A 72089-nucleotide genomic window follows, 5' to 3' on the forward strand; every position below is an offset into this window, starting at 1 on the left:
GGTGTAAGTGTTATATAATGAAGGACAGGGATCAACTTCATAAGTTTGATACTCGATCAGATGAAGGTATATTCTTGGGATACTCTCTGAACTCGAGAGCTTATAAAGTATTCAACAATCGTACCAAGAAGGTGATGGAGTCCATGAATGTGATATTCGATGATACCATTTTTGAGAATAAATCTATACATTCAAATGATGATGATGATGAAACTGCACCTGTTAAGGTGACTCAGAATCCTCAAGATGTTCAGAACATTCCCCAAATTCAGAATGATTTGCCTCAGACTAGTGACAATATGGCTACAGAAAGTTCTGTCAGATTTGATTGGTCAGAACCAGAATGTTCAACGGATGTAACAACAACCAATCAACAACCTGCTGAAACTGAATCTGATGCAGAAGTGAGAAGATATGGTTCCAGAGTTCCACACAATCATCCAATTGATGCAGTTTTTGGTGATCCAATGGGTGGTCGACTAACTCAAGGTAAACAGATTGATTTCAAGAATCTGTCTGGTATGAATTGCTTTATTTCCGCAGTTGAGCCAAAGACAGTAGATGATGCTCTCAAGGATGAATATTGGATCAAAGCAATGCAAGACGAGCTGAATCAATTCACAAGAAATCGAGTTTGGTATTTGGTTGAAAGACCAACTTATGTGAATGTCATTGGAACTAAGTGGATCTTCAAGAACAAGTCAGATGGAAAAGGAAATGTTACCAGAAATAAGGCAAGGTTAGTTGCACAGGGGTACACGCAAATTAAAGGTGTTGACTACGATGAAACATTCGTTCATGTTGCTCACATTGAAGCAGTGAGATTGTTAGTGTCTGTTGCATGTTCCTTGGGATTTACTTTTTACCAGATGGACGCCAAGACAACATTTTTGAATGGATGGATTAAAGAAGAGATCTATGTAGAACAACCAAAGGGATTTGAGGATCCTTTCTATCCAGATCATGTTTACAGGTTGCGGAAAGCTTTGTATGGATTAAAGCAAGCACCCAGAGCGTGGTACGGAAGGTTGTCCAATTATCTACTGGAGAATGAATATGTTTGAGGATCAACTGATAAGACGATGTTCATCAAGTTGAAGGGAAAAGATTTGATGATTGCACAGGTGTATGTTGATGATATTGTGTTCGGTTCTACCGCTGAATCCTTGAAGAATGAATTCATAAAATTCATGGAAGTTGAATTCGTAATGAGCATGATAAGTCAGCTTAATAATTACTTTCTGGGATTGCAGGATAAACAACTCGCTGATAGTTTTTTTCTGAGTCAAACAAAGTATGCTCAGAACATGGTTGAGAAGTTTGGACTTCGAGATTCAAAAGGAGTTAGAACTCCTTTAGGACAACAAGATAAATTGTCGAAAGATGATGATGGAAAGACAGTTGATCAGAAACTGTATAAAAGCATAATTGGGAGTCTTCTATACTTGACTGTTAGTCGTCCAGACATCTCCTTCAGTGTTGGTGTGTGTGCAAGATTCCAATCCACACCTAAGGAATCACATTTGAAGGCTGCAAAGAGAATTCTCAAATATGTCAAAGGAATTGAAGAACTTGGATTATGGTATTCAAATAGGTCAGATCTTGATCTTATTGGGTTCACAGATTCAGATTGGGCTGGTTGTTATGATGATAGAAAGAGCACAACCATTGGATGTTTTTATATTGGAGATAATATTGTGAGCTGGAGTTCGAAGAAGCAAAACTCTATTGCTTTGTCCACTGCCGAGGCTGAATACATAGCTGCTGGAAGTTGTTGTGCTCAATTGCTGTGGATTCGACAAATGCTGCATGATTATGGGATTGGTCACGATTCGTTCACTCTGTTTTGTGACAATACAAGCGCCATAAATATCTCCAAGAACCCCGTTCAACATGGTAGAACAAAGCACATCGACATACGGTACCATTTTATTCGAGACTTGGTGGAAAATGAAGTGTGTGATTTGAAGCATATTGGAACTAATGATCAAAAGGCTGATATTCTCACGAAAGCGCTACATGCAGATCGATTTGAGAAGCTACAAAGGGATTTGGGTATATGCTCAAGATCTCCTTGATGCTGCATACATGGATGAATAAATGAATATCTCCAATTTATTTTATTTCTTGATTTCTTTTTAGGTGGAAATTGGAGATTGGATATTATGAGAAAAACGAAATTTTGAAAATATCAAAAAGAAGGAGGATCTTTTGGTAAATAGAGATTATCTGAACGAGGGATATTATTGGTATTCTGAGAAGGGTTTAAAAAACCCCAAAAGGTGTTTTGACAACTTTGCACTGCAGTTTTGGCTGTCATCACAGCCTTATGGGAAATGTTGGTTCAGAAGGGGTGTTGAATTCAGAATTCAAACAGTTCCTTCGTTTCCCTCATTTATTGAGGATTCATATATCGATGCGTGTAGTGGTGATAATAATCACTCACTCTCTCTCAATTTCTCTCTACTTTTCACTCTTGCAATTTGCTCTCTGAGAAAGCAATGGCTCGAACCCGATTTGGAGGCGAAACAGGGACGGGCAGAGAAATTTTTCGTGGACGTGGACGTGGGCGCAACAGAGGACGTGGGCGTCGTGGTGGGAGAATAATTTCTTCTCCTCTTCCCAGTGAATCTCCGGCTCCCGTGGTTGTTGCTGAACCACTCCCTGAGATTCCAACGACGTCTGAAGCAAGCGTGGAAGTACCAGTTGCAGTTACTGATATTTTGGCTCCTCATCCTCCTAGAGATCATCTTGATGAAACTGAGGAGACTGTTCAAAAAACCCTAGAGAAAACGCAAGTTGGCGGCCCGGATGATGGCATTTTTGGAGAACCTGAAACTACTCATTCAGGTAACCGTGATGAGGAAGGAGATACAACAATGGAACAAGATGTTGCTGAACCTGAACCCCGTGATGTTGCTGAAGAGGTTTTGGAGCGTTCTGAGGAAGTCCCTGGATCCGAAGTGCAGAGGAATGAAGCAGTTGTTCCTCCATCTGAAGTTGTTGTCGAAGAGGAAACTCCCATTCATCTTGAGGAACCCGCCATTGAACATGAAGGTGTCACTGCTAACCCTCATCATTCTCGCTCTGATGAAAGTCTCAATACCATTATCGATAGAACCGTTGATCAACTCTTTTCTGAGAGGATGGAATATGAAAACGCTGTTATCACACCGGTATCACATTCAATGGGAACAAAGTCTGATGATTCAGGCAATGCTCCTCTTGCTCGACTGAAGAAACGTCATGACGAAAGATGGAGTAAGAAAATGAAGGCCACTGTTGATTCTCCCGGTCCCTCATGAAAAAAAATCAAGCAAGTTACTTCCAAGAAGGGACATAAGTCAAAGAAATCCAAATCTCGCAAGTGCAAGATCACACCTCCACCGATTACTGCTGAAGAAGCAATGAACGCAACCCACTTTGACGATGCCGCAGAATTGTTTGAATATGATGTTTTGGCCAATCGCAAGCTTGTCCCAGAGGCTCGCTTCACTGACCCGATTCACAAAGATGTTGGTTTTCTTGCAGTCTTACGGATGAAAGGATTGCGCCAGTGGGCAGTGTTGCTCAAACGATATTGTCTGAAGTTAGTCAGAGAATTCTACGCCAATCTTTCTCGGAACGTTTTGGATGAAGAAAGCCCTTGGTTTCACAAAGCCTATGTACGAGGAAAAGTGATTGAGCTTAGCCCGCAGGTGATCAACAATTTGTTGAAGCTCCCGAATGACAATTCTGAAGAATTTCCTTCCACCCTGCTTAGAGAAACAAAATGAGAAGTTGCTCTTCGGTTGTCTGCATGGAAGTCCGATGACTTCGGTCGAATGGGCTTGGCTGCCACAGAACTCGCCATGAAGTATCAATGCCTCTTTCACTTCTGCGCCATGAATGTTCTTCCCACGAGTAATGGGACGAACATTGGCTACGAAATGGGTAAATTACTCCTCTGCATTGATAAATTCTGTACTGACATCAATTTCAGTTTTTTTGTTCTCTCAAAGATTGTGAAGTATGTTCGTGGGAAAACGTTTGACAAGACCAATCTCCCGTACCCTGCCCTTATCACCCTGCTGTTGAAAGAAAATAGCATTCTGCCGGAGCCCTCGGAAGACACCATTGAAACCAGCTTCTTCAAGCCCCGCTCGAACCTACAGAAAATCTTTAATGATTTCAAGGAGCCCTTTCCATCTGATCCTTTGGGACAACTTCTGGAAGCACGTCGGTTGCTTCTAGAAGTCCTTCAGGAACAAGTTTCAATCCGCTCGACCTTGGGAGAACATAGGAAGAAGATCATCTGTGTTCTTCATTTACACTCCAAGTTTGCATCCGGTCCTGAAGAGGATGACATCCATGACTTTCTCTAGCTTCCCAGCCTTTTTTTGCATCTGCTCCACGCAAGGGGGAGAGATGCAGGAGAGAGGGGGGAATGCTGCATCACCAGAGAAAGGGGGAGTTGCTTCTGCATGCCTGTTGTCGTTGTTGGTTGTCTGCTATTGCTGATTGGAAATGTTGTTGTTGTTTTTGGTTCTGTGATTACTGAATTGTGGTTGTCTCAACTTTCTGATTTGTATAGGCTGTCTGTAGCCTTATTTTGTTTGTTGGCCTGTAACCTAACTTTAACTTGTTTTTAATTATAGGATTGATTTGCTGAGTGTGGAAGATAACCTCCTGCATTGTGTGTGTGGTCAAATATGCCAAAAATGGGAGATTGTTAAGTTGATCAAAAACTCGATCATCTATTTTTGGCATATTGACAAAACATTTTTCTGCTGCTGTGGTCGTTGGTTACCAAAAACAACATTTAAATCAGCTTGTGGAGTCCAATGAAGCAGCCCTTTTGTCCTTCCTAGAATGGTGGCTGCTCAAGACAAAATGGACACTTTAAATTTGTCCTCTTGTGGTCAGAAGTGATTAGATACAACACCATACCTGATTTGTATAAAAGGGAATTAATTGCATGTCAAATCATGGCTGTTGTGGTTGCTTAACACAACTCGAGATTAGTGGGAAGGAGTGTGAGTCGTTTTGAGAGAGTGTGTAGTAAGAGAAATATTGTATCAATCCTCTCAACCTCAACCCTTCTTATCTCCATGCATTGAGTAAGTGATATTCACTATTATCTTGCCGGAGAGTTCGTCAGTCGAAGGAAAATCGGAGTTCCGATAAGGAGAATATTCAGAATCTGAGCTGCCCAGCTATGTGTTAGTTTTCAATACGCGTTTGTGACAACGTATGCCTGTGGAGGGAATTTCATAAGTAATTAGCTTGTAATTTGGGTTGAAAGAGGTTTGGGTGTTTTGTTCTTAATCAGCACTGATTAATGAACCTCTCTTGGATTGGTATCCCCCGTATGTAAGATGATTTATATCCGAATCGGGTAAACAAATAACTTGTCATTTATTGCTTTGAAATCCTTGCATTTATTTCATTCACAAGTTGTCGTTATAACTGTGATATAACTACGCTTCAGGAGTTGACCCATTTAAATAAATGTATGAGAATTTATTAGTGCAACACTTATTCTCAATCCAACATTATTTATTTTTATTTTTTTAAAAACGATGAATCCCATACCAGGGGATCTTTTTAAATTGTTCTCTAAAATATAATAGCATCTCATATAATTTTTAAATTATAAAAGCAAATAGTGCATACTCGGTGACCCACAGGTGGATTAACAAATTCATAATGTATTTTCTATTTTTACCTTTTACATTTGTTATTGTTTATGCTATTGATAAAAAAGAAGGGCTTTTAGTTATATTAATAAACTGTACATATACTTTAACATTTTATGATTTTTTGAAAAACTTGTAAAATTCTAAAACTATTGAAACTAGAAAGTAATGACAAATTACGGCTTCTAAAATTCTAAAACTATTGAAACTAGAAAGTAATGACAAATCTGTTTTTTTAGTATTTCAAATCAAAATCATAATTATTTATATGGCATAGTTTTTAAGAAAATTTATTTTTTATTTTTTCAAAATATTATATTAAATACTATTTAAATAAAAATTCAAATGAACACTTCATTTCAAATAAATTTTGAATCAACACAGACTTTGTTTATATAGATATTTTTGTAGTTTTGAAATTTTAGATAATTTTAGAAATAGTAAAAACTGGAGTATTCGATACGATATTTTATAAGCAAAAATAATTATTTTATATAACTTTTCTTTGAAAAAATTACAATTCATCTTTCGGCCTAGTTTATTGTTTCCCTTATTTTGATTTATTCAAAATATAAAATTACAAAAAATAAAGATAAAATTTTAAATATTTTGAATAAAATAATTATTTATAAAAATATTTTAAACAAAAATAATTATATTTTAGATTAAAAATATATATTGAATATAGTATACCTGTGTCTATATAAAATTATAATTTGTATAATTATATATTTTTTGAAAATGAAAATAACACAACAAACAATATCAGACCCTTAGAAAGTGTGAAACCAATCGGAATATGGAGAATAATATTGAGGGGTCACAAAGTGAAAAATTGTCCATATTTATTTCATTGATATAAATTTGTGGGGCATTAATTAATGCTAATTATTTATGACATAAATATGACTTTATTTATCTAATATGTTTTTGGCTTTTTTTAATAAATATATATATTTTTTTATATTAAATATGAAAATTATGTTATTAATATAGTTAATAATATTTGTGTGTTTGAATTATTATTTTTTTATAAGTGCATATAATATATATTGTATTTCTTTTATATTACTTTTAATATGCATAATTATTAATAAAAATATTTTAAAACAGTAAAAATAAATATTTTAATTGGTAATTTTAGAGTTGTTACGTACGAAATTTAGAATTAGGTTAAAAGCCCAAGGTAAAAAGAAGAATGGGCCTGACAATAGGGTTGATTGAACTGGCTGAAAGACACCGTGAGGAAATCAAGGAAAATAGGTTTATTTCTAAGGAAAATACAAGACGGAAAGTCTTCAGGTCGGGAGGTCCTCAAGACGGAAAGTCATCAAGACGGAAAGTCTTCAGGTCGGGAGGTCCTCAAGACGGAAAGTCATCAGGACGGAAGGACCTCAGGTCGGTAGGTCCTCAAGACGGAAAGACCTCAGGTCGGAAGGTCTTCAGGTCGGTAGGTCCTCAAGACGGAAAGACCGCAGGTCGGAAGGTTTTCAGGTCGGGAGGTCCTCAAGACGGAAAGTCATCAGGACGGAAGGACCTCAGGTCGGTAGGTCCTCAAGACGGAAAGACCTCAAGTCGGAAGGTCTTCAGGTCGGGAGGTCCTCAAGACGGAAAGTCATCAGGACGGAAGAACCTCAGGTCGGTAGGTCCTCAAGACGGAAAGACCTCAAGTCGGAAGGTCTTCAGGTCGGGAGGTCCTCAAGACGGAAAGTCATCAGGACGGAAGGACCTCAGGTCGGTAGGTCCTCAAGACGGAAAGACCTCAGGTCGGAAGGTCTTCAGGTCGGGAGGTCCTCAAGACGGAAAGTCATCAGGACGGGAAGTTCGCAGATCGGGAGGCCCTTAGGACGGGAATTCCGCAGGTCGGGAGGCCTTCAGGACGGGAAGTTCTCAAGTCGGAACTCTGCGGCAAGACCAACAAATCGGATGGTTTGTTAGTCGGGATGTCTGTAGCTACTCCAAATAAGTCAGATGGTTTGCAAGTCGGGAGGATTGGCAGTCGGGCCAAAAGGGCGGAAGGTCTATGGTCGGCTCAAAGAGTGGAATTATAGGGATAATTGTGGTCTGCTGAGGACACGTGTCAGCAGGAGAAGGATTGGAAGACGGTTGGGAAGGAGACGTTGTAACCGTTCGGGCGACGGTTTTCAGCACAGTTTCCCAGAGAATATTTAAAGGTTTGGATAATCATTTGGCAAGGGATCTTCAATCAACTTCAACAAAGCAAAGTCAGATTTGGGGATCACCACTTTAAATTTCAGTCTTTTATTTTCCAGTTTATTTTCTGTACCATACAGTGTTTATAGATTCCTAATCTCAGGCACTAATTATGTTCTTATGTTCAACAAATGAACAACCAGCACACTTTGGTTATGCAGAATATGTTGCGTGAGCAACAAACGAACATGTTGCGTGAGCAACAGAGTCTGATGCAGAACATGATAGATCAAGCACTTTCAAGGGTAAGTCTGCAACCCACTCAGACTCCACCAGGAGTATCACCGTCCAGACCACAGGCAAATTTCGCAGGGCCATCATTCGTGGATAGTACATTCCCAAGTGCCACAAATCCCAACCGAATGGATAGGGGAAAATCTCCTCTGACTTTTCCCAACACTGTTCCACTGGGACCAAGGGTTACCAATCCGCAGCCGAACAATACAAGGGAGGACAGGCCTGAAGGATATATACATGATCCTATTCATATTCCTGTGCAGGATCCGTTCCATGTTCCTGATCATCAACGCTTTCATGTAGATCCTGATGAGATTGCACATATATTAAGGGATCAGTATGGATTAACTCCTCAGATGGCTAACCGCCCTGCATATCAGAGACCTTTCCCAGAAAGGATCATTAATGAACACCCCCTCCCAAGGAATTATCGACCACCCGATTTTCATGCATTCTCAGGGGAGGACGGATCTTCCACTATAGAACATGTTGGTCGGTTCACAGCACAATTAGGAGAAGTTGGCAATAACCCTTTTTATAAGTTGCAGCTGTTTGGTTTATCTCTTACTAGAACAGCGTTTTCGTGGTTTGCAAGTCTGCCTCCTGGACAAATTCAGACGTGGGAAGGACTGGAAATGGCATTTCATGCCAGATTTTTCAATCCTTTACCAACTGTTTCTTTAACTGATTTACTTGAATTGAAACAGTATCCAGAAGAAACTGCTTCACAGTTTATAGAAAGGGTGCGATTGATGAAGGGACGATGTCCTACGGTAATCAGTGAGAAAGAGATGACCAATTTAGTGGTCCGGAATATGCATACTCGCTTAAGAAAGGCACTCACTGCCCTGGATGTTGAGGATTTGGCAAGTCTTGCATCCAAGGCAGGACGTTTAGAGTCTTTGTTCAGAGAGGAAGATCAACATAACAGGCGTAATAGAGGCCAACATATGGCGAGTATGGGAACAGAAACATGTGACTTTGATTTTAGTCAGTCAGAAGAGATGGCAGCCGAAATCCTTTCTGGAAAACCTTATGTATGCCCTAAATTGAAGCCAGTACCAGGATCTGAAGGAAAGGAGCAACCGACGTTTGATAGTTCGAAAGCTGATGAAATCTTTGATATCCTACTGACTGATGGGCAGATCCGTATTCCAAAGGGGCAAAGATTGGCCACTAAAGAAGAAATCAAAGGGAGACCATATTGTAAGTGGCATAATTCTTTCACACACAATACAAGTCAGTGTACTCATTTCAGGAAGGAAATTCAAAAGGCCATCAAGACAGGTCGGCTCAAATACATTACTCTAGGTGTAGACCAGCAACCGTTTCCGAAAGTAACAACGGCAATGGTTGACATCCAACCAAGTTCAGAAACAGGGAAAAGTTCAGCCAATGATGGACATACAGGGGAACGAACTCAGGCAAGCCCCGGAACAAAAAAAGGAAGTCAACCAAACAGTGGCCGACCGGAAGAACGACTCAAAGTTGTTGAAAGGCCAGTCGCTGAAAAATGGGACCGTCCAGACGGTTCTTTTAATGTGGAGTTGAAAGAAAAGGTTTTAGTGCGTGACCACCCGACCAGAAAAACAGGTTCAGTCGGGAACAATTGGGCTCGAAATAAAAAGCCTTTACCCGTTGATATAGATCCTCGTTTCCCAGGTATGAATCGTACACAGATTCGCAATGCCAAACGCAGGTATGCTGCAAAGTATGGGAAACGAGTTCCTTCAGTAAAACAACGAACCGACGAACAAAAAGCAGCCGACGACTTGGCAGGAGATCAGTCCATTAGAGTCTTTACAGAACAAACGACCAACGAGCGGGGAGCAGCCATTCAGTCTCCAAAAAGTCGGTCCAGTCGGGTCTGTTCAGGAAAGCAACCGAACGACGGCTTAGGCACTTCCGACTATACCAAAAGAAGTTTGTCGGGACAGGGGAAAGGTAAAGGAATGGCAGATGAAATAATTAGAGGTTTTCGATGCCAACATTGTGAACGGATCAACATCAATCCATCTCCTGAGGAATTCCGTATAGAATCTTTGACGGTTCAATCTCGGGATAAGGCAAAGGAAGATGTTGTAACTACAGAGGAAAGTTCAAGATCTGTTAAATCTCGTCTGGGACCACGAATCCCTTGTCGGATGACAGAGATTAATCAGATTAGTGATGAACCGATGTGGGCAAGTCTGGTAGATGATACTCTGGACGAACCTTTATGGGCATTCTTGGCAGATGACGAATTAGAGGAAACAGAGTGGGCAAAGACTTCAGATTCCGAGCCTCAGACGGAGGCACCTTCGATTGTGTTTCCTCCTATTCCAGAGGGTGCGATCTCCCATTTGAAACCTCTGTATGTTAATGCTCACATTTGTGGGAAACCAATCACAAAGGTTTTCGTGGATAATGGAGCAGTCTTTAATGTTATGCCATTGAAGACTCTCAAGAAGCTAGGAAAAGGAATTCATGATCTGTCTCCTGTGGAATTCGAAATGACAAGTTTTACAGGGCAGCCGACTAAGCCTGAAGGCATGATGGTTGCCACGATCGAGGTCGGACCAAAGAAGATCTCCACTGTTTTCTTTATTGTGGACGCAGATACTACATACTCTCTCTTGCTGGGAAGAGACTGGATTCATGCCTCTCAATGTGTGCCATCAACCTTGCACCAACAATTAATGTTCTGGGAAGGAAATCAGGTCTTCAAAATGGAAGCGAATGACAACCCATTCGATGTAACAGAACAAGTTGAAGAGTCAGTGTTTTATTCCAGTCATTTGGCTCCGATGTCTCAGTTATATATGGCCAGGGAATACCCAAACAAGGGTTATAAAGTCACTGGCCAGAACTCGATGTTCTATTAAAAGAACACCTTTATTGTATGGCTCATGATAAAGCCACACCCATTCTCATATAATTTGTTTGTTATGGATGATACAAGTTTAGAAGTGTGTAGTTCTCTTATTAATAAGTTCTATTTAAAGCAGTTATTACATAAAGCAGAAAATAGTAAAGAGATTCTGGATGTTCACCTCCAAGAAGATGAACAATTTCGTTGGCCCGATTTATTAGAAAAAACAGAACCAACAACTTCATCACAAGACCCATTATTGGAGTTTAATTTAGGAACCGAATTGGTTCCAAAAGTGATCAGGTTAAGTGGTTATTTGTCTAAAGAGCAACAAACAATGATGCTCGAAGTTATTAGAAACAACATTGATTGTTTAGCATGGGATTATTCAGAGATGCCTGGTTTGACAAGAAGTCTAATAGAGCATCGATTGCCTATCAAAGAAGGTTGTAAACCTTACAAACAACCTCCAAGGCGAATGAGCCCGGATTTGATGCCTCAAATCAAGGAAGAAATCCAAAAACTTCTCAAAGTGGGTTTAATTCAGCCTTGCCGTTATGCGGAGTGGTTGGCTAATATTGTGCCAGTGGTCAAGAAAAATGGTAAGATTAGGATATGCATCGATTTCAGGGATTTGAATCTAGCTACCCCTAAGGATGAATATGTGATGCCTATGGCCGACATGTTGATAGATGCAGCAGCAGGGCATAAAATCCTTAGTCTGATGGATGGTTATGCAGGTTATAACCAAATATTTCTGGCAGAAGAAGACATTCCTAAGACAGCATTCAGATGCCCAGGGGCTTTAGGTATTTATGAATGGACAGTCATGCCATTCGGGTTAAAGAATGCAGGGGCAACTTACCAAAGAGCCATGAATTCAATCTTTCATGATTTAATTGGCAAATCTATGGAAGTTTATATTGATGATGTTATTGTTAAATCTGCCAGTTTTGAAGAACATTTGAGAAATCTTGAAGAGGCATTCGAAAGAATGAAGAAGTACAAGTTGAAGATGAATCCAACCAAATGTGCTTTTGGAATATCAGCCGGGAGCTTTTTAGGATTTTTAGTTCATGAGAGAGGAATTGAAATCGATGCCAATAAGGCTAAAGCCATTCTTGATAGTCGGCCACCCAAGACGGTTAAAGAAATCCAAAGTCTTTTGGGTAAGGTGAACTATTTGAGACGTTTCATTTCTAATGCTGCTGGCAAGGTCAGACCCATTACTAAATTGTTGAAAGCTGGAAAAAATGCTTTTGAATGGGGTCCCGATCAACAGACGGCTTTAGATGCTATCAAGCAGGCATTGGTTCACCCTCCAGTCTTAGTGCCTCCTAAACAAGGTCGGCCACTCAAACTTTATTTGGCAAATACATATGAAGTGGTTAGCTGTTTATTGGCACAGGATGGTGATGACGGGAAGGAAAGGGCAATCTACTATCTCAGTAAAACCCTTACAGGACCAGAACTGAATTACACTATGCCAGAAAAAATGTGTTATTCATTGGTCTTCGCTTGTACTAAACTCGAGCATTATTTGCTGCCCAGAAGAATTGAGGTCATATCAAAGGTGGATCTCATCAAATTGATTTTACAGAGACCTACTATGAAGGGCAGACTCATGAAGTGGGCCATCAAATTGGCTCCTTTTGATCTTCAACATTCCCCGCTGAGGGCAATCAAGGGACAAGCAGTAGCCGACTTCTTAGCAGAATTCTCACAAGTCGGGTATTCTCTTTGTGATAGTGTCCGACCATTTAGTTGTTCATCATATCTGGATAATCTACAGGTCGGATGTGTGCCTTATATAAGTACCAGAACATGGTTGATGTTTTTTGATGGCTCTACCTCTGGAAACAAATCAGGGGCAGGGGTCTTTTTGCAAGGACCTGATGGTCAAAAGATCAATTTGCAACTACGATTGGAAGCCATGACCCATAATTCGGCAGAATATGAAGCTCTAATTTTGGGTTTGGAGGCTTTAATAGCCAGGAAGGTCCAGTCTGTAATCATAAGAGGGGATTCTCAACTAGTAATCAACCAGGTAAACAATCAATATGTTTGCAATTACCCTCATCTTCGCAGATACAGGGATATTGTGGGTCGGTTACTGACAAGAATCTCAGAAGTAATAATTGAGTTCGTTCCGAGGAAAGAAAACCAACGTGCTGATGAATTGGCGCAAAGGGCCTGTAAAGGATTTCTGGAGGATATTGGGTCGGAGGTCAAGTCGGGCATAGAAGAAAAGACAGACCCAATATGTGACCGAATGGTCGGGCAGGAGACTGTCGGACAGGAGCCCGACTGCGAAGTTATGGTCGGGCAGGGGATTGCTGGACAGGAGCCCGACTGCATAGTTGCTGTCGGACAGGAGTCCGACTGCGTAGTTGATGTCGGACAGGAGCCCGACTGCATAGTTACCATCGGGCATGAACCCGACGGCGTAGGTACAGTCGGACACAAAGATGCCAGTGAAACAGTGACCGATTGGAGAACAGAGCTTATCAGGTATTTACAGAATCCAGGTGCGAGTGTTTCAGTTGCGACACGATTGAAGGCTTTACGTTTTCAATTGATAAATGGAATTTTGTATAAGAGATCATTTGAAGGTTTACTTTTGAAATGTTTGGGATCTAAAGAAGCTCTAGAGGTAATGACAGAAGTACATGGTGGGATATGTGGAGCTCATCGGGCAGGTCTGAATATGAGATGGGCCATTCATCGTTTGGGTTTTTTCTGGCCAAAGATTTTTGAAGATTGCATACAATTTGCCAAAGGCTGCCAGGAATGTCAGAGACATGGAAATTTAAACCATCTGCCAGTAACCGAATTGCAATTCTTGGCAAAATCATGGCCTTTTAAATCATGGGCTATGGATATTATTGGTAAAATACATCCTGCTTCATCGAAACATCATTGTTTCATATTGGTCGCGACTGACTACTTTACCAAATGGGTAGAAGCAGTTGCTTTGAAAAATGTGGATCAGAAAGAAGTGATAGACTTCGTTTTGAATCAAATTATTTACAGATATGGCATTCCTCAGTCTATAACAACCGACCAAGGCATGGTCTTCACAGGGGAAAAGTTCTCTAGTTTCTTGGCAGAATTCGGTGTTCGTTTACATCATTCGTCACCTTATTATCCCCAAGCCAATGGACAGGCGGAAGCAGCAAATAAGATTATTATTGGGATTATAAAGAAGATGGTTGAAGGGAACCCAAGAAAGTGGCATTTGTTATTGTCTCAGGCTTTATGGGCACATAGGAATACCAGAAATACGATCACAGGGTTCTCACCTTACCAACTCACGTTTGGCCAAGATGCTGTTTTACCAGCCGAAATCCGAATATCATCTGGCCGAACAGAATTTACTGATGGTGATCTTACAAAAGAATACCAACAACTTATGATGCAACAGTTAGAAGATTTGGATGTTAACCGACTCCATGCAATAGGGCGAAGTGCGAAACAGAGTGAAATCAGAGCAAGGAGTTATGGAAAGAAAGTTCTTCACAGGACATTTCAAAAAGGAGACCTAGTCTGGAAGACCATTCTTCCTACATATAAGAAAACTGACCAATTGGGAAAGTGGTCACCGAATTGGGAAGGACCATACATTATTCAAAAAGATATTGGGAATGGTGCTTTCATTATCGTAAATCATGAAGGTAAGAGAGTACATGATTGTATTAATGCTAAATATCTGAAGAGGTATTATCCTGCCTTTTCAGATAACAAAACTGCCTGAAACAAAATATTATTCAGAACCCATTTGTGGGGTTCGAACCTATTTAAAGGTTCATTTCAGTTAGTCATCATGTATTTGTGAGAAATTTTCTGCCTCTGAATCAGACTTTTCATCCCAGTGAGTGGATATTAGTTCTGGTTCTTCTTCAATAAGATCTTCCAAATCTGGTCGGTACCTCTCCCATTGGCTTTGCATTTCGTCTAAATCTTGATTGGTACGTGCTTGCATGTCTGTTATGGCTTGATGTTCACGGTCAACAATGGTACGCAATCTTGAAAAGACTTTTCGTTGGTTGGAAAAGATATTATCCCAACCAAGATCTGGAAGTATGGTTGCTGCGTGATTTTCAATCATTTCCATGTGATGATGGAGATCAGGAATGCGGCTAAGGATGTCACGAAGAGGTTCATACCCCTCAATGATTTTTTCCATCAGGCGGATGACGCGATGAATAGTTCTTCTACCTCGTTGGGAGAATCGGAATTTGAAGTCTAGTTGCTTGAGTACGTGTAACAAGTCTTCTGCATGGCCTCCAATAGGGTGATTACCTACAAAGAAGGGTTGAAGAACACCCTGCCAGTTGCTTGATGGAACATGAGGTCGGTCATTCGCCATGTTTGTTAACACTTCAAGTGTTTTGATTTTCAAAATATGCCTTAGAATGTGTTTCTTAAAATGTGAGAAACAGTGTTCTTTTAAAGAAGGAGTTTGTTTCGATTCCTACAAAGTTGGAAATTGAAAGGTGATCCTTGTTTTGAGAGAAGAAGGAAAAATATATTACTAAGTCAAATGTTGTTACAGGGGGGGGGGGGAATATTACAACAGTGCCCCTAGGACAGTTTTTATATGTGTCCATTTGATTTCATCCCTGGATAGCCTTCTGGTATTGGCAGCCGTCTGATATCTTATGATGAATTGGGATCGGGCTTGGGTTTTCAGCTCTTGATCCAATTCGGCCTCATTTTTTGTATATTTCTCAAGCAGACGCTGCTCGTTGATAATTTGATTATCCAGGGTAGACTGTTCTTTCCTTAGTTCCCGCAATTCTGCCTCCTTTTTCTGGATGGCTTCATCAACTTGAGCCTTCGTGCTAAGGAGACCGCCCAACCGTCCAGTAGTTTGCTGAAGGGATTCTCGGGTCTTGGCCAAAGAATTCTCCAGTGTTGTTTGATCGAAGTCGGGCTGGGGGGTTTCGGCTGACAGGAGTCCAATAACTAACACTTCAGTCTTGAGCTCTGTAAGTCTTTCCATCAGCCGATGCAGAATGGGGACGGCTGGCGATTCCGTCGGAGTGTAAAAAAGAAGGCCACCATCCGACTGAATGAGTTTGTCCAATAAGTCGGATCTTAATTCTGACAGGGGACGGTTAATGGCCTCAGTGAATATAGTTTGGGCCTCCGCTGGAACCGGAACAGTCGATAAGATAGCTAAGTCTGAAGGCCCCTGCAAGTCTTACAGTGTCAATAAGTATGCCAAGAGAGGGGCAAATTTATTCAGATAAGTTATGTGTCACCTCTGGGCGAACTGCTGTCAGTGAGGGGGGCAGCAATGAGGTCGGTCGAGTAGGGCAGGCAGCTGGTATAACAGCAGCCGACTCGTCGGCTGCTGCGAATGGTCGCTGAGGTGCCGACCTGGGTCCCTATGGAAAGTAGTATTTGAAATAGTTAGTGTTTTTCGAAAGAAACATTATGGCATGGATTGGTTTAATCTTACCAAATTCACAGAAGTCTCCGAATCGGATGAAGAAACTTCTTCCATTTCTGGAGGTTGGGCTGCCACAGGTGGTTCTTCTGCCTGCCACTCGATTGCTGGAGGTAACGCTGCTGCTGGCTGGGCGGCTGCATCTAGAGCCACTCCAGCCGGGATCTCTGGAGCAACTGGGATAGCTGCAGCCGGGACACTTTCGGTTCCCAGTGCGGCTGCATCATCCGATTGGACTATTTCGAGATCACCAGCAGCAGGTATGTTGTTGTGAGGGTCCGCTTCGGCAGGGGCAGTTGGTCCTTCCTTCGAAATGGATGAGTCTGATGCCATGTATGGCGGTCGACCCATCTGGGAAGTAGTCCCTTCGCTGTCAGAAGAGACCCCTGCTGCTGATGCGATTGGTGAAGGTGTCTGTGAAAAATCATGGAAATGTTGTTGATTAAATATACCAAGGTCGGTCATTAGAGTCATAAGTATTGCTGATAAGAGGACTTACTGGTTCTATAGGCAGTTCTTGTAAGGATTGCCTCCTGGTCAGGTGCCTGGCCCGACCGCTCCTCGGTGCAGGAGGACGAGCTTGCCTCCTTGTCGGGTCTTCCGCCCGACTGCTCATTGGCAAATTGCGAAGTGGAGTAGAGGTTTGGAGAGGAAATGCTTCAGTCTGGACTAAAAGTTGGTCGGCTGGGGCTGGCGTCGTTTGTGTGGTCGGTGTCACCAAGGTCGGTTCTGGTGAATGAAATAAGTGAAATCAAAGTTAAGATATAGTGTATTGGTTCACGGTTTTAAGAAAAATTACCTATTCGGGGTCGGGTCCTTGCTGACGTCCTAGTAGTTCCAAGGTCCGCTGGAGCTTCCTGGTCGGCCCCAGAGGTCGGGGGTGTTTGCAGCTGGGACGCTTTCCTTTTTCGCATGGGAACACTAGATCCGATTCCCGGGGCGGCTGTTTGTTGCTGAGTGTTAGTATGTCTAGCCGCCCCTAGAACCAATCCTTGGGGGGGAAGGAGTATGTTCAGCAACCGATCCTCAGCAGGGGAAATCAGGGGCCATACAACCGACCACCATTCATTGAATGTATCTACAGTCTCAGGGTTGGAGCGGAAAGGAATATAAGAATTGGAAATTATATACGTGGTGAGCTGGGAGATATAAGAAGGGATTGAATTAGGTAGGACTCGTCGGTCAGGACTTTGAAAAATTATATGCGGACAAGCGACGGGTCTAGGGATACCTTGGCAACAGCCGAACTGGCGCGCCATGAATTGAGGTTCATAATTAAAAGTGTAAAAGGTTTTCTGCCCTTTTTTATCAAGTTTTTTGCTGCTAAAAAGAGACCTGGGTTTGAGGGCAACATCCCAGGCAAAAGAATAGGTGGGATGAGGACAAGGCTCAGGAGTCGGAAGAGGATTTGGTGCCGGAAAGGGCCAGAAATGGTCGGGAGCATAACCCGCATATTTTTTATACATAGAAAATCGAGAGTTACTGCGGGTATCCGTTACAATTGCGGTTATTATTGGATCGGAAGATTGGAGTTTATTGCGTCCTGAGCAGAGTCGGTTGAGGGCTAATCCCAAATGTTTTTCGGATGTTGGCATAGTGGGCGGAGATCCTAAGTTGAACGCGTTGGGGAAGTAAAGACGGAACCAAAGTTCTAAAAACCAAAAAGGACCCGATGCGGCAGTGTCTAATTTTCTACTATCATTATCTGTTAAACGAAGGCTAACTCTAGTAAGTCCTTCAAACAGATTGGCTAAAAACAGGGTGCCAAGGGAAAAGAACCGACCTGACGCGATATGAATGGCCAGGTCGAGATGAGAAGGAAGAACACATTTGGAAGGGGAAACAATGACGTACCTACAAAGCCAAAAAAGGATAAAGGCGGTATGCTCCCGGTCGGTCACGGGGGTCCCTGGAGCCCCTTGCTGGTCGGTTGCGAACTTTGTCCAACCCCATTCCTTCACACCTTGTAAAGACCACCCTGGATGGTCTTCTGATGGCTCCTGCCCATCTAGGGCTCCCATCACAGGGTCTTCTCCCACGACTGGGAGATGCGCGATCATTGCCACATCCATAAGAGTTGGACCAAAGGGGCCTGATGGTAAGAGGAAAGTCCCATTTTCCGCATTCCAGAAGGCAGACATGGCCAACAGCACCTTCTCATGCAGGTTGATAGGCATGGTGGACAATAGTATTGCCTGATCGATTTTTTGAGATCGCCATTGGGTCTGGAAGTGTTCTGCTACCCGTCGATACCAAGCGCGGTACGGATCTTTTGGGTCTGTGAGATGGGTTTTGATGCTGTCTCGAATGCGAACTGCTTGGTAGTTAGGGTTGTTGATAGCCAAGGAATTTCGAGATTCCAAAACTTCCCTCATCCGATTTGAGTCTTCAGGAGTAGTGCAATATGGGCGGATCGTCGGAGTTAGTACTTTCGAGGCTGAAAATGGGCCCTCTGGGAGGGTTCCGTCAAAAGGAAGAGCAGAAATGTATTGATTCGCCATGGTTAAAGTGTTTTGGGATTGTGATTCACAAAAGCTCGTATTGCGAAGAAAGAAGTTAATCAGGAGTGTTGCAGTAACTGGTGCAGTTGCTAAAGGAATTTTTCAAGAAGGTAGTGATTTATGAACTTCCAAACATTGATTGTTAAATGGCGTTTGAAAGTCCCTTGGCGGCGGGCAAGTTGTTACGTACGAAATTTAGAATTAGGTTAAAAGCCCAAGGTAAAAAGAAGAATGGGCCTGACAATAGGGTTGATTGAACTGGCTGAAGGACACCGTGAGGAAATCAAGGAAAATAGGTTTATTTCTAAGGAAAATACAAGACGGAAAGTCTTCAGGTCGGGAGGTCCTCAAGACGGAAAGTCATCAAGACGGAAAGTCTTCAGGTCGGGAGGTCCTCAAGACGGAAAGTCATCAGGACGGAAGGACCTCAGGTCGGTAGGTCCTCAAGACGGAAAGACCTCAGGTCGGAAGGTCTTCAGGTCGGTAGGTCCTCAAGACGGAAAGACCGCAGGTCGGAAGGTTTTCAGGTCGGGAGGTCCTCAAGACGGAAAGTCATCAGGACGGAAGGACCTCAGGTCGGTAGGTCCTCAAGACGGAAAGACCTCAAGTCGGAAGGTCTTCAGGTCGGGAGGTCCTCAAGACGGAAAGTCATCAGGACGGAAGAACCTCAGGTCGGTAGGTCCTCAAGACGGAAAGACCTCAAGTCGGAAGGTCTTCAGGTCGGGAGGTCCTCAAGACGGAAAGTCATCAGGACGGAAGGACCTCAGGTCGGTAGGTCCTCAAGACGGAAAGACCTCAGGTCGGAAGGTCTTCAGGTCGGGAGGTCCTCAAGACGGAAAGTCATCAGGACGGGAAGTTCGCAGATCGGGAGGCCCTTAGGACGGGAATTCCGCAGGTCGGGAGGCCTTCAGGACGGGAAGTTCTCAAGTCGGAACTCTGCGGCAAGACCAACAAATCGGATGGTTTGTTAGTCGGGATGTCTGTAACTACTCCAAATAAGTCAGATGGTTTGCAAGTCGGGAGGATTGGCAGTCGGGCCAAAAGGGCGGAAGGTCTATGGTCGGCTCAAAGAGTGGAATTATAGGGATAATTGTGGTCTGCTGAGGACACGTGTCAGCAGGAGAAGGATTGGAAGACGGTTGGGAAGGAGACGTTGTAACCGTTCGGGCGACGGTTTTCAGCACAGTTTCCCAGAGAATATTTAAAGGTTTGGATAATCATTTGGCAAGGGATCTTCAATCAACTTCAACAAAGCAAAGTCAGATTTGGGGATCACCACTTTAAATTTCAGTCTTTTATTTTCCAGTTTATTTTCTGTACCATACAGTGTTTATAGATTCCTAATCTCAGGCACTAATTAATCAAATTTAAGGATATTTTCTATATCTTTGAATTTTACTTTATTTTTGTTGAAAAATTACATCAACAAGAGTTTTTAATAAATAAAAAATAATTTCAAATAATTCCAAATACTATGTGTTCTTTTACTCAAAATAAATGAAACACATATCCAAAAAAAAAATTAATGAACTATATTTATTCATTATTTTTATATCATCTACATAATTTTCTATACCTCAAACTAAAAAAATTCCTTTCAAACCAAAACCAAAAACAAAGTAAACATAAAAGTAACTTTAGTACGCTTGTTTTGTGTTTTTTGTGATTTGTAATTTATCATTTTTAAGTAAAATAACTTACAAATTAAACAAAAATTGGCCCAACACGACAACCTGATATGAATTCAACACAAAATAATTGGGTTTGAGTAAAAGATTTTAACCCGATTATGTATACGGGTTGACACGAACTCGTCACGATAGTAAATGCGTAGGGTTGGAGTTGAGGCTCTCAACTCGAATCCGATACGACAATCCGATTATAATATATTAATAAGCTAATGTTACGTTAAAATTAGTTTACTACTTTAAAGTATAGTCTAACGATTTCTTAATCAGATTGACAAAATTTAATTTACTGCTTTATTAGGTTAGAAATTACATCTTTATTCCTGGTTTCAAAGGATAATTAAATTTTTATTTTTGGCACACGTTAGTCATCCTAATCCGCTCCCTTCATTATGAAAAATCACTAGAGTAGCACCATTTTTCTTCCTCTAAATTATTCATTATAGTTTGTTTCCTAGATCTGATTAAGTTGGAAAAAGTCAACATACTTCTCTTTCCACCCAACATTAACCCTTATACACCTCTTATACATATAGTTGATAATATTAGACTGCAATAGCAGAAAATTTCCCTAAACCCCGAAACCACTATAAATAGATCGCCCCTTAGTCATTTCTTACTCACGGTAACAGTAACTTCTCCCAAAAGCTAAGAAACCGCCATTATTGTACAATCCTGGATTAAAAAAATCCAAGCCTGACTAGCAACTTTTAGGTCTATATTAGATAAGATTAACATTTTATTAGTCTTAAATCATACTTTTCTTCCTAATTCGATCTTGATTTTATCTCAAATACCAGAGGCAGCGGTGTGTCCACCTCTGCTGTTGTGTTACCCTCTATGAAGTGACATGTTGCCAATTTTTAAAATTCATAGGGTTTCAAAATCATCTTCGGCTAGAGTCACCAAGATTTTTGCCAATTGCCTTCATATTTTCTTTCATCTCAGCTTGAACGGCTTCAAGTTTATCAAGTTGTTCTCCTATTAATCTTGTTCCATTGACGATGGGATTGAGATCCGACATGTCCAACCAATTATTAGAACAAAGTAAAAGCAATAAGAAAATAAAATGATATTAATCTTTTTTCAAAAAAATAATTAAATGGAATCAACTGTTTGTCCAAAAGTCACCAGACTCCTTTATTTCCATTATCAAGAATAATGTTTTCCAAATCCTAATAATCTCTTTAAATACTTATAGTACACCCTACTTATTAAAAATAAAATAAGCTCACCTAATAACTAAGGGGCAAGCCAATTTAAAATATGATATCTTAATAGAGAAGTAAATAAATAAAATCTAAATCCGCGAAGAACAACAAGCCTAAGCCCATCCCATTCCCGTATTGATATACAAGCAATGACCGAGACTTCACTTTCTCTTTATTCTTAAATGTATGTTATTTTTGCTTAAGCAAATTGGCTAAGAATGCGACAACATATGTGACTTTGTAATCACTATGGAAGAAATCTGCCTTACACCGAGGCATTAATCAAAGCGAATGTGGTGGTTGGAATGGTCGATGCTAAGCTAATCCCATTTTTTCCGGAACCGGGACTAAAAAAAAAATACAAGAAGTAGACAAGAATCAAAAGGCTAAATGGATCCTACATCCATTGTATGCTGATGGAGAAGCCCTTTCTTACTTTGAGCTAGTTTTTTCAGCTTTTTTTTTTCCCTTTATGTTACGCTTAATTCGACTAATTTTTGCTTGTTTGTTTAACAACATGTATTCGAAGTCTATGGTAAATAAGGTTGGAAAGTACGGTGGATATTATTCAAAATTATAGCATGAATATGATGTGGTCACAATTTTTTTTTCTTCTTCTCCTGTGTTGGTTAAGGAAGAAACCTTCGATCATCATTTCTAACGAACTTGGGGCAAATCAACCGCATCACATCTATCAACATCTCCAAATTCCTTAACTCAAATTCATGTTCTCAACAATGTTTCTTACAAATTAACCATATGTTAGCATAGGTTGAAAAATTTTAACCGGATGATAACCAAAGGCTTTTTTATCACTACAAGAAAATATTATTTTTGTAACGAGATTTTTTCGTCTTTAAATCCACTTTTTCTGTTACTAATGATATTAGAGACATAATTAATGATGAAATTACGTTAGCTACGTGATCTTTAGGGATGAAATTCCGTTACAAATATAATATTTTTTTGTAGTGTATGGAGATTTAGAGTGATAAAATTCTTAATTCATACCAAACGCAGTATCCAAATGTTTGATAGTACAAAAATTAGGAAATAAGAAGGAATACAGAAAAATTAAATAAATTACGGAAATAAAAATAAATAATAACTTTGATTGAGATATTGAAATATGTTTTTACAACAATTACATCAAGTCTATTTGTAGAATCTAAACGGTGTCTGCGAATGGACACAACATTTCTAATCTACTAACAACGTGAAAGGATGCAACCTTTTGGAATAGAAACAGTAATTTATGGGAATTAAAGCTAATTAATCTATTTATTTCTAACTTTAAATATATCTAATATTTAAATTTTATCCAAATACCCAATTTAGATAATCATCAATCTTGGTAACAAGTTTTGATATCTTGTCAACCAAATTTCAAGATTCTAATAATCAAGATTTTAAATCTCTAAAATCGAGATTCAGCTGTATTATCCGCAGACGAAAATAAAACTACGATTTATAATTTGACAAACCATTGGATAGACTCGAGTGGTTGTCGACCAAATAAATTAGTGGGGCACAGATTTGTAAACTTAAGTGCAGTTCTATAAACTAGAGAGGTTTGGACCCGTAAACTTGAGAGGTACGGTTCTGAAAATTTTAAGAGGTATGGTTTCTAAACATTGAGAGGTTTTTTAAACAATTAGATGGAGCAGCCGACCTAATTTGGTACAAAACCATCGTATATGTATGCATAAATCTTGGTCCCGGTACGTCCAAATATTTAGTCTAATTTGATGCAAAACTGTCGTATATGTATGCGTAAATTTTGGTCCTTGTACGTCCAAATATCTTTTACCTTGCCATATCTATCAATCCTGAGTCTGACGTTCAATCTAAACTATACCTGATGCATCAGTCTAAAATACATCCGACATATCCGGGCACCTTTACTTCCGAAATTTTGAGGCGCCTTTAGATCTAACAATCTGGGCTAACCTTTATCTTTAAGAATCCGGGCGCGCCCTATCTTGAAAACCCAGAACGTCATTTTCATGTTTAACACATTTGGGCGTAAAGCATCTTGACTGTTTAATGCGTTCGAACGATTAATTTTAGGTGGTAAAGTAATGCAAGAAGGGACCTAATGTAACATAATGCTATCTTTGGCTCAAATATGATGTTTAGTTGATATGCTTGAACACTAGAAGCGCCAAGGATCACGTAGCATATTACTTGATTTTATGCAGAGTGATGCAATTTTGACAATATCCTCAAGGAAGGATTCCAACAAAATTTGTTCCCAGTTTAATTTCAACAGAAAAAATGAAGGCGGTGAAAATGTCGCAAAAACGTTCTTCTCGAGGGATCGGATATGATATTTCTGAATTATGATATTATGTGCTACTCTTAATTGTTTACATTGGCTGCCTACATCATTAGTTTAGATGAATTTAATTTTGGTGCTGATCAAACCATTTTAAGATGGTACTATCGGCCTATGTCATTTATGTAGCAATTCAACTATTTGTTCTTACGATAGAATTGATTCAATTATATATGTGACGTAATATAGGAAAATAGATTTTCAGTTCAGACCACTATAGGTAAATGTTTGAATTTCATAGCTCAATAGTATAGTAGAACAATTTATTTCAATCAATGGGCACTGGTGATCGAAACCCATATCGATCACCTTGCCCTTATTAGTTTTTTTTTTTTTTTTTTGGCAACTCGATCAAATCATTGCCCTTATTATATAGGATTACATTTATAATATGCATTGTATTCTTTAGAAGCTCCCGGAAAAATGGACTTTCTTTAAAGTCCCTCGAAGCTGCATTGTATTCTTGCCAGCCACTATCTAATGGACTTTCTTTAAAGTCCCTCGAAGCTGCTTTGTATTCTTTAGAAGCTCCCGGAAAAATGGAAACATATATATATATATATATATATGCATCATCAATGAATATGTTAATAATTATGGAGTCAGAAAGTGAAAGCAGGCTTGGGAAATTCAAGCATTTGGTCTCTCAGCATGCCAAAGAGATTGGTAAGAAGGATTAAGGTATAATTCTTACCAAAACTTTTAGCATAAACAAGATCTAGAAGAAATCTGTTTACACAGCCACTTTTGCATTATTCATCAAAGGTAATCTTATTGTTGGATTTTATAGTCCAAATGGATCCACCTCAATTAGACACACACACCAAAAATCGCAGCCCAAGTCGAGCCTTGGCCGTGGCCCATGATCCACAATACAGCCCTGACCTGTGTCAATATCTCACCCTTGCCCTGACCCATGGTTGCTTACCCGACCCGCTCCAGGATCCGTGTCTTTTTATGAGACTTTGTCTGAGCCGTCCGATTAAGGGACTGCATCCTGGCCCTTGATCGTTCTAACCCTACTATAATATATGGCTGGGAGAGAGGTGCCGTCATTATTCCCATTCTCACTCTCTCACTCTATTTTCTCTCACTCTAAATCAACCTCCGGCAGCCTCCAGTAACCTTCAAATGAGCCATTTTCTCCTGTTTTGTGAAGAATATGTGGTGCTTTCCGTTTCCATTTCTCATTTCAAATTGCAAGGGGTTCAATTTGAGATTTTGCTTTTGATTTGTATGGTTCTCTCTTTTTCAGCTACTATTTAGCAGTGTGCTTTGTTTTCGTTTGTGTTTTGTAGGTTACAGGCACGATTTGGGTGTGTATTTGTGTTCATTTTGTGTTTTCGAGTGATTTGAGGCTGAGCCTACCAACCAAAACTAGTTCAATGTTTTTCGTTTTTCATTAATAAAATCTCAATATGTTATTATTTTTTAATAACAAGCGGTATCAAAGCTTTTGGTGAGGTTTTTGTTTTCAAAATCGTGTTTTATTTTCGGTTTTGTAAAGTTTTTGGGTTGACATCATTTAGATCTAAAATAATCTAATTGAATCAGACTTGTTTTATTTTTTTTGATTCTTTTCCTTTTAGATCCGTGCTAAAACCAGCCATATCTCACTCGATTTTTGCTATTTAGCCTCGTTCAAATGTTATTTTTTAGATTTAGATTTAATCTCTACAGATCTGTGTAGTTTGGTTAAGTTTAAGTCTATTTTTGGTTAGTTTGTTACAAAATCATTTCTATTTTTGATAAACTGGTTTTGTTTTTAAACTTTCCTTAATAAGGAGTAAACTGGGTTAGTTGCCTGTGTTTTGATAATCTCAATTGACACATTTCTATTTTTGGTAAAAATTATTAAACCAAAACATATTTAACAAATATAAATCAACTTAATTAACAACATAACATACAACATCATAAATGATGTAGGACCCACTCAAAACCCCTTTATTTCTACCCCTCTTCAAAAAAATAAATATTTTTATCTATATTTAAAAACTACACATCTTTTATAAATTAATTTATGTTAATTATAAATAAACAAAAACATTTTTTTATTTACTTGTATTATGGAAGATTTTATTCTCTACAAAATGATATCCATATTGCATATGTTTTTTTAATTGCTATATAATTTTTAAATATTTAAACATATATTAAAATTTTTTTAATCATATATATTAAATTTATTTTTAAACTATAAATATTATTAATTATACAAAAAATAATATAATAATATCATAACTAATTATTATTAACTAATTAAACATCCTTACATTAAATACCGTGTCCCTACTCAAAGAGTTCAATTCCGGTGGGACGCACTACTAAAAAATTGCTCTTTTGTAGCACTTCTATTGTCCGCAACAATAACTCTGTAATAAAAAGTACTTTTAGTTACCAAAAATATTGTAATAAAAAATATTATTTTTAGTCAATTTTTATTTTTTATTTGTTTCAATAATTCAACCGTAACAATCACAATGATAACGAAATATCGTTGTAAATACATTTGTTACGTCTATAAACCGTAACTAAATGATAATTATGATAATTATAAATTTAAATTTAAAAAAATTAATAAAATTATTTTTAAAAAAAAATTAAAAATAAAAAATTAAAAGTATTTTACAGTTACGGTTTTAGCCAAAATTGAATCGATCTCAATTTCTCTCGTCTAACTCTCCTTCTATTATCGAACCCTCATCGAAGCAAGCACCGCCGGAGACGGCGGTGAACTTCCGTTCACCAGATCCGGTCCACTACCACTCCCCACATCCTATTCTAGCCCCCGCTTCTATCTCTTGCCTCATTATCTATCTCGTGTCTATATGGTAGGTCGAGTCCATTTAGTTACCATCGCAAGCTTGTGGTCGTTCTCTGACCATTTTCTACAGGTAATGGCATCCCATCGCCGGCCCCCTAGGTTTGCCATCAGCCATTGCTTAGATTAAACTATTCCCCGCTCAATCTCAGGTTGTCCCCATTGTTCTCCCTGTTTCATGGTTATCTCTCTTCTTCATGGTTTCTCGATGTGGGGATAGAGATGGATCAATTTTGGTAACATGTGGCTTATGTTTTTCTGCGTTCTTGCTTGATTATTGTGGATTCTTCATTGTTTGATTGTGGCTCGGTGTGATTTCAATTTCTGCTCTATTTGGTGGCGTTTTGTTTCGATGCTTCTGTGTTGGTGTTGTAGTTGGTGGTTTGTCATTATAGAAAGAGGTGTTCTCAGCCATTGATGAATCATAAGGTTCACCTCGACCAAGCTTTGCAAATTTGTTCTAACCTCCACCACGCACACAAGCAGTTCAACTAGTTGCATGTTTGAAATCGTGTGTTTGTTTCGCTATTTTGTGGTTAGAAGAATGCTACAAAACTGTGTTTTGTTAATTGAGGTTAATAAATGGATGAATAAGATGAAGAGGATGATAACACTCTTGATTTTGAAAGATAAATGAGTTTGTGAATTAACATATTTGGTTTTTTATTGTTGTTTAATCAATCTATCTATAAATCTAGGTCTTGAATATGTAGTTCAATGCTCTCAATGTACTATACACTATAGTGTGAGTGAAAGAAATCTAGATAAAGCGAAGAGTTTACTTGCAGTGTTTATTTAGCACTAAAGTAAAACTATTGGGCATCAATTTTGAAATAAAAATTGTCTTTCTTTTAATTTGATTTTCTAAATCTTGATGGAGGTTAGAGATTAAAACATAAGATTGGAAAGAAGAATTAATGTTTTATGGGGGGGCATTTTTTAGAATTATGTTGCTGCTGGTAAGTGAAGGTTATTCATATTTGTGTAATTGTGTTATTACGGTATATAGTTGGAGGAAATGAAGTAGTTGTTGTTCCTTGCTCGCTAATATCAACATCGTGTGCAACCTTACTCAACCTCTCTATTTTCTTAACAATCATGGCCATGATAGATGATCATAAGTTCATCAGCTTACCTCTGATCCAAAAACTGAATTATTTAGCACACAATTAGAGGTATACGGTGTATGTATATACATATACATATGTAATGGGTTTCTATGTACGTATGTATTTGTATTCATTAAAATGGTAGCATATATAGCGATCTATATCTATGTAACTAGCAACGATATTTATTGGATTATGAATGAGCTTCATGGAAATCATCACTTCCTCTTGTATCAATGAAGATATCATTTTGAAACTTTCTTTTCATGTTCTAAAATAAGCTTTTCTTTCTGATGTCCCACTATGTCATAATGTTCATAAGCTTATACTTTTGTCTGATTGTTAGATTTTGTTCTTTTTTAACAACCAATCACTGCGTTTCTGTGAGCCCTATGTTTTATTAATTGAAAAACCTTGGGCAATGTTCTGGCAACTTCTCTGTATTTGATTGATTATTGTATCTTATGTGGTTAGATTATTCCTTTGATGAATGTGGTACTCCATCCTCCGATAGCATGATGGCAGTTGGTTTCGTCCTCCGTATATTTATACTTTTGGCTTACATCCTTACCATTTTGTCCCCCATGTTTTACTATCAATTGAATCGTAAGTTCACGCACCATCATGATTATTGTTGTTTATTATTTGACCATGTTTGCTTGTTTGAACTAGTTTATGTAGGCAACCAATACTTATAGTAGTCTTTGTTTTGATCACTTGTTCATCATATCAAGCCTTACAAATCTTTAGTTTATTATAAGATAGATGTTGGGTTTACTTTTTGTGTAGAATTTGCTTATGCCTGGTATCAAACTTACATTTCAAATAGTTTGCAATGGAACAATTGTAAGGACAAAGATATTAAGGGTTTATATTTGTTCTCCCACAATCTGGAAAACTTGCCATTACGAATGGCCATAGGAATTTAGTCATACTACCTTCAAGAGATTTCCCTACATGGAAAATATCTAAACCAATTACGTATATACATACAGTTGTACATATAAGCATTGCAATAAAGTTATACATATATATGTAAATACTTCACTCTATTCCTGTTGAATCATGTTCCCCTCTCTCTTTTCCTTTTTCAGACTTGTGAGTTGAGGGGCAAAAGAGAAAGGAGAAAGACAAGTTGTATGCGACTGCTACCATAACATACCAATTTAGGTAATCCGACAGGTACTTCTTAAGAATATTTCTTTTTTTTTAGAGGCAAGAGTGCAGAGAAGAATTCCAAGTGGTGATTAGTTTCTTCTTTTTATTGTTATACACAAAAGTGATATAAATATTATCAATATTTATCTATATATCCAATGTCAAAGCTAGGTTGGGGTTGAACTAACTTATTGAATCGAATTATTATCCAACCGCCAGTCTTGGTCCTATCAACAAGAAAACCTTTGTAATCCACAACAACTGCCACTATCAAACTTATCTATGCCGCACCATCTGCAGCCTGCAATATTTATACATAGATTGTTAGATAAGGTTGTCCTAATGAATAAGCTATTTCAAGAATATATATTATGATGATGGTGTATTTAAAGGGTTAGTTAACTACTAACCATAGAGGTAGGTTTTCTGCTTCTTGCTTGCTTTGTTGTGTGCAATAGATTTTGGTTTATTTGGGTTAGGCTCAGTTAACTTAAGTGGGAAAGAGATGATGAAGAAGAGAGAAGATGGAGCAGTTTTAGTTGCACGCTGGTTCAGTAAATATTATTGTTGGAGGCTGTTCTCTACTTGATTATATTATATTAATATAGTTGTAATTATGTAAATACTAGATTGTTAATTGCGTCTAGTTAGTCTACATTAGCATGTTGTCATTAATTGTTAAATTGCAATTTTTATTACTGCAATATTGATTATGTTTGTTATTGTTGTTTGTTTAAATTATATTAGGATAAGTACTCATTGATTAATTATTTTGCTAGATAGATTAGTCTTGTTTTTATTTATATTAGTATAGGGGCTGTTCGTGGATATTGATTTTATTATTTTGCGTAACTTAATAGTGGTAAGTAGTTGGATGGCACATATTGGGATTGAGATTGGTATTGGATGGCATCGGAAAATTTGTTGGCATCTGCTGATATTGTTGTAGGAACTTTTATTCGGGTATCAAGTAGTTGTATGGTCGAATTTTCTATGTAGAGCTTGATTGGTGGTTATTTGTTGCCACAGGAGATGTTATCTTATTTTTCTTGCTGAAGGATTTTCCCCGTATTGTATAATTTTAGTTGTATGGACTGATACGAATTATGATTGTAGTGGTTTATAAATGTTGTTTTATCAGTGTTGGGAGAGTTGTTTCGTAGTTTATTGTTGTGTGGTTTATCTTCCTAATGTTTGGTGGTCAGTCTTTTTGGCTAATGCTTTCGGTTGTAGACATTGCTATGTTCATATTTAAGATAGTGTCCATAGATCAAACTAAAGGATAACTTTTATTTTATTATGAAGTTTCCATTGCTATCATTACTTGATGTATTTATATCTTTTATTATATTCATTCATGTTGCTTAGAGATATCATATTTCCTAATATTAGCTTTGGTTTTATATTTTTATATAGGTGATACCCTAGCTATTGTCAAGGCATTTGTTACCGCTGTTAGAGTCCTGGTGACTGTACTTATTCTCCCAAGTAATGCCGGAGTGAAATGCTCAATGAGGTACTCGACGAAGAAAACATCAAGTGGACTTACAAGGTTGTACAATTTCTTTAAAAATGTTTATTCTTTTGGGAATTAAATTACTTTAGATGATGATATAATTCTTATATATCATTGGAAACACATTGCAGTTGGTTGACCGCCTCTGATTGCTTTATTTGTGATTTTGCACTCGATGAGCTTGGTCGTTCATAGTTGTATTTGTTAGTCGACCTTAGGATTGTGCAATTTGATACCATATTTATTTATTTCACGTATTACCTTTGAATTTGGGGATCAAGTGTTAGCAAGTTGTTTGGTTGTTATGGTGTATGGCATGGTGACTTTTGAAGATGTTTTAAAGTACGGTTAACATCTAGTATTCTATTTTTGACATGAACATAAATGTTATTGGATTGATGTCATTGTGCATATATGAACAAGGATTTCAGATTAATTACGATAATATTATGTTCTAAATTATTTGTGATGCAAATTGATCAATAAAAAATTTAACAATTGGATTTTATTCGTGGCGACAAAATCCTTAGACAGACACCTTTTGTAGCGGATTTTTTATTACGGACAATGGCTGGTACAAAAAGTGTTGTACGTTTACATTAAATTTCTACCGAATTTTTCGTTGCGGAAAATTTTTGCAACAAACAGTTCTCTGACAAGACACTACTTTTGTAACGCAATTTTTTGTTACAGACGAAATTGCAACAAAAAGTTTTGCTAGCAAGATTCCATATTTGTACCACATTTTTCGTTTAAAAAATATGTCCTAACAAATAGTTCTCTGACAGGATTTAACTTTTGCTCCAAATATTTTGTTACGGGCATATGTTGTTCTAAAAACATGATCGATGTTTTTTTTACGTACAAAAACATATGTTGTTCCAAAAACATGATCGATGGTTTGTATTTTCTCATATTGTTTTGTAGAAAAATATTTTGTTGTTGTGCTACGAGAGTAAACCCTAAACTCACTATTATATTACCTTTTTTTTATGATTGGTTTAAATTTATGTATTTAATTTTCTCGTCTAAAAATTGTAAAAATTATTGTAAAACCAAAATTACTAAACTCCGACCCTCAAAACCGTGAGTGATTTTTCGAGTAATTTCTATTGAATAGTTACGAATGCATGTTATAATAGTTAGGTGATCTATTGTTGTGATTTAATTACCTACCGTGATTATCTATTTTGTGTGATAATGTTGCTCTATTTTTGTTCATGTGAATTGCATGCCAAATTGTCTCTGTTTTTTGTGAAAGTTAATCTGAGATTGAAAACAGAATATTGTTTTTAAAATTAAAATATTTTTTCAAAAATAATAAAATGGCTAGTCAGTCTGTCTATAACATTCAACCTTTTGATGAAAAATATATTTTTCTATTTAGAAACAAAAAATGAGAAGTATTTTAGTTACTGTCTATAATATTATGACAAACCTAAAAAACCATGAACTCTCTGTGTCAAAGTGGAAGTAGGCCATGTATGAACCGCACGCACCTTTTCAAGTCCATAGCAACCCCCAGAATAGAAATGACATGGATTAAATGCTCTACCTCCACACATCCAAAAGAACACTTTATCTTGTTCTTCGTGAACTAATTCGCGTAGGTACATTCGGAATAGATCATTCATCGTAGACTTAAATGTCTCTAGTGCATTAGTGAGCCCATAAGGCATTACCAAAAATATCCGTTATGTATGTGAAATACCATCTTAGGCCCATCTTTCTTTCGAACTCGAATTTCATGGTACTCAGAATATATATTTATCTTTGTAAAGACCATTGATCCAACTAGCTCATATAACATTTCTTGAATTTCTAGATTTGTATATTTATCGAGCATGACCACCTTGTTCATCTTATAATAATCAATACAAAATCTCCAACTTTCGTATTTCTTCTTTACCAATAGCACCAGGCACGAGAATGGGTTTGAACTCGGCCAAATGATCCATTCTGTTAACATATCATGCGTTCAATCTCATTTTTTTGCAAGTGACTACAACGATAAGGCTGCATGAACACTAGGCTAAAACTTGGTTGGAGTTCTATATGATGATCATTACCGCATATTGGGGGCAATCTTCTTGACTTATATATGTCTGCATATTGTTCTGATACTTTCTAAAGATCCCCTCGGCCTGCATTGTTGGCCAATATTGCTGACATGGCTCCTCAGGTCTCTATACATCTCGCTAGTTCCACCACTAAAGCCCAAATTTTGCTTCCGTTGTTTTCAAAAAGGTTCGAAGTGCCACCAATGAGCGAAATACGGTTGGGTCTCCGTGAAGGATCGCAAATTCTTTTTATTGGTTATATGTCATTATCATAGCTTCCTATTTGACTCATATGCTGCCCAACATCAGCAACAACACAACTCCTACTATAACATCCATACTACCAAACGGAAATACGAAATAATCAGCCACATTGTCTACCTTTCCAACCGCCAACTGCACGGTCTTACAGATTTCAGTACATGGCAGTCGTCTCTTATCCCCGAGCATCATTCTAAACAATCCAACATGTTGTATGAAAATGATAATCTCTCCATCAATTCTTTCTACATGAAATTATGACTCGCACAACCAGTAAAAAGTATCGCCACCTCTATTACATTGAGCATTCCATAAACCCTAATAGTTTGTGTGCCCGTGAAGTCTGCTAGTGGATACAAGGGACACATCCACTATGTTCCCCTTTTGTCTCCCTAACTCTATTTCTGACGATTTGTTATCTCTATCATCCACTTGTTCTACCCCGGGGTCCCACGACTTCCATTCGCCAATGATTAGTGTACCCATTGGGCACATATGAATCGGGCTGCAGGGATGTTTGCATCAATCACACCATAATGAATTCTTGTGCTTGGATAGAAAGTAGAGAAACCAATTCAATGTCATTTCTTCCATGGACACCCTTGTTACCAATACTCGACGATTCCCTATGATATTGTGTAGTCAAAATTGATAATCTGCCTTTCCGATCCAGTTGATTGTATTAGCACCATTAAGTATTGGCAACGTTATGTTTGAAATCGCTAGCGGGTTTGCGATGGCTAGCAGTTGGCCCCCTATTGGTAGCGTGCTTAGGTTTGTGTCTATTAATCACAACCGATGATTATGTGGGGTCATTGGCCACAATTGTAGGACGGTTAGTGCCACCCTTCAAAGTTGTCATCAATTCGTGAAATTATTCAGTTACATGGTTCTGTATAGCTCCGATCTGAGTTTGCATCTGGGTCTGCATTGTTGATAAAGTATACATTGTTATGTATTTTTGTAGGAAAATTATAAATAAAAATTAACATATTGGATAAGATTTCTACTAATTTTTGTATAATCGTGATTAGTGGCAGGATGGAGTGATGTGCGCCCTTGCCAAATTTTTGGGTCAACGATTGAGTGAATTTTGGACTCAAAAATGGAAACGAGCTATCAAAGAGTAATAGATAAGTGATTAAAGAGCTAATTGAAAGTTTGATCGTCTATAAAAGGGGGGTACACTCACATTTCATAGACTAAGTTAGAGGATTGGGAGAGGCGTTAGGAGAGAAATAACCACTGGAATATCATCATCATCTCTATTTTATTGCATTCATTTATTTTGAGCATGAGTAGCTAGTTTATCTTATTCTAGTCCAATGGTTAATATAGATTTTGGATTCGGATTCGTGAGATTATGTTTTTAGTTAAATTGAATCTTTTTTTATTAAATTGGTATTTGTACAATTTCTGTGATTCATGTTTACAATCGTTCTATATAATCTTTTATTGCAACCGGATTTTAGATTGGTTTAATAATTGTGTGCCAATTGCATCTGTAATTGGGCACTTGTTTGATAAAGTGGTAAATAGGTTGACAAGCCTAGAGTAAGAAATGCATGATCAAATAATTTAATCTTTTCATAATTGTTTGAATATTTGAATTGGGTTTTTCTCGTGCTATTTTTAATTGGAAAAATTAATTTATGGTCATACATAGAATATTTCTTTGATTAGGGATGCAGTCAATTGGTCGTACCATTTTTGCCAATAAAGTAATGAAAAATTGGACGTATAATCGTATCTAATGCCTATAACCAATTTATCAATTAAATAACAAGGTTATTAAAAATCGATGCTTGAATCTTTAATCCGGTTTCTTATTCACTCATTGGGCTAGAAATTTAATCTCTTTGGAATCTAATTTTTATTTTTCGTCGCTTATTTTAATTATCTTAATTGAATTTGCTAATCTCTCTCCTCCCAATACTTGAAATTCTGACAACACATGAATTAAACCTCACAATCCATGTGGATCAACCTCGGCACCACTTGCTATGCGGAAATTGTGGTGTTAGAGTATTTTTATTGGAAGCACCAAGGCTACCAATTGTCTTAACTATATCCACATGTTGTCGCGTCTCTGCATGAGCTATAGCCAAGGCAGTTAAGTTATCTTCTATCGCGTTGAGACACCTATTCATATCTCCAGAGTGTGTCTTCATCCTCCATTCTGAGATCCGGCAAGTCGGACCAATTGAGACATAATAAAATATGAATCTTTATTGAATAGAGAAAATAACAAACAACATAATATCTTCGGTTCCAACCCAAAATGTCTTCCGTGCCAACCAAAAGGTTTATTCCCAAAAACCATAGACGATCCCTAAGATTTGTGAATATAACCTATTGGCCCTATTGGCCCAATAATCTTATTAATAGACCCAACAATAGAATTAAATATAAAATCCAAAATATTCAAATAATTAAAGTCCTGCCAAATAATTATAAAGTGCTGCAATCAACCTAAAGTGGGATTGCTTCCCTTCGGACCAGCCGTGAGTAAACTATTGGCGGTTGATTCTCCCGATGTTGCCAAGATTCGTCAATATCACAAGCATATAGCCAGAATAAGAAATGAAGTGGCAACAAAAGTTGAAACCAAATATATACTTATTTCATACTTTGAATCGGGAAATAAAAAATCTCCTAAATTTGAGCCAAAGGAACTACAAAATTTAAATATTTTAGTAGGCATAGAATTTTGAAATATTTTATATTCAATTGTTGTCATAACTAGATAATTATTTTGAATAAAACCTACATTTCTCGATAGAAGTCTGATGATGGCTGCAAAATGATAACAAGAAGTTGCAACAACCTTCACAGCCAATGTGTGTCGTGCCTCTAAATATATATATTTGGATTTCACTCTTTGTTGGCTAAACAAGAGTGCATTACCTTTACTTACAATATAGAATTCAATAATATATACAAGGAGCAAGAAATTCTAATTCAATAGATTAATAATAAATATTTTACTCTTACTTGCATAAAGAAGACGTTGACGGAATAGCGCACCTTTTCTAGAGCTTCCCTGTTTTCTATCGGTTGTTCCAAGAATAACTTCCTGCAAACCGGAAGCATTCCAGCATGTTGAATATTGAATATAGTGCTGACCCGCAAGTCAAGGTATCAAGAGTTGTCTCACAATAGTGGAATTCCTTCGGCGGCATTGGAGCTACATAGAGGAGTGGTTGTCAATCGCACTCACAGAGACAATAAAATTATATGAGATACTTTGAAAATAGAATCCGTAGGAAAATGGAGTAGAGAAATAGAGAGAAAATATTATTTCATTCCATCGTAGAAAAGAAAGGAAAGAATATATATATATATAGGTATTTAGAAATCTATCCTAACAAACTAAATCTAACTAAATCATAGATATGATGTGATGGATATGGATATGTTGGATATTATAGAAGCAAGATAAACAAATAACTTAGCAAATATGGTATGGATTGCTTGGTTAGTGTTGTGTGTGCACAATATATTTGGAGAGAAACAAATTACTTATATTATTCCCATTACAGGACTCCTACAGTTATATAGAGGTACAAGAAAAATTCTAGAGACAACAAACAACAATAAATAAATGCAAACGCGGTTATCAAAGAGTCTACAATAACTGTAGTAAATAAACCGTCACCTAGAAAAAACCAGTAAATACTTCACAAAAAATACTACTCCATATATGTGTTATTTGAAATCTTCTTGAACAAGTTTAATTTCCATCATTCTCCCCCCTGAAACTTGTTCCTCCTCGAACTTGCACACCAAATTTATTTCTCAAATGTTGAAAAACTTTAGCCTTCAAAGCTTTTGTGAATATATTTGCGAATTGATTACTTGTGCTCACATGCTGCAATTCAACCTCCTTTGACTTCACATGCTCTCTGATGAAATGAAAACGAGTATCAATGTGCTTTGAGCGTTCATGATGAATTGGATTCTTTGCAAGTGCAATAGCAGACTTGTTGTCAATGTAGACCTTGGTCGGATGCTTCTGCTCTAACTTCAATTCAGCGAGCAATTTTCTCAGCCAAATAACATGGCAAACACAAGATGATGCAGCAATGTATTCCGCCTCACAAATAGAAAATGCAACAATAGACTGCTTCTTTGAAGACCAAGTAAATGGACAACCAGAAAAATAAAACATGAACCCTGTAGTGCTTTTTCGATCATCACGACTTTTGGCCCAATCACTATCACCGAACCCAACAAGTTCAGGATTTTCTTTTGCTGAAAATAGCAATCCATAATCGGTAGTACCTTTGATATATCTCAGGATTGTTTTTGCTGCCTTCAAATGAGATGCCTTTGGTGTCTCCATAAATCTGCTAACAAACCCAACTTCATATAAAACATCATGCCTGGTACATGTCAAGTACCTCAAACACCCCACTAGACTCTTGAAATATGTTGGATTTGTTCACTTGCCTTCTCCTTCTTTGGTCAGGGTAATCCCACACTCAACTGGTGTATCCACAGGCTTACAATCTGTCATAGCTAGTTTTTGCAAAATTTCCTTAGCATATTTTTCTTGTGACACAAATATGCTTATTGCATCTTGATGTACTTCAATTCCAAGGAAATAGCGCAGTAAACCCAAGTCAGTCATCTCAAACTCTTTTTTCACGGATTTCTTGAACTCCTCAATCATAGAATTGTTGTTGCATGTAAAGATTAGATCATTACATATAAACAGATCAATAACAAGTCACCTGCAAAATTCATCTTAGCATAGAGTGAGTGCTCGTATGGACACTTCACAAAGCCAGTTGCTAGGAAATAAGAGTCAATTCTTGAGTTCAATGCCCTCGGTGCTTGCTTTAATCCATAAAGAGCCTTCTTCAATATGTAAACTTTGTCTTCCTGACCTTCAACTTAAAAGCCAGGGGGTTGCTCAATATATACCTCTTTTTCAAGCTTTCCATTCAGAAATGCCGATTTGACATCCATCTGGTAGATCTTCTTATTTCTCTGGGCAGCAATGGAAATCTGTAATCTCACAGTTTCAAGTCGTGCTACGGGGGCAAAAACCTCTTCATAATCAATCCTATATTTCTGCTTGTACCCTTTCACCACCAATCTTGCTTTATAGCGGTCTAGTTTTCCTTCAAAATTTATCTTTGTGTTGTATACCCATTTGATTCAAATGGATTTGTGACCTTCTGGAAGTGAAGTAAGCTTCCAGGTTTTGTTTTTCTGAATTGCTTAAATTTCTTTCTCCATAGCTTTCTACCACTTAGGATCTTTCGCAGCCTCCTGAAATGTTAATTGGTCTAATCCAGTAAATAAACACAAGTTGCTATATTCATCATCAATATTATCTTCAACAACCTCCATGTTGTCAATCAAATCCTGAATACTCCTCATTCTCCTTACTGATGGACTCCTGGAATCATCACTATCAGATTCGCTTCCTCCATGGTGGGGTGTTGTTGCCTGATCATTTTATGCTTCTTCCTCAGCAACTTCAATTACTGAATTTTGCTCACTTGGTTGGTTGCTGCTCCAATCCCAGCATTCTTCTTCATCAAATGTCACATCTCTCGACATAATAATCTTCTTGGTAATTGAGTTGTACAACTTGTACCATTTGCAATTTCACCATAGCCGAGTAAAATACACTTCTGGCTTTTTTTTCAAGCTTTGTTCTTTTCTCCTCCTGCACCTTAGCATATGCTATGCTTCGAAAAATTCTAAGATGATCGACACTTGGTTTCTGCTTACTCCATGCTTTTTCTGGAGTGATGTCACCAATTCTCTTCGTTGGAAACCTGTTTAATAAATAAACTGCACAACTTACAACATCTCCCCAAAACTCTTTTGGCACCATTCTTTCTTTTAGTATGCAACGAACTATGTTAATTATGGTTTTGTTTTTCCTCTTCGAAACTTCATTTTGTTGCGGAGTTTATGGCATAGTCAGCTGATGTTGTACGCCATGCTCATTTCAGAATTTGTCAAACTCCCTTGAGGTGCATTCTCCTCCACGATCTGTCCTCAAGCGTTTTAGGTATTTCTCACTCTGCTTCTCCACCAGGTTCTTGAACTCCTTGAATTTGGTGAACACTTCACTTTTTTCTTTCATCATATACACCCATGTTTTGCCATTGTAATCATCTGTAAATGTCAAGAAGTACCTGCTTCCGCCAAATGAGGTTAGTGTAATTGGTCCACAAACATCGGAATGCACCAACTCGAGCCGTGATATGGCTCTTTTTGCTCCATATTTGCTGAATTGTTGTCTCTGCTGCTTTCCTATGACACAGACTTCACACGGATTGTTGGCTGGTTCAATTTTGGGCAATCCCAGCACCATGTTTTTGCTACCGAGCGATTTCAGTCCTCTAAATTTAAGATATCTATACTGCAGATGCCGCAAAGTACTACTATCCAGAATTGTTACATTCTGGCAGTATGAATTGCTCGAGGAAACATCCTGTTCCTGGTCATTCTCACATTTGTAACAATCTGATTGCTTTGATCACATAGGCTCATCATCATATTATTCATTCCGATATCATACCCCTTCTAAAGCAACTGCCCAATACTAAGAATTTTTTTTTTTTATTTTAGGCACATAATAAACATCTGACACGAGTACCTGGCCAGATTGCAATTCGAGGCTACATCTCATTTTCCTTCAATTGGGCATTTTGAAAATTCTCCAAATGTGATGTTTCCCATCTACCTTTCATCGAGTTTAATGAAAACTATTTTCTCCCACACATATGATTCGATGGTCCAGTGTCAAGGAACCATGTACTTTCCTACACACTTTCCGGTTCTCCTTTTGCCACCATAAGTAGTGCTTGACCACCATTGGTTTCTTCTTGGTCAACTAGATTTGCTTCTTCTTTTACAGAATTAGTGTTCTGTCGACACTCTCTAGCATAATGACCAAATTTCTTGCAAGAATGACATTGAATTTCAGATTTTTCATACCTCCATCCAGAGTTTCTTCCACGGCCACGTCCTTGCCATCTTCCTCGGCCTCGATTTTCTCCTTGAGCACAATTCTGGTCATTATATCCAGTCTCCTAAGCTTGCCTATGCGTAGCTCGTCCTCCTCTTCCTCTTCGTGGCTGAAATCTTCCACGTTGTGTGTCCCCTCTTGATGCATCAATTTTCTTGAATGTGAGACTCGTTTGGAGAGCTTGTTCCAAAGAACTATCACCTCCTTTTCTCAAAACCATGTCCTCATAGGCTTGGAGCGAACCCAGCAACTCGTCAACCCTCATCTCCTCTACATTTTTGGACTCTTGAATGGCTACTGCTACGAAATCATACCCCGGATGTAGCGACCTCAATATTTTTTGATTAATTTTAGAATCTTCTAGTTCCGTTCCATTTCTTCGGATCTGATGCGCAATAGCTATAACACGAGAGAAGTAATTTGCAATACTTTCTGTCTCACCATGATTCAATGCCTCAAACTGAGCCGTCAAGGACTACAATCGAATTTTCTTCACTTTATCAATTCCTTCATAAGCTTTCTTTAATCTATCCCATGCCTCCTTCGATGTCTTAGTAGTGGTTATCAACTTGAAATCTGTTTCATCAACACCTTGATAGATTATGAACAAAGCCTTCTTCTTCTCCCTTTTCTTCAACTTCTTCTGTCTCTCTACGTTAATTTCTTCACCTTCTGCATACCTAGATTCAACCAGATCCCACACACCAAGAGATCCCAATGACGCCTCCATTTGTATACTCTACATCTTATAATTATCTTTCATCAACTTGGGCACAGGAAGGGAACTATTGGATGCCATATCCATCTCTGGGTTGTTTCTCGCCGTTAGGCTCTGATACCAACTGTTGGATATTATAGAAGCAGGATAAACAAATAACTTGGCAAATATGGTATAAATTGTTTGGTTAGTGCTCTGTGTGCACAATATATTTGGAGAGAAACAGATTACTTATATTATTTCCATTACAAGACTCCTACAAATATATAGAGATACAAGGAAAATTCTAGAGACAACAAATAACAATAAATAAATGCAAACGCAGTTATCAAAAGGTCTACAATAATTGCAATAAATAAACCGTCACCTAGAAAGAACCAGTAAATGCTTCACAAAAAATACTGCTCTATAAATGCGTTATTTGAAATCTTCTTGAAGAAGTTTAATTTTCATCAGGATATAAATATGAATCTATCAGAATCTATATGTTACATGCATGTGGACATTCCATTGCAACCTGATTCACTCTAAAGGGTTCAATGAAATGATCAGACAAGGGAAGAACCCGTTCATGTAGAGATCTTCGAAGTTGGTTCGTTGCAAAGTTTCCAGAATCGAATTGCAATATACCCACAGTTACAGAGGATATATAAACTGGTCAGGAAGCAAGAGAGTAGAGCTCCTGAGCCAAAGAAAATGTTCAATCAAAAAAAATATTACTAATGATTTCAATATAAATACAATTATCATCACTTCTTCTTTCGATATTCAAATGTATTTTTTATAAGGGTAAATTCCAATGTAAAACTGCTGCGTGGTGAAAATTTTAATTTCAAAAGAAAATAATCATCGGGAAGGTGTAACTCCAAACACTACTGACAATGCAGTTTTTTCATCATCAAGAGGGAAAATATAGCAGGACAGGATATTTAATTTACCAATCTAGCCAAATTTCAACCTATATTGCCCTATAGAACCTTCCAAGAGGCCTTTCCACACAATATCTTTGGATTTCAGAAACCAGTTAAAGATTATCTCTTGCCATATTCAGTCAATTTCCAGGAAAGAATTGCTATCATCAGACACAGCATAGCAATTGAGATGTCTATAAGAGTAAGAAGCATTCAAGGCATGAAATACCCTAAATTTCATTGGCACTAGATAAATTTGAATAGCCAGATCTGAACCTTGAACACCAACAACATTCCAGCGAGCAATCTTGTCATGTCAGAGCAGCTCACAGACAGTAGTATCTCCTCGACCAGGCTTCCTGTGAACTGAGCCAGTACCTTCACAAGAAGAAACTGGAGGTGAAACCTTGATTTTATCCATATATTCATTCAGGTGGCAATTATAAATGACATACTTGACGAATTGACAAAACAGAGGAAACCATATCTATTGCAGATAACTAGTGAAAACACAAATTAGTGAAAATGACCCAAATTACCATCTTGCCTTGTAGAGCATTCTTGCATGAAGTTTTCTTCTAGGTTACTATTTTCTGCAGAAGTGTTGCTGAGGGATGTGAACATCTGGGAATGGAGAGATGCACCTCCACCTATATATACAAAATAACTATTATATACGAGTAATTAGGGTAGATCATAGGCACGAATATGACCGAGTGCAGCATGGCATGGCATGGCAATTGTGAAATGTATAGATGCAGCTGCCAATTTGGTTTCAATTTGAATTTTCTTTGATTGTGTTGCTGTTATGAAAAGGAGCAAGCTGGGATGCTCTCGTCATCAATTTGTATCTAAGGTGTTTTCAGTTGTGTATAATATAAATCATACTGGGAGTCATTTTGTGTGCATATAAATTTTATGAAATTCTTAAAATTAATTATTATGATTATTAAATAGTCTCTCCGTCTAGCTTTTTCTATGTTAATTTTTAAATATTAATTATGATATCAATGCGGTAGTACAAATAAAAAAAAAACAAATATATGTATATAGTTTTTAACATAAAAATAATTTGAATAAATTAAAATATTTTATACGATCAACTTTTAGTTTTTTTAGATATTAAAAATTAATAAAAAAACTTTGATATATATAATAGCATTTCCACATACTTAAATATAAAATTTTATTTTTTCTTTTTTGGTACATATATAATTTTAAATAGAAAAATATATTAATAACATGAATAAAAATAATAATAACCTATAAATTAGTTTATGTTAAAAATAATACTCCCTCCCAATCAAAAAGCAAATACTTACTTTTGACCTCATATATAGTTAAAAATATTATAAAGACAATTTTGTTTTTACTTTGTGAAATAAAAATAAGAATGTGATAATAAAGTAGGGGTATTTATAGAAAAAAAAATTAAAAAAATAGGACTTATAGTTACTAAAAAATAATTACTTTTTAATTGGACAATTACTTTGTAAATGGAGATATGAAGTATTCAACATCAAATAAATAATCTGTACATATATTATTTCTTTGCAATTATATTTCAATAAAAATATATAAGTTATTTATATTTGTAAGTCAATAGTATAATCTATCTAAATTTTGATGATAATGCTTTTATTTATGTTTTTTCATCTAAACTACTAATTAAATAATAAAAATAAGTAACAAAATATCAAAATTACATTTGTTTATTTCATTTTCAACAACCTATTTTTATTGTTAATTTAGAATAACATATAATTCTTGTATTGGTTTGAAAACTAGCAATTTTACAATTGTTTCAATATAAAATGCCTGTTTACTTGTAAGTTTTTAGGCTGATTTTACTATTTCAACTTTCTTTTCTCTAAAAAAATATCAAATCAAATATTCAATTCTTATTTATTTTATTACACTTTAATCTAATTTTACATTCAAAATATCACATCAACACATATTTATATCACATCAAACAACTATTTCAATTCAAAGTTTTACTATTCAAAATCAAAACCCAAAACCAAAACTTCACAAGTAAACACACGATCACAAATATAAATTAAAATATGATAACAATACCGATAAAAATGCTCTTATATGGTGAAAAATTGATATATACATACAAAAGTATAAAAAAGTACTCTTTTTTTTTATCCCACATATAATATCATACTTTTTATTTTTATCTGTCTCATATTTAGTGTCATATTTTTAAAAAAGAATTACACACTTTAATAGCATTTTAAATTTTATAATTTATATTTTATTTAATTTTAATTTGATTAATTACTTATCTTAATCTATAATTGTTGATGTATTTTTTTCAACAATAAAAAAGTAAAATCCGAAAATAGAAAATTATCTTCGAATTTGATATGTTTAGCGCCTGAGATTAGGAATCTCTAAACACTGTACGGTACAGAAAATAAATTGGAAAATAAAAGACTTGAAAATTTAAATGATGATCCCCGAATCAGTGACTTTGCTGTTGTTTGAAGATGATTGAAGATATTTTGTCAATTGGAAAATAAAAGACTTGGAACCGTCGCCTGAACGGTTACAACGCCTCCTCTCAACCGTTCGCTAAACCCTCTTTTGCTGACACGTGCTTTCAGCCGACCGAGCTCTTATTCTTACTTGCTTTCCGCGGCATCCGACCTCCACAATAACCAACAATTCATTCATCCAACTGTGAATCAACCGACTTACCTATCCGACCACAAACCAACCGACTTGTTGGCCCGACCGCAGACCTTCCGACTTGTAGGTCCAGCCGCAAACCTCCCGCCTTGCAGACTATCCGACTTGTTGGTCCGACCACAGACCTTCCGACTTGCATACCATCTGACCCGCTGACCAACCGACTTGTTGGCCCGACCACAAACCTTCCGACTTGTTGGTCCAACCGCAAACCTCCCGACTTGCAGACCATCCGACTTGTTGGTCCGACCACAGACCTCCCGACGTGCATACCATCTGACCCGCTGACCAACCGACCTGCAAACTGTCCGACCTGCGGACTTTCCGACCTACGGACCTTCTGATCTGCGGACCTTCCGACCTGTAAACTGTCCGACCTGCAGACTTTCCGACCTGCGGACCTTCCGACCTGCAGACTTTCGGACCTGCGGACTTTCCAACCTGCGGACCTCCCAACCTGCGGACTTTCCGACCTGTGTACCTTCCGGCCCACCTATTTCCTTAGAAATACGTCTAATTCACCCGATTCTCGAAACACTCCTTGATCAATCTAACAGAGCCAATTATAGGCCCATATTTTCTTCTAACTTGGGCTTTTTAACCTAATTATAAATTTCATACGTAACAACTTGCCCGCCGCCATCGGACTTTCAAACGTGATTCCTCAATCGCCGTTTGGAAGTTCGCAATATATATATAATCACCCCTTCTAAGGAATTGCCTCTGCAACTGCAACCAGTTACTTGAACACATTGTGAGCCACAAAACTCTCCATCTCCACTACTAGCCTCTGCTGTTCTCACTCTCGGCAATTCCCAACCATGACAAATCAATACATAGCTGCGCTTCCCTTCGACGGATCAGTTCCTGAAACAGCTTTTGTAGCGACAAAAATGCTCACTCCAACCATTCGCCCATACTGCACTACTCCAAAAGACTCCAATCTAATGAGAGAGGTCTTGGAGGCAGGAAATCTACTAGCTATCAACAATCCCAACTACAACGCTATCTGTCTTCATGATAGCATCAAAACTCATCTGACGGATTCCAAAAATCCCTACCGCACCTGGTACAAAAGGGTAGCAAAACACTTTCAAGATCAATGGAAAAACCAACAAATCGACCAGGCCATACTTCTGTCTACGCTCCTATGTCATTTACATGAGAGTTCTTCTAGCACTGTCGGCGTTCTGGCACCCTGAGATATGCGTCTTCCTTCTTCCTACAGCCCCCATCGGCCCCACACTCATGGATGTAGCCATGATCGCACATCTGCCAATTGTAGGAGAAGACCCTGTAATGGGTGCCCTAGATGGGCAATAGCCCAATGCAGACCATTTGGGCTGGTCTTTGGCTGGTGTTAAGGAATGGGGCTGGACCAAATTTTTAAACAACCAACAAGCAGCAGATGGGACCCCTGTGACCGACCGTGAGCATACTGCCTTTCTGCTCACGGTCATCGTTTCCCCTTCGAAATGCATCCTTCCCTCTCATCTTGACTTGGCCATACATATAGCCTCTGGCTAATTCTTTTCTCTAGGTACTCTTTTCCTTGCCAATCTCTTTGAAGGGTTATCCAGGGTTAGCACCCGCCTTACAGATAAGGATGGTAAAAAATTAGATACCACCGTGTCGGGCCCTTTTTGGTTCCTGGAATTATGGTTCCGTCTCTACTTTCCCGACGCGTTCCAACTTGGTCAACCCCCCGTTGCTCTCACACTTGATAAATCTCTAGGAATAGCCCTCAACCGACTCTGCTTGGGTCATAATAACCTCCAAGCATCCGACCCTATCATTGCTGCTATTCTAGCCGACGACCGTAGTAACTCCCGATTCTACATGTACCAAAAGTACGCCGGTTACGTGTCCGGCCTGTTTTGGCCATTCCCTGTATCTTCGCCTTTGTCCGAACTAGACCCACTTCCGCATCCAACTTACTCTTTCTCCTGGGATGCTGCTCTTAAACCCAGGTCTTTATTTATTAGTAAGAAAATTGATAAGGTCCCAAAGAATTTTATACCTTCAGCTATCAGCCTCAGTTTTTGGCACGCCAATTCCGATGCCAACAAGGCTTACCTGGTCCCATCGCCTATCCACATTTAATAATTCAAAGTCCAGCTGGGAGAGTCATTCCTGAATTGATCGCTCCTTATGTATCCCAGCTTACCAATTAAATAACTTCCAATTCCTATATTCCTTTCCGAACCTCTCCAGCTTCAAACGAATCCTTTCGTGAATGGTGGTCGGTCACATTGGCCTTAATTGCTCCTGACAAGGATCGTCTGCTGGGCATTCTCCTACCCCAGCCTGCGTTGATATTAGGGACGACCCCATTAACCAACATCCGAAGGAAATTAATCACTCAAGGCACTGGATTGGGCACCCCACAGAGGAAAAGAAAAGCTTCTCAGACTCAGGCTATTCCCTTCTCTGGAGACAATCAACAGACATTGTTAGACCGCTCATCAGGTCGGGCACCCGTAAAGACCCGACTTCGTCCAGGTATGTTACCATACTCCTAACTTAATCTGATTCTTTCCTTACCATTTTATTAATCCTCATTTTTATATTCAGGTCCCACTTTGGCCAGGGCGACCGTCCAAGCTGCTTCAAACCCAAACAAATCACCAGAGCCACCAACCGACCAACTTCACGAACCTGAACCCCCGACCAAAAGACGGGCCTCAATGAGAGCGCCTTCACCAGCCGAACCGGCAACAGCCGGGGCTTCATCCTACAGTGAGGCGACTGCTTCAGAGATGGGTAGGTTGCCTTATGTCGCTTCAGACCCATCTCTGCCTAATACGGCACCAATGGCCACGCCTGCATCCGCCTCTGCTGCAGTCGCCACTGGTGCAGTCGCCTCTGATGCGGTCGTCCCAATTGACAGAAATGTCTCTGATGCGGCCGTCCGTATTGCGCCCGACAAACCGGCTGCAGCCGCCCCAGAGGCACCCGACCAAAGAGCAGCCGACTTGGGGGCAGCCGACCTAGGGGCAGCCGACCTGAGGGCTGCCAACCCGAGAGCAGCAAACCCTCCTTCAGAAGCAGACAGATGGGAAGAAAAACCTGCACCTATGCAACCGAGGGGTCTTTTACAAGAGTTACAAGAAATTCCCTCATCTGATTCAGAGACCTCTGTTAACCTGGTAGATATTGAAACTCTTTTTTCCAAATTATGAATTGGTGTTTACATTATATTAAACACACTATATCTCCATCATTCAGGGACTCAGATCCATCCTCAGGGTCCATTTGAAGCAGCCGATGAGTCGGCCATCGAAATACCAGTCGCCTATCCTTCCAGACCTATTGCAATCCTGGCACCTTCTGGGACTACGATCTGTCTAGAGGTAAGTACCACTTTCACAACTAATTCTCGATATATGTGCACATTCATTCTTTCAGGGATGTTCTGATCTAGCCCCTTTGCCGGTTGTTCCAATTCCGACGGACGCCCGAACTATAGTTGCACAAGATGTTAATCAATCTTTTTCCGACTTGGGATCAGACCTGCTTGACAGTCTTCTTCAAGCCTTTGGTGGCCTTATATTTCAAATTTCTTCAGAATCAGCTGCTGCCCCCATCCTTCACCAGCTGATGAAGCGACTATCCGAACTCCGAAATGAAATCTTGTTCACTAAACTTTTGACAGCTGAAACGCCTCTGCTCGATTTGGATCAAATAAATCTGGAGGTTTCATTGACTAAAACCAAGGAATCTATTCAACAAGCGACTGGAAGACTAGAAGGCCTCTCTAACGCTAAAAAACAACTAGAAGAATCAATTCAAGAAAAGGAGGCAGAACTGAGAGCACTTCATCAAGAAAGATCTGTCCTAGAAGGCCACATAAACGACGAGCAACGCCTGATTGAGCGGTACAAGAAAAATGAAGTCGACCTGGACCAAGAGTTAAAGATTCAAGCCCGAACCCAACTTATAAGGCAATACCAGTCGGCTGTTAACAACAGGCGACTCTCCAGGACAGAGGATAAATGGTCCCACATTAAAATTGTTTTAGGGTCTCTTCTGTAAAATTTTGGAAACCTTGACTTAGTAAATAATATTTTCTCCTATTGTTAAGGATCACTTTCCAAAATTCCGACCCTTCAGGGAACAAATCCAACTCATCTCTTTTTTAAACACTTGTAACCCCCTGCAAATCAACAACCAAACGCTTAACCACAAACTGAAATTTGGGCACGCCTGAAATATTTAACAAAATGCCACACGATCGTCCTCATGTTCCTGTAAACAACTAGCAAGACGTTGTTCAACCCTTCTTCGTGGGTAACCATCCAGTTGGAGGCCATGCCGAGGACTTGCTATGCATACTTAAGCAATTAGATTTTAAATTCAGATTTTCCAAACGAGGCAGAAAAACCATTCATCGTGTTATTCGCCTGATGGAAAACGTGCTAGAAGGATATGAGACCCTTCGGGATATACAAAATCGCCTTCTTGACATTGATCATCACATGGATTTAATTGAACGCCATGTGACAGCAATACTCCCAGACCTTGGTTGGGATCATACATTCTCCAATCAACGTGCAGTCTTTTCGAGATTACGCACTCTTGTTGATCGTGAGCGCCAAGCCATGACAGACATGAAAGCTCGCACCGACTATGATCTAGAGAAGATGCAAGACCAATGGGAAAAGTACCGACCTGACTAAGAGGACCTTATTGATGAAGAACCAGAACTAATCCCTAGTCACTGGAATGAATATTCTGACTTAGAAGAAAATAATCCTCTGCACGACTCAACATCTGATAATGAACCCTTTTTGGGTCCGAACCCTTGATAATCGGGTTCTAAATAAAATTATTGTTTCATGCTTTCTTGTTATCTGAAAAGGCAGGAGAATACCTCTTCAGATATTTAGCATTAATAAGTCGTGTACCCTTTTACCTTCTTGATTTATAATAATGTAAGCACCATTTCCGATCTCTTTTTGAACTATAAATGGTCCTTCCCAATTCGGAGACCATTTCCCTAATTGATCAATCTTCTTATATGTAGGAAGGATAGTTTTCCAAAGTAGATCTCCTTCTTTGAATGTTCTATAAAAAACTTTCATTCCATAAGTCATAGTTCTGATTTCATTCTGCTTTACAATTTGATATATTGCATGAAGTCGATTGACATCCAAATTTTCCAATTGCTGCAACATAATTTGTTTATATTCCTCCGTAAATTCATCAGTGGTAAAGCTTGTACGTCCAGATGAAACTTGAACTTCAGCTGGCAACACAGCATCTTGTCCAAAGATGAGCTGATATGGTGAAAACCCTGTGGCATAATTTATGTTATTCCTATGCGCCCATAAGGCTCAAGATAACAACAAATGCTATTTCCTTGGGTTTCTTTCAATCGTTTTCTTTATAATCCCAATAATAATTTTGTTAGCTGCTTCTTCCTGCCCATTAGCTTGGGGATAATAAGGCGAAGAATGATTTAGATGAATACCAAACACTGTCAAGAAGCTTAAAAACTTCTCTCCAGTAAAGACCAGACCTTGGTTGTTTGTTATTGAATGAGGAATGCCATACTTATATATGATCTGATTCAACACAAAATCTATCACCTTCTTCTGATCCATATTTTTTAAAGCAACCGCCTCAACCCATTTGGTGAAATAATCTGTTGCAACCAAAATAAGGCAATGATTTTTGGATGATGGATGGTGGATTTTACCAATAACATCCATAGCCCAAGATTTAAAGGGCCATGGTTTTACCATAGCTTGCAATTCGGTAACTAGCAAGTGATTCAACTGCGCATGCTTCTGACATTCTTGACAACCTTTGGTGAATTGTATGCAATCTTCAAAAATCTTTGGCCAAAAGAAACCAAGACGATGAATAGCCCATCTCATATTCAGACTTGCCCGATGAGCTCCACAGATGCCACTGTGTACTTCTGTCATCACCTCCAAAACCTGTTTGGACCCCAAACATTTCAGGAGTAATCATTCGAATGTTCTTTTGTATAATAATCCTTCTAATAACTGAAATGGCAACGTTTTCAACCGTATTCCAATCGGTACATTCGCTCCTGGCTCTTTCAGATACATGATGATTTCTGTTCTCCAGTCGGTTCCAGCTTCTGTCTCAGGGCCGACCTCTACACACATATCTTTTGGGATTCCCTTACAAGCTTTTTGAGCTAACTCATCTGCAAATTGATTTTCTTTTCTAGGGATGAACTCAATTATCACTTCGGAGATCTTTGATAACAACCGACCTACCACATCCCTATATCTGTGTAGATGGGGATAATTGCAAACATATTATTTGTTTACATGGTTAATTACCAATTGAGAATCCCCTCTTATGATCACCGACTGAACTTTCCTGGCTATCAAGGCTTCTAATCCCAAGATTAAAGCCTCATACTCTGCTGAATTATGAGTCATGGCTTTTAATTGCAACTGCAACTTGATCCTTTGACCATCTGGTCCCTCCAACAAAACACCTGCATCCGATCTGTTTCCTGAGGTAGAACCATCAAATAACATTAACCAATTTTGGGTACTTACAAAAGACATGTATCCGGTCGGTTTCTGCTCGTAACCTGCAAAGTCTGCCAAAAAGTCTGCTATTGCTTGGCCTTTCACCGCCCTTAGAGGAGAATGATACAAATCGAAAGGAGCTAATTTAATGGCCCATTTCATAAGTCTGCCCTGCATAGTAGGTCTTTGCAAAATTAACTTGATGAGATCAATCCTTGAAATAACCTCAATTCTCCTGGGCAACATATAATGCTCGAGTTTGGTGCATGCAAACACCAATGAATAACACATTTTTTCTGGCATAGTATAATTTAATTCTGGTCATGTGGGAGTCTTGCTCAAATAATCAATTGCCCTTTCCTCTCCATCATCTCCATCTTGTGCTAATAAGCAACTGACCACTTCATATGTATTTGCCAAATAAAGTTTTAGGGGTCGACCTTCCTTAGGAGGCATCAACACAGGTGGTTGAGCCGACGATTGCTTTATAGCTTCTAAAGCTGTCTGTTGGTCTGGTCCCCACTCAAAAGTGTTTCATCCTGCTTTCAATAATTTAGTGATTGGTCTGACCTTGCCAGCAGCATTGGAAATAAACCGTCTCAGATAATTTACCTTCCCCAAAAGACTTTGAATTTCCTTAACTGTCTTGGGTGGTCGGCTGGCAAGAATTGCCTTGGATTTATTAGCATCGATCTCAATTCCCCTTTCATGAACCAAGAATCCCAAGAAACTCCCGGTTGAGATACCGAAAGCACACTTAGTCGGGTTCATCTTCAATTTGTACTTTTTCATCCGACTGAAAGCATCTTTAAGATCTTATAAATGTTCCTCAAAACTGGAAGATTTGACGATAACATCATCAATGTATACTTCCATAGATTTACCAATGAGATCATGAAAAATTGAATTCATGACACTCTGATAAGTCGCCCCAGCATTCCTCAAACCAAAAGGCATAACTGTCCACTCATAAATACCTAAAGCTCCTGGACATCTAAATACTGTCTTGTGAATGTTTTCTTCTGCCAAAAAGATTTGGTTATATCCTGCATAACCATCCATCAAATTAAGAATTTTGTGTCCTGCTGCTGAGTCAATTAGCATGTCGGACATAGGCATCACATATTCATCTTTAGGAGTGGCCATGTTAAGATCTCTTAAATAAATGCATATCCTGATCTTACCATTCTTTTTAACCACTGGTACAATATTGGCCAACCAATCTACATAACAGCAAGGCCGGATGAAACCACTTTAAAAAGTTTCTGAATTTTCTCTTTGATCTGAGGCATTAAGTCAGGACTCATACGCCTTGGAGGCTGCTTGTAGGGCTTAAAACATTTTTTAATAGGTAACCGATGTTCTATCAGATTTCGCTCTAAACCAGACATTTCTGAATAATCCCAAGCTAAACAATCAATATTGTTTCTTATAACATCGAGCATCAATATTTGTTGCTCTTCAGACAAATAACCACTCATCCTGATTATTTTTGGAACCATGTCGGTTCCTAAGTTAAATTCCAGTAAAGGATCTTGTGCTGAAAAAGCTGGCTCTATTTTTTCTGGTAAATCAAGCCAACAAAAATGCTCGTCTTCTTGAAAATGAACATCATGAGTCTTTTTGATTTTTTTCTACTTTTTTCAAAAGCTGATCTAAATAAAACTGATTTATAAGTACACTACAATCTTGTAAATTTGCACCTTGCATAAGAGATATATTATAAAAAGTAGGTTTGGCTTCCTCAAAAGCCATACAGTACAACTGTTCTTTTAAAATAATATTGAATTCTGGCCGATGAATTTAAAACCCTTCTTTGGGTATTCATTAGCCATAAAAAACTGAGACATTGAAGGTACATGACCAGAATAAAAAACTGATTCTTCAACTTGTTCTGATGCTCTGAAAGGGTTGTCATTTGTTTCCATTTTGAAGACCTGATTGCCTTCCCAGAACATTAATTGTTGATGAAGTGTCGATGGCACACATTTAGATGCATGAATCCAGTCTCGTCCAAGTAGGATTGAGTATGTAGTATCCGCATCCACCACAAAGAAAACAGAAGAAATCATTTTAGGACCGACTTCAATTGAGGCGACCATCATGCCTTCTGGTCTGGTCGGCTGCCCTATAAAGCTAGTCATCTCAAAATCCACATGAGATAGATCGTGAATTCCCTTCCCTAACTTTTTGAGAGTCTTTAATGGCATCACATTGAAGACGGCTCCGTTGTCTATAAAAACCTTCGTGATTGGTTTCTCACAAATATGAGCATTAACATATAGGGGCTTCACATGAGATGTTGTGCCTTCTGGAATGGGAGGGAAGACTATTGGAGGAACCTCTGATTGAAAATCAGGATCTGAAATCTTTGCCCATTTTGGCTCTTCTAAATAATCATCCACCAGACTTGCCCACAAGGTTCTTCTTCAATTCGGTTGATTCCTGTCATTCGGCAGGGAACTCGTGGCCCTAATCGAGATTTGACAGACCTTGAATCAGCTCCCTAAACTTCGTCCCTAGTATCAATTTCGGGTTGAACTGTCAGAGATTGCAAACAAAACTCCTCCAGAGATGGATTGATGTTAATCCGCTCACAATAATGACATCTGAAACCTTCAATTCTCTCATCTGGTACCTCTTTACCCCTTTTTTGTATGGACTGACCTCCCTCATTGCACTCAAAGATGCCTTGCACATACTTAGGCTGCCTTGAGGAGGAGACTTTTATGGACCGACTTCCCTCATGATAATTAGCAGCACCTCGCATGTTGGTCGGCTGCTTTGACGAGGCGACCCCTATGGACCGACCTCCTTCCAGAGAATCAATAGCGCCTTGCGCATCATTCGGCTGCTCAAATGAGACGACCCTGATGGACCGACCTCCTTCAGTATATTTAGCAGCTCCTCGGATATCGTTCGGCTGCTTCGATAATGCGACTTTATCCCTGTATCTCGCAGCATACCTGCGCCTGGCATTCCGAATATGAGTACAATTCATACCTGGAAAACAAGGATCCATATCAATTGGTAAAGGTTTTTTATTTCGAGTCCATTTGCTTCCGACCAAGCCCGTCCTTCTAGTCGGGTGGTCCTGAACTAAAACTTGCTCCTTTAACTCCACATTAAAAGAACCATCTTGGTTATCCCATTTTTCAGCCACTGTTTTTTCACAGACCTTGAGTTTTTCTTCTGGTCGGCCACTGTTTAATGAGTTTCCTTTTCCCGATCTAGGACTTGCTTGTATATTAACCATTGTTATGGTTACTTTTGGAAAAGGTTGTTGCTCTACACCCAAAGTAATATACTTGAGCCGACCTACCTTAATGGCCTTTTGGATCTCATTTCGAAAATGAGTGCATTGACTTGTATTATCAGTGAAAGAGTTATGCCACTTACAATATGGTCTTCCTTTGATCTCTTCCTTAGTAGCCAACCTTTGCCCTTTTGGAATTCGAATCTGGCCGTCAGTTAGCAAAATATCAAAAATTTCATCAGCCTTTGAATTGTCAAATGTAGGTTGTTTTTTCCCTTCAGTTCCTGGGTACTGGCTTTAATTTAGAGCATACATAAGGCTTTCCTGAAATGATCTCCGCCGCCATTTCTTCTATCTGATTATAATCAAAGTCGTATGCTTCTGTTTCCATACTCGCCCTATGCTGAAGGTGATCGGGGATGAAGATGGGATCTTGCACATGTGCTCCTTGCCTCTCTTCCCTGACAACATTTGGCTGCAGGTTGTCAACTCTTGGTCCCAAAGGAACATTATTAGAGAAAGTTAGAGAAGTCTTTCCCCTATCTGTTTGGTTGAACGTTGTGGCGCTTGGAAATGTGCTGTCAACGTATGATGGCCCTGCGAAATTTGCTTGCATTCTTGATGGTGATATTCCTGGCGGCGTCTGAGTGGGTTGAAGAGTAACCCTTGATAAAGCTTGATCTAACATGTTCTGCATGAGTTTTGTTGCTCGCGCAACATGATATTCTGTTGCTCTCGCAACATATTCTGCATAGTCGAAATTTGCTGATTGTTCAATTGTTGAACATAAGACAACCAATCGGTAGGTGGTTGGGGAATCTCCCCTGGATTTGGCATGACGGGTGGTGAAATATTTTCTCCCACCGGTGCTGATGATGATTGAGGTTGTGTGCCTGCCATACTAATTTTTCTGATGATTCGGCCGGACCTCAGTCGTATTAAATTCTCCCACTGTGGTCGCCAATTTATTGATGTATTTTTTTCAACAATAAAAAAGTAAAATCCGAAAATAGGAAATTATCTTCGAATTTGATATATTTAGCGCCTGAGATTAGGAATCTCTAAACACTATACGGTACAGAAAATAAAATGGAAAATAAAAGACTGAAAATTTAAATGATGATCCCCGAATCACTGACTTTGCTGTCGTTTGAAGATGATTGAAGATATTTATTCAGTTGGAAATCCCAATCCTTAAATACTCTTCAAAAACGGTACTTGGAACCGTCGCCTGAACGGTTACAACGCCTCCTCTCAACCGTTCGCTAAACCCTCTTTTGCTGACACGTACTCTCAGCCGACCGAGCTCTTATTCTTACTTGCTTTCCGCGGCATCCGACCTTCACAACAACCAACAATTTGTTCATCCAACTGTGAATCAACCGACTTACCTATCCGACCACAAACCAACCGACTTGTTGGCCCGACCACAGACCTTCCGACTTGTAGGTCCAGCCGCAAACCTCCCGCCTTGCAGACCATCCGACTTGTTGGTTCAACCACAAACCTTCCGACTCGCATACCATCTGACCCGCTGACCAACCGACTTGTTGGCCCGACCACAGACCTTCCGACTTGTTGGTCCAGCCGCAAACCTCCCGACTTGCAGACCATCCAACTTATTGGTCCGACCACAGACCTCCCGACTTGCATACCATTCGACCCGCTGACCAACTGACCTGCAAACTGTCCGACCTGCGGACCTTCCGACCTGCGGACCTTCCGACCTGTAAATTGTCCGACCTGCGGACTTTCCGACCTGCGGACCTTCCGACCTGCAGACTTTCCGACCTGCGGACCTTCCGACCTGCAGATCTCCCGACCTGCGGACTTTTTGACGTGCGGACCTTCCGGCCCACCTATTTCCTTAGAAATACGTCTAATTCACCCGATTCTCGAAACACTCCTTGATCAATCTAACAGAGCCAATTATAGGCCCATATTTTCTTCTAACTTGGACTTTTTAACCTAATTATAAATTTCATACGTAACAATAATTATTTATATTATATTGTAGTTAATTTTACTAATACATCCATAGTTATTTATGAATCATGCCGGTCCTAAATTTTTATATATAATGTTATCATAACATTATATCCAGAATAGATGGAGTATTAAAATACAATAGAATTTTTTTTCCAATAAAATAATAAAAAATATAGTATTTATTTTTACATAATATATATTTTCTTTATTTAAAAATATTACTTTAATTATATTTATATCGAATTTAATAATTATTTTTATTTAAAATTTAATATTCAAAAAAGATAATTGAACAAATAATAATACTTAGAGCTTCTCCAAGGGACTTCGTACTCCGACCAACTTCATTTTCTGCTCCAATTTTAGAGCGAGCTTCACACTGTAGCATTTTTTCCAAAATTGAGGAAATATTTTTTTTGCAGTTTGGTTCGTGAAGTTTTATATATTTTATATTTTTAATTTAATTATTTATTGTTATTATTATTCAATATTTGATGAGTTCAATTTGGATGGTTTGTCTTTATTTTATTTTATTTTTAATTATTGTTATTATTATAACAATTTGGAGGGTTTGTCTTGAAGTGTTATATATTTCATATTTCTGTTTGGATTCTCTTTCAATTTGGTAAATTCAGAAGGTATATTTGGTGTGTTTTTTAATACATAATATATTATATTATATAATAAATAAACAATATAAATAATACACAATATAATATTATATAATATAATATTACACATAATTTATTATTTTTTCACATAAAAAATAATTACACTAAATAATTTATTATTATTATTATTTTAAAAATTATCTTGGTAAAATAATTTGAATTTATTGGAAAGAGTTTTTGAGTTAATATTTAAATAAACAAAAGTTGAATAAATGTTATGTAATTATTTAAAAATAAAGAATATATGTGAAATATTCTTTTTAGAGGAAAAAATAGAGTGGGTTGAATTGCAGTTAAAATTTAAAGGAAATTTTGGGGGGAAATTTAGAGGAATAGAGAAATCGGCCGGAGATGATAAACGTCATTTCTCCATCAATATTATGTCGCTGTTTTTATTATTATTATTATTTGTCCACTAAATTTATATATAATTCATTTATAGTAAATAGTTTCATCATCCTTTAATTTATTACTCTTACTTTAATAAATAATAACTAAATTGTCATTTTTTTTTCACTTATTCCATAATATTTTATCAATCATTTTCATAAATTTATCATAATGCTATCATTTTAATATTAAAATATGATTATTTTTTAGTCTAAATACCCAAACAAACTACGGTTGTACCAGACGAAATGAGTATAATATAGAATTAATGAGAGGGTCCATATTTTTAAAAATAATCTGAATTTTTTTCTTTGAAATCGATTCCACCACTTCATCTTCATCTGCATACTCCAACGGTAACAGTGTGAAAGGTCATAAACTGATTGGGATGAAAGAAAAAAAAAATTAAAAAAAAATAGATAAAAAGTGGATCACACACCAAAAAATTAAATAATACTATCTCCGTTCCATAACAAATGTTACAATTTCTATTTTAGTTTATCCAATAACAAATGATATCTTTCTATATTGGTAAAACTTACTACTCTAAAATATATTTAACAAATATAAATCAAATTAATTAAATTTATAACATTAATTATCATGTAGGACTCATTCAAAACTTCTCGTCTTTTACAAAATTAGTTTTTTTTTTGGGAAAAATGGGAAATAAAGAAAAAACAAAACAAAGGAAAAGAAAAACGAAAATGTAACACCCCCAAATAAAATATATATATATATTTGAAGTTTCACGCACCAACACTAGAACAAGATCATGTAAAAAAAAATAAAAACATGACGTGCCCTGATGCTAAGACAAAAACATCATAATAGTGAGTATAATATTTTTCTTTGCCGAAATTTTAAAATATATTTTCCAACATCCTTAAGCATTTCAAAAATATGTAATTGTAAGAAGTCTTTATACGTATTCAAAAGTCTCAATGCATATCAAATATATGAATAAAAATAGGCAGTATGTAAAATCATAAGTTTCGGACATTATCACATAAAAAGTCATGCATGCTCGATGAAGTCCCATCTCTATGATGCTAAGAGGATGAAGTTCCGAACTCTACATGGAAAATGGTAGTAAACATCAGCTAAAGTCGAGTAAGGAATTAAATATGCAATACATGAAATAATTTAGCAACAATAAATGATAGTCATACAACAACTACAACTTTCCAAAATCCATTGCTCAAAACACATCAGCCGACTTGCCAATCAACGGCTAAGTCTAGCCAAATTCACCACTTAAGGAATTATGAATCGACTTGCCAATCAACGGCTAAGTCTAGCTAAATCCACGACATATACAAATTAATGAATCGACTTGCCAATCAACGGCTAAGTCTAGCCAAAATCCATGACATATACAAATTAATGAATCGACTTGCCAATCAACGGCTAAGTCTAGCCAAATCCACGGCATATAGAAATTAATAAATCGACTTACCAATCAACGGCTAAGTCTAGCCAAATCCACAACATACATAAATTAATAATCAACTTGCCAATCAATGGCTAAGTCTACCCAAATCCACGGCATACACAAATTAATAATCTACTTGTCAATCACCAACTAAGTCTAGCCAAATCCAATACATACACAAATTAATAGTTGACTTGCCAATCAATGGCTAAGTCCAGAAAAATCTACGGCATACACAAATTAATAACCGACTTGCCAATCAACGACTAAGTTTAGACAAATCCACGGCATACACAAATTAATAATCGACTTTCCAATCAATGGCTAAGTTTAGCCAAATCCACGGAATACATAAATTAAGAATCGACTTGCCAATCAACGGCTAAGTCTAGCCAAATCCACAGTTGACAAAAATTATGAGTTCTTAATAGCAAGTTCACCACATATCGCATAAGGAGATATAATTATAATAGCCTATCTAACTAAGGCACGTAGTTAGATGGTCAATTATTTCAAATATGCATAATTAAACCCCTTACTTTACTTAGGGGAAGCTAACCAACTCTACTACCACCAGCTCGTGGGACTTTGTTCGGTTGGACTTCACCTAATCATCATATTTGATCAATCAACTTACTCAAATTTAGCGCAGATCTTATAAAATTCACCATAAACTCATCGTTGGCTAAACAATTATGAAAATAGTGCCAAATCAAAGCTAACGTTCCTAAGTTATATTTAATAGATCAAAATGCAAATTATTGATATTAATTACATCCAAAATATCATCTTAACTTAGATAGTCTGTTCAGTTCGGAAAAATAGATAAGTTGTATTATGAAAATCACTAAAAATCCATTTCACACTCAAATGGGACAAACTTTTTTTCTAAGGAAAGATAACACATATATCTATATTTTAAATTAAACAAAAACACAGAAAGAAGTTCCAAAAATAAAAAAATAGAAGTTAAACCTATTGAACAGATCCTTCGTTAAGAAACAAAGTGTGTAACTTTAAAAACTTATATAAAATTTATTTTATATCCAAATGGAACAAACTTGGTCTCTAATTAAAGGTAACACAAATATCTACATTTAACATGAATCAAAAGTGTGAAAATAGCATCCAAAGGTCACAGAAAATCCGTCGAGCACTCTGTAATATTTTTCCGTCAAGAAAATGATTGTATAATTTTAGAAAATCATATAAAATTCATTTTTCTTTCAAATAAGTCATATAATATTTAAAAATGAAGATACGATCACGAAGAATATGAATATGGTATTAAAACATTAATTCCATGATTTAAATATATAAAATAACTTAAAATAATGCACACATATTTTGAAATCGAATTTCAAGAGTAAAGAAGAAGAATGTATAAATCTTACTCCAAAATCACCTCAACTTGAGTGGGAGGGAAGAAGGTGATAGCTAGGGTTTCCCTAGGAGTGTTTGGGGATGAAATAAAGGTTAAATATAAGGGATAAAGTAATATTTTATGTTTAAAAGTGGAGTTTAAGTCGTATTGACGTTTTTTAAAATTGTATTTGAATATACAGCAGACCTTTGAACACTATTTTTCTTTGAGGAAATTTTAAAATATATTTTCCAACACCCTTAAAAATTTAAAAAATATGTAATTGTAAGAAGTCTTTACATACATGTATTAAAAATTCTCAATGGATCTCAAAAGTAGGAATCTAAAAATAGGGAGCATGTAAAATCATAAGCTCGAACATTATCAGATAAAAAGTCATGCATGCTCGATAAAGTCTCATCCCTATGATGCATGAGGTGGATGAAGGTCCGGAAATAAACTCTCCATGGAAGAGGGTAGTAAACATCAGCTAAAGTTGAGTAAGGAATTAAATATGCAATGCATGAAATAATCTACCAGCAATAAATGATAGTCATACAAAAATTACAACTTGTCAAAATCCATGGCTAAAAACACATCAGCCGACTTCCCAATCAATGGCTAAGTCTAGCCAAATTCACCACTTAATTAATAATGAATTGACTTTCCAATCAACGGCTAAGTCTAGCCAAATCCATGGCATATACGAATTAATGAATCGACTTGCTAATCAACGGCTAAGTCTAGCCAAATCCATGGCACATAAAAATTAATAAATCGACTTGGCAATCAACGGCTAAGTCTAGCCAAATCCACGACATACATAAATTAATAATCGACTTGCCAATCAACGGCTAAGTCTAGCTAAATCCATAGCATGTATAAATTAATAATCCACTTGCCAATCAATAACTAAGTCTAGCCAAATTCACGGCATGCACAAATTAATAATCGACTTGCCAATCAACGGCTATGTTTAGCAAAAAATCCAATGCATACAAAAATTAATAGTCGACTTGTCCAATCAATGGCTAAGTCCAGAAAAATCCACGGCATACACAAATTAATAACCGACTTGCCAATCAACGGCTAAGTCTAGCCAAATCCATGACATACACAAATTAATATTCGACTTGCCAATCAATGGCAAAGTCTAGCCAAATCCATGGAATACATAAATTAAAAATCGACTTTCCAATCAACCGCTAAGTATAGCCATATCCACGGATTACAAAAATTATGAATTCTTAATACCAAGTTCACCACATATCACATAATGAGATATAATTATAATAGCCTATTTAACTAAGGCACGTAGTTAGATGGTCAATCATTTCAAATATACATAATTTAACCCCTTAACTCATTTAGTGGAAGCTACCCAACCCTACTACCACCAACTCGTGGGACTTGGTTCAGTCGGACTTCACCTAATCATCAAATTCGATCAATCAATTTACTTAAATTTAGTGCATATCTTATATAATTCACCAGAAATTCATCGTTGGCTCAAACGTTATGAAACTAGTTCCAAATCAAAGATAAAGTTCCTAAGTTATATTTAAAAGACCAAAAATGCAATTATTGATTTTAATTACATCCAAAATATTATCTTAACTCAGATAGTCTGTTCAGTTCAGAAAAATAGAGCAGTTGTATTATAAAAATCACTAAAAGTCCATTTCACACTCAAATGGGACAAACTTTGTCTCTAATGAAGACACGACATATATCTATATTTTAAATTTAAGAAAACACAAAAAGAAATTCCAGAAAGAACATAATAGAGCTTAAACCTACTGAACAGATCCTTCATCAAGAAACAGAGTGTGTAACTTTAAAAAGTAATATAAAATTCATTCTATATCCAAATGAAACAAACTTTGTCTCTAATTAAAGGTAACACAAATATATACATTTAAAATGAAAGAAAAGTGTGAAAATAGTATCTAAAAGTTACAGAAAATCCCTCAAGCACTCTGTAATGTTTTTATGTCAAAAAAATGAGTATATAACTTTAGAAAATCATATAAAATTCATTTGTCTTTCAAATAACTCATATAATATGTCAAAATGAAGATAAAATCATGAAGAATATGAATATTGTTTTAAAATAGTAACTTGATGATTTAAATAAATGAAATAACTTAAACTAATGTACACATATGAAATTGAATTTCAAGAATAAAGAGGAAGAAGAAGAATAAGAAGGTAAAAAAAATATTCTTGAACAAGTTCACATGAAAGTAGCTTTAAGTAAACGTCTCCATTGGCCGATGAGGACATTGACGGAAGCCATAATCATTTTTGGCTTTCCAAATAAACCATATTACTGTCAGACGAGTGATTTTATCCCTCTTGATCCAATCCCTTAGTTTAGAAGGACTAGATAAGTCTTCCGTGGTTGCTGGCATACAGCACCCAAATCATGCCCAAATAGTCTTATTCCACGCGCATTGCAAAAGGCAATGTTAACTAGTTTCTGGATTGGTATTGCAAATCGTACAAGTATGCGAGCTTCTTATCTTGAGCTGGTGCAACAGATGGTAGGTTGGGAGGGCGTTGTAACAGCAGAGTCATATGAAAAGTCTTATCTTTTCAGGTATTTGAAGTTTCCATATCCAACGCCAAGCTCCCTAGGAGTGTTGTTGAGTTGTTGTCAGCCACTTGTATCTCTGTCGAGCTAAGTAGGTACCATCATTAGAATATTTCTAATGTCATCGGGAGTATTAGGTTCAAGGAAAATATCACAATGAGTATTCAATTCCTCAATTAATGTCTAAGGGATCCAACTGTAAAACTTGTGCCACTTCCAGCCTTTAGAACCATAAACTTCTGAAATAGTGATAGAAGTGTCCACAATGTGAATGAAAGGGAGTCTTGAACTTAATTGGATATGTCTAGTCCAACACGAGTACCAAAATGAGCTATTTCTATTGCCAATTCGGATCTGAAAGCCATTTGAAAGGGCAGGGATTGCCTTCTTAATACCTTCTGAGATAACCGAGGGATGCCTCAAATGAGAATGCAAGATGGCCATGTCGTCGCCAAATCTAAATTTTATAATAGGTACCTATTTTTTTTCAAGATCTGCTGAGAAGATCCCATGCAAGCTTCCCCATGAGGGAGATATTTATTTGTTATCTTGTACGGATGCCAAACCCACATTTGGCTCTCGGACGAGTGATTCTATTCCATCCAACTAGCCAAAGACCTCTTCCATTATGATACTTCCATAGAAATGACCGAATTATTGTATCAATAGCATCACAAGTGCCCTGAGGAAACCAACGAGTTGCATCCAGTATATAGGGATTATGTTCAGAACAACCTTGGAGAGGGTTTGTCAGCCAGCCTTGTTTAGCAATCTCACTTTCTAGCCAGATATTTTCCTTTGAATCATGTTGATTAATGGCTGAAGTGTCGATTAGAGCATCGACCATGAATAATAGGAAAACCCAAATACTTAGAACGATCTGAGACATACCTAATATTGAGGATGACCATTAACTCACAAGTAGTATTAGCCTGCAACTTATTTGAGGCGAGACAAGGTGATTTAGCATAATTAACATGAAGGCCTGAGACAAGATCGAATTCATTAAGAAGCTTGTGCATGCTCTGGGCACTGGTTGTTATTCCATGAGAAAAGAAAAGCACATCATCAACAAAGAAATATGGCTAAGGTAAACATTGTTTGCTGGTAATTGGAGAGGTTTCCATAGCGAGTCACTGGTCATTCTCTCAATGGCCTTAGCAAATTTTTCCATGATAATAACGAATATGAAGGGTGAGAGCGGATCTCCCTGCCTTAACCCTCATTTGCAGTGAATTATTGGAATTGGGATCCATTCCTGAGAATAACATACTTTGTAGACTTAACAAATAACATAATCAGGAGACTTATCTTCGTTGGAGGGGGGAATTTCACTAAGACATTGATGGAGAAAAGTCCAAGATGTGTTTTCATAGGCTTTAGCCAAATTATTCTTAGAAACAAAACCATTAGGTGCTCCGAAACTCTTTCGGAAGTAGTCAACCATTTATGGGAGAATGATAGCATGATCTGTGGCACCACATCCTAGAAGAAAGACTGCTTAGAGATAGACTTATATAATTAGCAAGCCAGGGCCAAAGGCGAAGAACCAAAATCTTATAAAATTAGTTTATATTAATTATAAATTGTTGGAATAAGAAATTCTCTAATCTATTTTGGCATATGGTCACTTCATTCCTTTTGCTGTTGTCTTTCTCAGATTTCCATTTGTAGTAGCAGGTCTTGTATGGCTACTGCAACAGTCTGTCAACAACATTCCTTGTCTCTCTCTCACTCTCGGTTGGTGGGAATAGAAGATAAAAGAAATGAATGTTTTGGGTGGTCAACTTGTTTTAGAATTTATGCAGAGACACACAATACCATTTTTGTACCAAGGGGAATGAATTGGTGGATGCGCCTGTCAAGTCCATGGTTGCTTCATTGTAATTTGTGTGTAGATAGTTGGTCCTTGTGAGGGTTTTGAGAGTTGTGTGTAGTGAGAGAAAGTGTGTTCAATCCTCTTAACCTCAACCATTCTCGTCTCCATGTATTGAGTGAGTGCTAGACACTTTTAACTGCCGGAGACCTCATCGGAAGAAGGAGAAATTGGAGTTTCAATAAGGGGAAACGTCCAGATTCTGAGCAGCCCTGCTCTCTGGTAGTTGTCAACACGATTTTTTTGACAACGCAAGCCTGTGGAGGAGTTTTTCCAAGGTAAACAGTGTAGAATAATGGGTTAAAAGAGTGGTGGTTGTCTTTGTTCTTACTCAGCACTAACTAGTGAACTTCTCTTGGATTGATATCCCCTGAATGTAGGATTGTTTATATCCCAGCCGGGTAAACAAACCGTGTCTTATTTACTGTTGTGTATTTTTGCATGCTTTCAGTTGACAGTAGAGTGTTATAATTCTGATATAACTACGCTTCGGGAGTTGGCCCTTGAATAGGTGTTGGAAGGAGTTTTGGTGCAACACCTATTCCCCAATATTTGGTATCAGAGCAGTATTCTCTAAATTGTTGAGTAGGTCCTTTAACAGTTGCAAGGATGAGAAAGGAAGGTCGTTCAACGTTGAGACCTCTATTGTTCGATAGAACAAACTATCGAAGCTAGAAGAACAAGATGGAAGCATTTCTAATGTCTCAAGGAGAAGATATAGTCAATGTTGTTGAGTTCGCATGGTCCCATCCAACAAAGAACATTGGAGGAGAAGATGATGTTCTCACTATTGTGAAGAAACCGAATAGAGAATGGACTCTAAACGAAAAGACTGCTGGAATCGCGAACTCAAAAGCCCTATTTTCTATCTTGAACGCTGTGGATGAAACTCAGGAGAAGTTGATATCCAACCGAAAAAGTGCTAAGGAAGCTTGAGATATTCTGGAAAAAGCCTTTGAATGATCTGTTCAAGTCCGAGAATCGAAACTGAAACATGTGGAAACATTGTTCGAAGGGATAAAGATGAATGAATATGAAACTATTGCCGAATACTACAATTGTTTTATGGATATTGTCAATCAGGCTGAAGTTTTAGGAATGTAATTTGAATAAAAGAGGTTGGTAAGAAAGATGCTTAAAAGTCTTACAAAAAAGTTCAGGCCAAAAGTGATTATGCTCGATGAGCCTCCGAAATTAAGAGGTATGACCTTGGATGAACTGTATGGTACATTGGTGAGTTATCAAATGAGATATATTGAAGATAAAACTCCTAAAAGTATGGCGTTGAGTGCTGAAGAGATGGAGCTGATTGAGTCTAATGAGAAAATGGCTCTGTTGAGTCGAAAACTTTCAAGGATGATAAGTGAGAAACGAGCAGCCAAGCTGAAGTATAAGAAGTTCCAGAACATAAATGGTTATTAGGGAGTGAATGCATCTAGTTTACAAGGAAAATACCTTGAGCAAAAACCAACTACTTACAGAAAGCCGAAAGAAAAATTTGATGGTGGATTCAAGAAAACGTTTGTGGTGCCTGCAAAACCTGAGATGGTTCAAGAACTAACCTGCTATGGATCTGGAGGTGTTGGCCACATCAAATCTAAGTGTGCAACGGTAAAGAAAAGGGTTTATCAAGCCACATGGAGTGACAATGATGATAAAGGGTCTATTGGAGACGAAGAAAATTCAGAAAATCAAGAGGTTATTGCTTTCATGGCTGATGTAGCTTAATCCATTAAAGATGATGGTGGTTCTACTAGTAAAGCTTCTGAGGAATCCATGGAACTTGATGCCGATGAATTAATTGAAGCCTACGAAGAGATGGTTGCTTAAAAAAAATGGATTGTTATGAAAAACAAAGAATTATTTAATACCATTTATCTGTTGGAAGCTCAAAAAGAAAAATTAGATTATGAGTTCGAGAAGTTAAAAACGGACATTGAGGAGAAGACAACTGAATCGGATGGTTTGCAAGCTGAAAATTTGAAGTTGAAGGAGAAAAGTGACCGATTTCGAAAGGAAAATGAGAAATTAGATGAAGTTCTTTCAATTGGAAAATCTTTTGGAGATTACAAAGGCATAGGTTTTTGTGAATCCTCTCAAAGCGAACCAACTATATTTGTCTGTGGTGGTCTGTTAACTGATGTCAAACTTCCAGAGAAGAAATCAACACCTGCTAAGAAACAGAACTCAAGGAAGAGCATAAACAAAAATTGGAGCAGAAACCTCAGAAGAGCAGAGAGTGATAAATCATTGTCATCACGATGTAACAACTGCGGATATTGCAAATGTCTTGGTCATGCAACTGAAAAATGTTTGCAATTGGCAAATAATGTAATGAATAGAAGAAACATTTGATGGCCTACTGAAGGACTGGAGCAGATTTTTAAGTCAGATTGGTGTGGATGCCCAAGGAAAATCAAAAGGCGTTGGACGGGGATCAGTTTGAGATGCTTCGATGTCATTTGGGTATGCATTTGTACCCTACTTGATTTGGCATGCATAGTCTTGACATAAATTCTCCAATATATTTATGGTGTTTGGAATATCCTTGGTAGATATTGGAGAATAAAAATAATTTGGAAAAACTTTTTGAAAATCCAAAACGAAGTAATATTGAAAAGAAGTTGATTGAGCAATGGTAAGAACTAGATTTGGTGCTCATTTAAGTGGAAATGTGAGTGTTCATTGTACAATTCATTGTTGATGTTATTGTTTGAAAAGTTGTTGGAGGCGCTGATGAGGATATTTCTGCAACCATTTCTAAGCAAATTGAGGATGTTTTGAAGGACTTTGTTCTTTTTGACATCTGCTCCTCGAGGGGGAGAGATGTGCAGATTAAGGGGGAGTCTGTTCTGTTGCTTTTGATGCTGTTACTTGTTATCGGTTTTTGTGTTTTGATTAGCTGTTAAGTGGTTGTGTGCTTGTTGCTATGACCACCACCTTATTCGAAAGGCTTCTTGTAGCCTATGTTTTATTTTGGCCTATAACAAATTGATGAATTTACTGTCTGAATTATTATATTGATTGGTTCGGTGTGAGAGCGATTTTCCTGTATATTGGGCAAAGTCTCATATGCCAAAAATGGGGAGAATGTTGGAACAAGAAATCCCCTAATCTATTTTGGCATATGGTCACTTCATTCCTTTTGTTGTTGTCTTTCTCAAATTTTCATTTGTAGTAACAGGTTTTGTTTAGCTGCTGCAACAGTATGTCAATACGTTCTTTATCTCTCTCTCACTCTCGGTTGGTGGACATAGAAGACAAAAGAAATAGATGTTTTGAGTGGTCAAATTGTTTCAGAATTCATGCAGAGACACGCAATACCATTTCTGTACCAAGGGGAATTAATTGTTGGTTGTGCCTATGGTTGTTACATTGTAAGTTGTGTGTAGAGAGTTGGTTGTTGTGAGGGTTTTGAGAGTTGTGAGTAGCGAGAAAAAGTGTGTTCAATACTCTCAACCCCAACCATTCTCTTGTCCATATATTGAGTGAGTGCTAGATATTTTTATCTGCCGGAGACCTCGTTGGCGGAAGGAGAAATTGGAGTTTCGATTAGGGGAGACGTCTAGATTCTGAACAGCCCTGCTCTCTGGTAGTTGTCAGCACGCGTTTGTGACAACGGAAGCCTGTGGAGGAGTTTTTTTCCAAGGTAAACAATGTAGAGGAATGGGTTGAATGAGTGATGGTTGTCTTTGTTCTTAATCAGCAGTAATTAGTGAACTTTCCCTGGATGTAGGATTGTTTATATCCAAACCGGGGAAAAAAAACAGTGTCTCATTTACTGCTTTGTATTTTCGCATGTATTCAGTTGACAATAAGGTATTATAACTGTGATGTAACTACGCTTCGGGAGTTAGCCCTTGGATAGGTGTTCCAAGGAGTTTTGGTGCAACACCTATTCCCAAACATAAATAAATATATATATATTTTATTTATTTCAATATATCACGTAGGATTCACACAAAATTCTTCAATCTTCTATAAAATTTGTTTATGTTAATTATAAATAAATAAATAAAATATATATTTTTATTTATTTGTATTATATAAAATTTATTATATATAAACTGATACTCATATTGTTTTATTTTGATTAAGATATCATTTCTAAAATATTTAAAAACATATTCTATATTTATTTTAATTATATATTAATTTTTATTTTAAAATTACTAACAATTGTCTTTACATAAAAATATAATAATAATATAATAACTGTGATGTTACTACACTTCGGGAGTTGGCCCTTCAATGGGTGTTCGAAGGAGTTTTGGTGCAACACCTATTCCCAAATATAAATAAATATATATTTTTTTTTATTTATTTCTATATATCATGTAGGATTTACACAAAATTCTTCAATCTTCTATAAAATTTGTTTATGTTAATTATAAATAAGTAAATAAAATATATTTTTATTTATTTGTATTATATAAAATTTAGGCAAAATTGTCCATAACTCCCTTGTGGTTTCGAAACTCAGCGTAAATTTCCCCTCTACTTTAAAAATTGCATGGCGTCCCCTTATACTTTAAAAAATGTTGCATGAAACCACTTTGTGGTTTCAAAACTCAGCATAAATCCCCATTTTACTTTAAAAAATTGCATGACGCTCACTTATATTTTAAAAAATATTGCATAAAACCCCCTGCCATGCAAAACATATAGATAGAAAATCATCTTCTTATCACACGAGGAAAGTTTCATGGTGGTGGGGTTTCATGCAACATTTTTTAAAGTATAAGGAGGTACCATGCAGTTTTTAAAGTACATGGAAATTTTACACTGAATTTTAAAACCACATGGGAGTTATAAGCAATTTTACCTAAAATTTATTATATATAAAATGATATTCATATTGTTTTAATTTTAAGATATCATTTCTAAAATATTTAAAAATATTTCTATATTTATTTTAATTATACATTAATTATTATTTTAAAATTACTAACAATAGTCTTTACATATAAAAAAATAATAATATAATATTATAATTTATTATTATTATTATTAAAAAATTCAACATCATCACCTTAAAAATATCAAATGAAATTTAATTATATGTATTGGTATTACTAAATTAAAAAAGAAAAAAACGATCATAAAAAAAGCCTAATTTAATTTAATATTATATATTAATATAAATGGTGGAACCCATCATATAAAAATGAAAAAAAAAAAAAAACCATCATAATCTACCACTTGATGACACAAAATCTCTCTCTCTATATAGAGAGAGAGAACGTTTAAGCCGCTAATTAGGCCTAAACGGTCCGATTAACAACTTAGTGGGTGTATTCAATATATATTTTATAGGATTTTATTGGACTTTTAAAATTTGAGTGTATTCAATTAAGACTTTAAAAGTCTTTTAAAATTTTGAGGTATTCAATATAGACTTTTAAAAGTCTTGAGATATTCAATCATCCATAGACTTTGAAAGTCCATGGATTTTAATGGAAAAATGTGAAAATTTTGTGTAGGAATGAATCTCTCCAGATCATCAGAGATTTTGATGGATTCTTAAAATTATTATTATTATTATTATTATTATTATTATTGTTGTTGTTGTTGTTGTTGTTGTTGTTGTTTTTGTTGTTGTAGTAGTAGTATATGTGATCAATAATATGATAATATTTATTACTATTATTATAATTTTTAATAATAATTTTAAATTAAAATATATTAGCAAATTATTATGAATTTTTTTTCAATATATATTTTTATATTATAAATATACTTTTATAAAATGTTATTATCTCAATAAATATGTATTATTGTCGTCTTTTCTTTTCAATTATCGAATACACTATATTATCATTAGAAATAAATATTTAAATATATATCTTTTGTTGAACCGTTAATTTATATTTATTTATTTATTTTAATATTTTTTTCAAAATCGTAAATTATATTTTTTATTTTATTTATATACATATTTATTTTTTATGTAAAAAAGTTATATAAATAATAAAAAAAATATAACACTAATTTGATATATTGAATGATAATATAATACTTATAAAATTAAAATTAATAATCTAGAATATAGTAGTATTACAGATGTAACAATACTTCTATATTATTAATAATTATATATTATTTATTAATATTAAATATTATTTTATTAATAATTATTTATTATATTTATAAAATTTGTTATTTGATATAAATATATATAATTAATATATATTCATAAAAAAATTATTTTACAATCCTACAAAAATTCATATAAATCCATAAAGAATTCAATCAAATCTGTAGAAATCCATCTAAATCAATTACTAAAATTTATCAAACTCAAAGTAGACTCTGTGGATTTTCTAAATCCACATAAATCTATAGACTTTTTAAAATTCAAAAAAAATTCATTAAAATCCCAATTGAATACACACCCGTTAATCTAACGGTGATGATTTTTTTAAAGGGGTAGAATAGTAATTTTCATTTATACATAAAATCACACGCAACCGCACACACAGTCTATTTGTTCCATTGAAACAATTTCTTCCATAATATGACGAAACGTACTAACCCTACTGCTAATTTGTGTGTGTCAGTAAATAACTACCATCAGTGTTTTTATAATTTTCTAATAAAAAAACATTATATTTTATAGAAAAAGGTAAATAGCACACATTATACATAAATTAAGCACATGTATAACAAAATGAAAACGCATGACATGATTTTATTTTAAACTTAAATTACACTACTATAAACAAAGTATCAACTCTATATATCTAGAAAATCACCTACATTTAAGTGAAAAAGCATGACATTTGTTATATCTAAACTCTAAAAACCCTAAAGTATTTTCTATTATGCGTGTGTTAGAATAAGTAATGACTACATATTTCAGTAAAAATCTAAATACTATTATTCAATAATTTTATTAAACTAATAACGCATCATTATTTTAAATAGCAAATGTTACTAGAAAAACATCACATATCTAAAACTATAATATTATACACACAACAATATTATATAATCTTATCACAAGATCATATAAACAGAATAACAACACAATATATGCAGAAAACCACAAGAAATATATATATATTATAATAAATACACCCTAAAAACCCTACAACTAATCTTTTGGTTGTACTGTAATTTTTCAGTATGTCAATAAAAATTAATAATTATTATATTTTTATATTAATTAAATAATTTTGTTAAGATAATAAAAATATCATATTTCATACATAAATAGCACACATATAAATAAATAAATAAGACATATAATGAAATAAAAGCATACACATACAAACAAAACAACAATACAATACATCTAGAAAATCACACACGTTACAACCAAAAAGCACAAAAAATATTGTTGAGCACAAAATATGGTGGATAGGTTTTTAGAGAATGGGCCTGCCAAGATTAGGTTAAGATTTATTCGAAAAGTCTAGTGGGCTTTTTGAAAGTCCAAGTGTGACTGTAGTAAACGGGTTAGATGAGCTTAGGGTCGGATGTTAAGGTCAAACCTGGTCGGGTTAATCCTAAAGGTCGGACGGATGATGAGACTGGACTTGGTCGGGACCAAATAGTTCGGA

The 72089-nt window shown here is 36.9% G+C and overlaps 1 protein-coding gene, 1 long non-coding RNA gene and 1 pseudogene across 5 annotated transcripts; 2 read left to right on the forward strand and 1 right to left on the reverse strand.

Moving 5' to 3' along the window:
• Positions 1-1082: 1082 nt before the first annotated feature.
• On the forward strand, positions 1083-2078 carry LOC127261159 (uncharacterized mitochondrial protein AtMg00810-like). The gene has a single exon (XM_051289383.1). The coding sequence runs from the start codon at positions 1083-1085 to the stop codon at positions 2076-2078; it is 996 nt and encodes a 331-aa protein (XP_051145340.1).
• Positions 2079-26818: 24740 nt separating this feature from the next.
• On the forward strand, positions 26819-31122 carry LOC127261097 (uncharacterized). Of its 4 annotated transcripts, XR_007840853.1 has the most exons (4): positions 26819-27233; positions 29201-29276; positions 30681-30816; positions 30912-31122. It is a non-coding gene; the product is annotated as an uncharacterized LOC127261097 (long non-coding RNA). The 4 variants fall into 4 exon arrangements; XR_007840852.1 differs by having other exon boundaries at positions 29201-29288; positions 30681-31122; XR_007840851.1 differs by having other exon boundaries at positions 30681-31122.
• Positions 31123-36091: 4969 nt separating this feature from the next.
• On the reverse strand, positions 36092-47223 carry LOC127261168 (tRNA-specific adenosine deaminase TAD1-like; annotated as a pseudogene).
• Positions 47224-72089: the final 24866 nt, after the last annotated feature.

This window comes from Andrographis paniculata, unplaced genomic scaffold (genome assembly GCF_009805555.1).
Source record: "Andrographis paniculata isolate CXL003 unplaced genomic scaffold, ASM980555v1 Contig62END, whole genome shotgun sequence".
In the NCBI taxonomy this organism is placed as follows: Eukaryota; Viridiplantae; Streptophyta; class Magnoliopsida; order Lamiales; family Acanthaceae; genus Andrographis; species Andrographis paniculata.

Coding starts and splice junctions, on each gene's coding strand:
- LOC127261159 (XM_051289383.1), top strand. CDS start 1,083: ATGTTCATCAAGTTGAAGGGAAAAGATTTGATGATTGCACAGGTGTAT.